This window comes from Enhydra lutris, unplaced genomic scaffold, assembly GCF_002288905.1.
Source record: "Enhydra lutris kenyoni isolate GAN:26980312 unplaced genomic scaffold, ASM228890v2 scaffoldscaffold8, whole genome shotgun sequence".
NCBI lineage: Eukaryota > Metazoa > Chordata > Mammalia > Carnivora > Mustelidae > Enhydra > Enhydra lutris.
This window is the reverse complement of record NW_019154092.1, coordinates 37356342-37428430: the sequence shown is the minus strand read 5'-3', so window position 1 is coordinate 37428430 and position 72089 is coordinate 37356342.

The following is a 72089-nucleotide window of genomic DNA, read 5'->3' as shown; positions in this document are numbered from 1 at the left end:
TGGCTAGAGAACATACCCTTCTTCCAAATGAGATTTAAAAATCCAAATGACTCAATGTTTCCTATCAGTTGTCTAATAGACACTTAAAAACTTAACTGATCTCACGACTATTCCTCCCAAATTTGTATACCTGTGTTAGAGGATAATTTTTGAAATAAAAGTAAAATCACAGCTTTCATAGAGATATAAAATGATCGTATGTTTCAAAAAATGACCATGTGTTAAAGGTCATGTTTAATTCATTGTTAATCAGGTAATAAATAGGATGTTACAAGCAATTCAAAGGATAATACAAACATCAGACACATTTATAGATCAGGAATATTGAAAGAAATGTGCAAAAGAGGCATAACTATCTTCTACCAATGTGGAAGTGAAGTAAACTGAATCTCTCTTAGAGTTTGGGTGTCTACAGGTAAGAGTGATTTTACATTGCTGTCTGTCACATACAATTGGCAGAGTTCTAAATTCACTTAAAGTCAATTAAAGGGCTCAAATCCATCCACAGAATCAGAATTAGATGACCTGGAGGGATGTTTTCTAAACAGTGCATAGTTAAGAATGAAGGAAAATAAAAACATGACCAGATACATTGGAAAAACAAGGTTTACCATTCTCCTATTTTCAGCAAAAACAATTACTAAAATAGTCACTTCAATAAAAAAAAAAAAGGATTAACTTTTGAATGTTATGGGACGAAAGATTTAGTAAATGAATTATGTAGACCTACTTAACTATGACTGTAAAACATTCATTAGTTATGTATTAGAAATTTAAAACTATAGGTAGCAATAAAAACATAGACAACCAGATTTTCAGTGTGTGTGAAACATGTTTAAGCTCCTTGCCCTTGTTCAAGTGAAAGAACTTAAATTTTTAGAACTATGTTATTAAAAATGCAGTTAATTCTTGAACAATGGGGGGGCTTAGGGGTGCTGACCACTACACAGATGAAAATCTACATATAATTCTTAACCACCAAAACTTAACTATTCATAGCCTATTGCTGACGGTAAGTCTTATTGATAACATAAATGACTGAATAACACGATTTGTATGTTATATTATTACATACTGTTTTCTTACAATAAAGTAAGCTAAAGAATAAAACATTATTTAAGAAAATCATAAGGACAATAAGATACATTGATAGACTGTACTGTATTTATTCTTTAAAATTTCTGCATGTAAGTAATCCACACAGTTCAAATCCATGTTGTTTAAGGGATAACTGTAAATGTTAAACATTTTTGTGCTAAATAATTAAGAGAATTGCCTAATTAAAATATAATCTATTGTTACTAAATCAAAACAGAATTTATTTATTTATTTATTTATTTATTTATTTATTTTTTAAAGATTTTATTTATTTATTTGACAGAGAGAGATCACAAGTAGACAGAGAGGCAGGCAGAGAGAGAGAGAGAGAGAGAGAGGGAAGCAGGCTCCCTGCTGAGCAGAGAGCCCGATGCGGGACTCGATCCCAGGACCCTGAGATCATGACCTGAGCCGAAGGCAGAGGCTTAACCCACTGAGCCACCCAGGTGCCCCTCAAAACAGAATTTAGAGAGTAAAATACAGTAAAAAAAATTTCACCTGGACATAGGAAGGTGGAAAAAATAAAAGAAGTTAGAACAGAGGAAAACAATTCAAAATAGCAAATACCATACAATAGAAATAAATTAAAATATATTAATAATAACAATGGATATGTAGAGATTAATTTATCACTCCCAAATGATTTAGAAATTCTGCCATATACTGCGTAAATGTCACAACTGAAACAAAACTACATAAAAATGTTTAAAACCAAGGAATAGAGCTAAACTATGAAACACTGACCTAAGAATGTTGATGTAAAAGATTAAATTACATGCAAATAAGAACTAAAAGGAGATTTGCTTGAAATGAGTAAATCACATTATATAATAATGAATGAGAAAATGCACAAAAAAAGTATCATAATGTAAACTGACAAGATAGTATTCAAATACATAAAGCAAAACTGTCAGGATTATTTTACAATTAATTTAGTAAATCCATTTTTAAATTCAGAGATTCTTTTAAGCCATTTTTATTGTAAACTGAGAATTCTTGCTTACAAACAATTCAGCAAGGAAATAGAAGACTTGATTACCACAGTTAACAACCTTAATCAATATATGTGTACATATGGCCAATTTACATAAATAAATTACCTAATAGATTTCAAAGGATATCTCAAGCTATTTCAAATAATTGATAGCACATATAACACATTGTCTGGTTGTAAATCAATTAAATTTGAAAACAACAATTAATTTTTTCCCCGAACACAAATGTTTGCAAACTTATAAAAACATTACTAATTAACATTGTGGGTAAAGAGAATATCAAAATGGAAATTACCAAATACTTAGAAATGAATGAAAATGAAAGTACTGAATAGGAACTCTTAAGATACAGCTAGAGTCATTTAAAGGTGGAAGCACAGCTTTAAAAGATATAGGCATTCACTTCAAGAAGCTGGGAAAAAACATTATAGTAAAACTGGGTAAGAAAAATATGATATTAAGAATATGTGGGAATTAATGAAATTTAAAGCACAGAAACAATAGAAAGGAGCATTTGCAGATTCTCTGCAAATCTAAATAAAATAAATCTAAAAATATATATATATCCTTCTACCAATATAGATCATGGGAAAAGGCCTGATGATTCACAGATCTGTACCCCTGGGGCAAATAATACATTATTTTTTAAAAAATGGGAAAAGGTACAAATAGACATTAATAATTAATAAACACAAAGAGAATAAAATATTTTTTAAAATATAATACATAAAAATTTTTATGATGAATTTGAAAACCTACATAAAATAATGTATTACCTAACAAAATAATAATTACCAAGGGGCATGTGGGTGGCTCAGTTGGTTGAGCAACTGCCTTACACTCAGTTCATGATCCTAGAGTCCCGGGATCGAGTGCCGCATTAGGTTCCCAGCTCCACGGGAAGTCTGCTTCTCTCTCTGACCTTCTCCCCTTTCATGCACTCTCTCACTGTCTCTCTCTCTCAAATAAATAAATAAAATCTTTAAAAAAATTAATTTGAGTAGAGATAGAAACTCTTTACTCTTTTTTTTTTTTTAAGATTTTATTTATTTATTTGACAGAGATCACAAGTAGGCAGAGAGAGAGGAGGAAGCAGGCTCCCCGCTGAGCAGAGAGCCTGATGCAGGACTCAATCCCAGGATCCTGAGATCATGACCTGAGCTGAAGGCAGAGGCTTTAACCCACTGAGCCACCCAGGAGCCCCGAGATAGAAACTCTTAATAAAACTCCGAATATTTATGTGACTGGACCAGTAATAAGACACTTCCTTAAAAAAAAAAAAAGGAAAAAAGACAAGAGATGTAGATAGTTTTACTAATGAGTTTAGGCAGAGATGATGCCTGTCTTATTCAGACTCTCTCAGAGAGTTAAAAATAGAGTTACATACATCCAAGTCATTTATTAGGAGTGTGTAACTTGATTGCAAAAGAAAAAAAGGGAATATGCAATAAAAGAAAACTACAGACAAATATTACTTACTAACATAGATGCAAAATTCCTAAATAAAATTCTAGGAAATATACTTCAGTATAATGAAAAATTCATCAGGATTAAGTAGTATATCTTGGGAATCCAAGGGTGATTCATCATCAGAAAATCTACTTATATTATCGGCCATAGTTAAAAAGAGAAAAGTAACATGGTCTTTTAAAGAGATATTCAAAAGCATTTGAAAAATTTAACATTCATTTATAATTAAAAAATTAGTTTTCTCAACTAAGGGGAGCAGAAGGAAAAGGTTATAATGTAGGTTTAAAAAAATATATCTACCAATAGCATTCATTACATACTCAATGGTGATACTCTTCACCTATTCCCATTAAATTGAGGACAATAAAGGAAAGCCCACTTTCCCTGTCTCTAAGTTGTAGTCAATTCAATAAGAAATATGCAGTCAAATGCTCCACCACTGAGCTATACCCCCACTCAATAAGAAATATGAAATGAATTCTTATTCAGTATTGATAATCTAAGAGAACTAGGAGCTATTAAAACCAATAAAAGAGATTAGCATGTTTGCTGGAGAAAAAGTCAACAGAGAGACATTCTTAGAGTGTACAATTTTTTTTAAAGATTTAAAAATAAGAACTCCTTAAATAGAAATAAAGGTATAAGGTAACTAAGTACAAATTAAGCAAAAGATGTGTATGCTTGTTATGCAGAAAAAAAAAAACATGAAGGGTATAATGAGCATAACAGATGACTTAAAACATAGAGAAATCCCTTATGGATAGAAAGCCCAATACATTCTTCCCTTAAATAAACTATCAGCTACTGTGAGGGATCTCTTTGGAGCCCTTATCCAGATCAGAATTTTTCTCTTAATTATCATATTACTCAGAGTGGGGTTCCCAAGAGACACTTTTGTACTAAGTGACAGAGTTGCCCACAGATGACATCTAACAAGGGTAATAACAAAGGGCAAGGTGGTAGGAGAAGTTTCCCCCACAGAGCAGGAGATAAGAGTCCATTGCCTTTAGAAATAAAAAGTAAAATAAAATAAAAATGATTAAAACTACTTACATTTTTATAATTACCATAAACCAGCAATTTGTAACAATCTCAGGAAAATAAACTCTTCCTCCTCCTAAATCATCATTTGTTGTGCTAATGTCTAAACCAGTACTGTGGTTAGTGGGAGTTGCAATAATAATACATATACAAGCTTTTGATTTAGCACATTGCTCTTAACTTTAATTAATATTGTAATTTAAGTGGAATTTAATTTTTTATTTAATTTTTATTTTTTTTAAGACTTCATTTGTTTATTTGAGAGAGAAAGCACGCACATGCAGGGGTAAGGGCAAAGGGACAAGCAGACTCCAAGCTGAGTGCTGAGTCTAAAGGGTAAGTGTTCCACTTGGTGCTTTATCCCAGGACCTAAGTTCATGACCTGAGCCAAAGTCAGATGTTTAACCTACTGAGCAACCCAGCTACCCCAGAATTTAATTTTTTAAAATCCTCTCTTACGCAGTGGTTCTTAAAACAAGTGGGTTCAGCTACATGCATTTCTTTCTTCCTTCCTTCCCCCTTCCCTCTCCTCCCCCTCTTCCCTCCCCTCCCCTCCTTTCCCCTGTTTTCCCTTCCCTCCTCTCCCTTTCCTTCCTTCCTTCCTTCCTCCCTTCCTCCCTCTCCTCTTTTCTTCTTTCTTGCTTTCTCCATTTCTCTCTCTTTCTTTTATATATATATATATAGAGAGAGAGAGAGAGAGAGCACACATGCAAGGGAACAGGTGGGGAGGGGTAGAGGGAAAGAGAGAGAGAGCCTTTTTTTTTTTTAATTAAACAGTCATTACAATTTATTTAAACCCATTGTCCCTAAGGACGGTGAATATATTTTAAGCTGGCTGTAACCAATTCATCAAGTATACAGAAAAAATGTGAACATCTATTTATGTGTCTTTTTTTAAAAGTTAATTTTATTTTTTCAGTGTTCCAAGATTCATTGTTTATGCACCACACCCAGTGCTCCATGCAATATGTGCCCTCCTTAATACCCACCACCAGGCTCACCCAACCCCACCACTCTCCCCTCCAAAACCCTCAGTTTGTTTCTCAGAGTCCACAGTCTCTCATGCTTCATCTGCCCTCCGATTTGCCCAATTCACTTTTCCTTTCCTTCTAACATCCTCCATGTTATTCCTTATGTTCCACAAGTAAGTGAAACCGTATGACAATTGACTCGAGAGAGAGAGTCTTAAGCAGGCTCCATGTCCAGCACAAAGCCCTATTAGGACTCCATCTCATGACCCAGAGATCAGGACAGGTGCAGATATCAAGAGTTAGACTCTTAACTAATTGAGCCACCCAGACACCCTTACAGGCACTTGTTTCTATATAAGAGCTGAAAAATGTTCAAAATCTCTTCACTTAAAATCCATAACTATGACCCTGAATACTATATATTCCTACATTTCAACAGCAGATTAATATTGAACAATAATAGTACAGTGTACAATGATTTTAAAAGCCAAAAAAATAGAACTGAGTTACTTTAATTTTATCTGAGTGACCATAAGACGTTATTTGTTTAAACTGTTTGGTTGCAGAGACATCAAAAAGTCACTCAGATCAATCTTGAAGACTGATTCAATAGTCTTACAATTTTAGGAATTTAGTGTGAAATGGAATTTTTGTGAAGCTCTGCCTAACTTTTGTACACACTTCGGAATTCTCACAGCTGTCTGTATGTCTGTTGTTTCACATAAAATACATTTTAGAAATTAAAATTAATAAAAAATGATTTATGAACTTTAAACAAGACTAATAAATCTAGCTCTTCTGTCTAATGAGCATGATTAGGAGAAAGATAAATTTCTATAATGTCATGACACAATATGTAGAAGACTCAAAGACACAGTTGTAATGTTCTTATTCTTTACTGAGACAGATGAATACGTGGGCATAAATGTTTCATCTTTTTCAAACTATACATTAATATAATTAAAATTACTGATTCATTATTTTTTCTCCTTTGTGGACTTGATGTTTGTTTTATTTTATATATGTTTACCTAATATTAATTTTCACTAGCATGATTACATACACAAAGAATAATATTTTTTTCCACAGCCTGAAAATTTTTCTGGCCACTATTACTATTTGTTTCATTTCTTAATTAATACTAAAAATAGTTTGGTATATAAGAGGAGGGATATCTTAAAAATTATTCTCTCTACATGTCAACTACATCTTCTGTATTGCTGTTGGAAACCAGAGCAAAGATGAAAGCTGTTCCTTTGTAATTTCTCTCCCTGGAATTGTTGTATTTGGACCTCAAATTCCAGTTCTCACACCTCTCAAGTGAGTACATGCACATTCATGACAGACTAGGGAGGAGGCATCCTTTCCTCCTGTGTACAGTTCATAAAAAAAACAGTATTTAGACAGCAGATGAGCTGAGAGAAGTGGGTCAGATTCCTGATGCCTTTTCAGTTTTTGATTCCAAGTCCTGTCAGAGACCCTTTTTCCATGAAAAGACTTTTTTAAAGTAATATGTTCCCTTGTTTCTTCCTCAAGAGCTGAAGATGGCTTCTATTTCATGGAATCAAATGACAACAAAGGTACTTGAACTCCAAAGCCTAGAGAATTCAGAGAATGGGGAATGTATCTCAGAAAGTGGGGGAGGAAGCTGCAAGAGTGGGTTTGTCCATGAGGTCTGGGGAGAGAGGGGTCTGCAGTGGGGAAACTGCACTATGTCTGTCACCTTGCCCAGATCTCTAGGAGACTATGTCATAAAGACATGGGTTAATTTTTACAAGGAAATCTGTAAGACAAGGAGCCTTTTGCCATAGCCATTTGGAAGTCAGCTGACAAAGTGAGATTTGGCCTGGCCACATTATAGCCTACTTGGAGAGAAACAATTGAATATTTGGCAATGTACTTTCAGGTATTACTTCCCATTTTTCATTGATTAATATTTGTCTCTGCATCTAGCTGTCTATATATTTGTTCACAGACAAATACAGGTACATTGAGTTGTTGCTATATGTAGTAAAATCTAAATCTAGGGCAAATTCCTCTTTCCTCCTCTGGTTTATACTTCTTCATAAGAATCATATATGCTTCCCTAGTAATAATGCTTTAAGGTGTGATTAGTAAACAAGCAAGTTGACTTTCTTCTAAAGCACAGTACACAAATCTGAAGGCATAAATATTGTTTTTCAGAACTTGCAAAATGGTATTTTATCCCTTGCTGACAAGGGAACAAAGGATTTCTATTTCTGGACTTTTAGCTATCCTGTCAGGGAAGAAAATGAATTCACTGCACTGGGATACTGTCTGTTCTTTGGAAATAATAAAATCAGAAAATAACTAATATTGACTATAGTTACTGGAATACAAGGACCAAGTTCTGAACATGCTGGCCTTTCTTCTATATTACTATTTTTCTCAAGAGTAATATTTTTATGTAAATCAACCATTTTTCTTAGTTCACTTAACAGAAAAATTTATATATCACTTGATCGGTCATATCAGTCAAAATGTGAATGAAGCCAGCTAGTGTCCAATGCCTACAGAAATTTAAAAAATACAAAAAAACAAAACAAAAAAAGAACAATATTGGCCTAACGCTTTCCCCTTGAAAATGTGTAATTTTGATGAAGGTGAAATTTGATATTTTTAATTGATTATGTAAATCTGCTGTGTTTCACTTTTCTCTCATTAGACACTGAGTCATTTGGTCAGTGTTTAATCATAGTCAGGTTAAGATGGTATGTTACTACTTCATATAAGTTTCATGTGTTATAAATATTTTATGTCTAATCTCTGACTTTAGAATTAAATGCTTTACTTATTTATTTTTGAAACTAGAATTGAAGGAGAGTAGAGGGAGGATTTGGGGAAGGGCCAGGTTTCTTAATGTCCTTAACTACTACCTATTCTACTCATGCATTAGGGTGGACTTCAACGAGTTGCCTCAGTGATGCTGGGGGAAAAGAACAAGCAGGTGGTTGCTTTTCATGGAACTACACTAAAAGCATAGAAAGGAACAGGGCAAAAGGAACCATACTAAAAGCATAGAAAGGAACAGGTTGATCTAAAAATCAGTGGTCAAACAATATAAGCAATTCAGAAAAGAAAGCTATTAACATTTTGCCTTCTTCTAGTGAAAATCTACTCTCTTCTCCAAGCTCCATTGCATGTTTTGGGCCTGACACACAGTATTTGTGCTTACACTAGGTTTTAGGAGCAAGGAGTTGGTCTCTGCAACTCCAAAAATCTTTCCTTCTGCAGAGGCATCTGAAGTTTTTATCATCTGACTTACTCTTCAAATGATAAATCTTTTGTTTCTAATGGGTTTTCATGGTTAACTATTAAAAAAAATCAATCTCCACTTAACTTTTATTACTTATCATTCCTCTAAATGACAGTAAAAGAAGATAAAGCTAAAAGTTTAAGCTGAAAAAAAAAAAAAATCCAGAGTTTTGGCCCTTGATAGGACTGGAGTAAGTAAATGTGTTTTGAGGGAGTGATAGAAATGGGTCAGAGGTAATATCCTAGTTTTCTGGAGTGGATGAAGTACCAGGGTGAAGTCCACTGAAATATATGTAGATTTTTGAATGATTTTACATCTTCACAGTTTTGCTAAGAGATGACCTAGTGTAGTCCATTTGATCTGAATTTCTTTTGAACTAAATACATAATAAGAAAGCACAGAGTCATCTAGTTAATTTGCTTCCCACAATGAATGAATGAATTAATAAATAGTTTATTCTTTGAAGATACCAGAGAACTCCTTTAAAGCATTCACTCACACACTCTTTTCAAAGTATTAGCTGAATATTTTTGGCAGGATTAGTGAATTGATTTGAGGTAAATATACTGGGACACCAGGCTACCCACACTTAAGGACCCTGAAAGGGGAATATGTGCTAAAAGGATTTTATTTCTAAATCAGTTAAAGGTTGTGCATTTTATTTCAGAGTAAAAACTTATTTTTCAGGTAAGGAATTAAAATACAAAGCTGGAAACATAACTATATTCCTTGTTTGGGAAACTTCATATCTTCATAGAAATTTAAAGACACTTCTTAGTTCAACATTAAAGGTATTTACCAAATCTCACTAGTGTTATCTCACTAGATGATTTTTTATTTTACCTCTCTTAGAAAGAATATATCTATCCCACTAGTCTGATAATGGCAGAAGATGATATAATTTGTTAGAGAATGAGAAAAGAATCTCTATGCCAAAAGATCTCTCCATGGCTCAAAACATTGCCTCAAAGGCCATCATTGAAGTCATTTCTTTAAAGGCATCGTATTTAATATACATTGCAATAAAATAATGATGTACATGGTAGTGGTAAACTATCAAGCCATTGCCTATCACCTGCATCTCATTGGAAATTATCAAATCCTTTCCAAAGTGATTCCAGCTAATGGCGGTTTTGAATAGGGGATACGGCTGGTTTTGGTATCAAGACGTGCATGGATAGAGAGGATTTCGCCTCCCCCCAAATCTTCACTGACTCAGTATTATACCCTGAATAACCCTTTTTTGTTTACAGACAGGAATATTTTACTTTTAAGTAAATGTTTGAGTTAAATCCCAGCTTCCCATTACAGATGTCTGTCCCAACATAGCTGCATACAGCAGCCCCTTCTTAAAGTGGAAGGCCATAGAGGACCTGTCTCATTGAATAGAAGTAGATGACCTTCCTCAGTCACCAGACACTGGACAGCCAGACTGCTGACCAATTGGTTGACTGGGTGCAGGTGGGTAGGAGCAGGAAAGCATTCTAAATTGTGACCCAGGCAAGGCCTAGGGTGTCATTATTATTTTGCCTATGGCTGTTTAGAAAATGAGTTCCGGTTTCTAGAGCTTACTTGGCTTGCCACTTAATGCTCATTCTGAAAACATCCCAAGTGAGGAGTCAAATAATTCTCAGAAATCATCCTATTTTATCTCTCTTGTAAAATGACAGCTTTATTGTCATCTCACCTTTTAATTTGATTTCTATCTCACATCTACAGAAGTTTCTGTATTTTGAAAGGTCAACAACAGCTCTCTATAACATACTCTTTTCTCAGTTCATAATCTCTTCCCAGAGGATGATAAAGTTGGAAACTCCTTCTGGATATTTATCTTCTTTCTTTATTAAAACAGGTATTAAACAGAATTTTTCAAAACTCATCAAGGTGCTATTCTCACATTTAAGTACATTGATAACCTCCCACTCTGTGGTTGTAGGTCTGCACTCTACTGCCTTGTTTCCTACTGCCTGAATTTCTTCACTGGCTGTTTTCACACAAAATCTCTCTAAATAGTTTAAAACTGCTATCATATCTCCCTTAGACTCTCATCTTCTTGACGCTAGCCTCCATAATTCCTTTAATTGCTTCTCACATGGCATGATTTTCAATCTTTCTAACGTCTTGGTCATTCTTCATGACCTTTCTGTCCATAGAGAACAGCACCAATAATGGAATGTAACCCTCCTATGCAGAGAAGAGCAATACTTTCACATCCCTTATATTCTAGTTGTTTTCACATGTACTCTAAACTACATTTCTATGAGCCTTTCTTGTAGCTACAGTACAAGGTGGATTAACATTGAGCTTGCTGTTTATTAACATGATTATGCTTTAACCTATTTCTGTCCCACTTTAAGAGTTGATCTTTTAAACTCATTTGCTGTCCCCACATTTATCCCTGTCCCCGCATTTATCTAAAGTTCCTGCCATTAGATTCAGTTCATTGCTCAGGCTTGCCATGATCTTTTGAGATTTTTATTTTGTCATCTAACACAGTCACCCTCCTTTTCAGAATCAGGATACTCACTGATTTTCTGAGCATATCTCTTCTTTATTGTCATATAGATTATGATAAAAATGTTTATGTCATTGTGTCAAGAACTATTCTTGAGGTTGACAGCAATCTAGTAATAAATACTTTTTAAGCTTGGTTATTCAGGTATTAATCTGCAAATGTTTAGAGTATCTCAAACCTCTCCTTTTAAATAAAAGCTGTTACATTGCACAGTAAAAAAATAAATATGGGACTTTTTATGATATGTGTAGAGATCTATCTTCCTATCTATCTATCTATCTGTCATAACCTGGTCAAACTGGAACATTAAATGACTGATAAAATGTACTTTCAATAAATCTATGCTGGCTCCCAACAATCACTGCTTCTTTTCTTAGCTACTTTTGAATAATCTCTTGGAGCTCATAAATCTATAATTCATGGAATTTCAAACAATTGGCTTTTTCTATACTTCTAGAATCTCTCACATTCTCCGTACTTTCTTGAAGAGCACTTATGTTGGTTTGGCAGAATAATTTTTAAATTGTCTCAGTAATTAGAAAATGTACAAAATAAAAAATAATGTGATATCATGATCAAAGTGAGCTGGGGGTTTCAGTTCCAAGACAGAAGTGGATGAGGATTTTTAGGAACGCTAATAGAAAGGCTATTGGAACAAAGTGAACCAGCCTTTTGCTTTTGGACATTCTTCCATTTTTCATCCATTCTACAAAGAAACTAACTTAACCTGATTTTAAGGATCCCTGGGAAAAATCTATTGCAAGGAGTTGGAGAAAACTCAGGTGATGTAAGAACTAAAGGATTAGAGTTGACACGTTCATGACTTTGATTTTCATTAGCTCCAGTCCATTAAACAAGCATTTGCCAGTGTAATATTATATGCATAAAACAACTGAAATATTCATTAAGTGGGAAAAATGACTGAGGATGCAGGCCAACCGCTTCTCTGAGAAAGTTTTGCTGCAGGAATACAGCTCACCAGGGTCCACTGCTTTGTCATTTAGTTTAATTTTTTTGAATTTAAGGCTCTTGAATATCTGTGCCTCAGCAGGCAAATATATTTAAATGTTTATGACAGAAGTTACTTTTCCTTGGAGCAAACAGTTGATATACTAAGTTTTCAAATATTTTTCACAGAAGGTTCTGACCTCTATGCCTCAAGTTAACACACAGGGCCGTCTTCTTATGATATAAGCAGAGATACTTCCTCTGATAAATCAGTTTGATTCAGTGTCCCACAATGCTTCTTTGCAAAATAAACAAAATAGTTTTCTCAATGAGTGTTATCTATCTACCAAGCATTCTGCTAGACATTCTGAGGGGGGAAAGCCAGATACATTACTGCCTTCAGATTTACAATATAATGGAGAGGTTAGATAGAAATAGGCATTAGTATAAAGTAAGGTGAAATAATTCAATGGAAAAAATGGTCTGAGTAAAATTAGGTGTGTATTTAAAATTAAAGAAATATTGCATGTTCTTGTGAAATCATATTTTAGATGGAATTTGATGTGACAGGTAGATACAGTGGGTATTTGATTCCAAGTATACAATAGAAACCCATGATGGTATCAAACACTGGATCTGGAATCAGGAAATCTGAATTTAACTTTGGCTCTGACATTCCACTAGATTTGTGACATTGCACAAGTCACTTGGCCTATCTGAGGAATGTTTTATAATTTCTAAAATATTCTTAGATTTCTAATGCCAAACACTGAAGACAAGTAAAATAAAATAAAATGAAAATTTAAAAAAAGATTTCTAATGCCATACTCTGAAAACAAAGAAGTATGAATATCATGTGCAAATATGTGAAGACAACAGTGCGACTTGTTCCGGAAGAGCTGTACCATCTAGTTTGACTGGATTTTACTATGTAGGGGAAAGAAATATAAATGAAAAGATAAAGGCTTTCAAGGTCCTTCTATGCAAAAATGAGGAGTTTTTGAAATGAAGGAGTCATGATTTTTAAATTCCAGGAAAACTTACATATAATAAATTTCATCTATTTTAAAGATACAATTTATCTGGTTTGAAATGTTTTGCCATAAAACCACAAAGTTGTCCTATGCTCCTCAGTAATTAATCCCCTCTAATTCCAAATTTTTGCTCCTCTTTATATGACTATCATCTTTTCTTTTCCAGAACTGCAAATAAATAAAATTATACCATATACAGACTTTTGTGAATGACTTTTCTCTTAGCACAATACGTTTTTGATTTCTCCATGGTATTATATGCATCAGTAGTTCATTCTGTTTTATTGCTGAGTAACAGTAGCTATATGGCAATCTTACAGTTTGTTTCCATTCATCAACTGCTAAACATTTGGGTTGTTTACAGTTGGAAACTACTATGAATAAAGCTGCATGAAAATTCAAAGACAAGTCTTTGTGGGGATGTATGTTTTCATTTCTTTTGGGAAAACACCTAGGAATGAGACAGCTAGGTCTCAAGGAAATTATTTAAATTCTGAAGAAACTGCCAAATTTTTGTTCAAAGTAGATGTGCTATTTTCTAGATCCAAAAACAATATGTAAAAGTTCTAACTTCTTTTCTTCCTTGCCAATATCTGACATTGTCAGAGTTTTTAATAGGTGTGTAGTTGTATCTCAATGTGATTTTCATTTGCATTACCCTAATGATTTATAATTGTACCATCCTTTTAATGTTTACTTGCCATATCTCTACTTGAGTGAAGTAGTTTTTTTAAAGCTTTGCTGATTTATCAAATGTTTATTTGATTAAGTTTGGGTTATTAAAATTATTAAATTTTTTATAAATTCCAGATAGAAGTCTTTTTTCAAATACATATTTGTGAAATATTTACTCTAGTAAATACATCTTGCTTCTTAGACAATTGATCCGTCCTCCCCAATGTTCTTTTTTTTTTTTTTTTTAAGATTTTATTTATTTATTTGACAAAGAGAGACACAGTGAGAGAGGGAACATAAGCAGGGGGAGTGGGAGAGGGAGAACAGGCTTCCCACTGAGCAGGGAGTCCAATGTGGGGCTCGATCCCAGGACCTTGGGATCATGTCCTGAGTCAAAGGCAGATGCTTAATGACTGAGCCACCTAGGTGCCCCTGCCCAATGTTCTTTCTATACTTAAAACAAACTGACCATTGTGCTCTGCCACGTTCTAGCCAGCATTGGCACAATCAAGTTTCTAGTCTAAACACCAAATTTGTCCAGTACTATGTAACCTGAATAGAACTACCCCGACCTAGATCTCTATTCTGTAGGGTCTTTCTGTGCCGTCCATGTGTTGGCCATTTGCTATAGCTTTAAAACTTGTTGTCATATAGACTGGATCTGAAAGATAGTTTGGAAATTCCAGGAGTAGACAGTTTAAGTCAATGGGGTGTCCAATCATTCATACTATGAATGAGAAAATATAAAAGAAGCTAAATACAAAAGAATTAAAAAATTTTATTTTTTTCTTCATCTTGAAGAATGCATATATATATATTTTTAATTGAGTCATTTTGAATGTTTCTGGGCTAGGAAAGCAGAATAAAGCCCAGTAAATTATTGTCAATTAAACTATTGTTTTTCTGCAAAGGAGGTTAAGGATAAATTAAGAAGGTTTGATAGCTTTAATTAAAAAAAAAAAAAAAAGATTGCAATTCCAGACAGTGTGGAAGACAAAGTAGCTTCAGAGGTGGGGAAATGAGAATACTTCAAATTATTGTTTTAGAACCTTGTTCCTCTGGGCAGTGTAAATTGTATTTCTCCAAAAAGACAGTGGGATTGATGTGGTGATGTCTTCAACTTCTAGGATTTTAGATTGCTTCCATGACAGGAAGGAGGTCTAACAGTTCCAGATTACTATAATTTAGTAATTTAAGGTGTTTCTTACAAGAACTGGATAAGAATAAGGAACAACAGGCTAGAATCACCTTCAATGCCATTTGCCTTTAAATACTCATTCAATTAGAATCATGAGATATGAAGATAGTGGTGTGAAAGAAAATGCCTCTATCAGTTTATAAACATTTTATAAAATGTTTAACCTACTTAGTCAATTTGGATCACTGTCTTACTTTTTTAAATGCAGTAATTTTCTTGATTGTTGTTATTTCTCCATATGCAAATATCCTAGTTCTTCACTAAATACTAATATTAATTAACTTGATTGTAAGATTTGCATTGATTTCTTTCTCTACCACCTCCATCATCTTTTTCTCAGGATTTTTTTCTGATGTTATTCCCTAATCTCTCACCTATTCCCAAGGATACACTAACCACTTTATATTCTTCATTCCAATCCTCACTGTTGTGTAAAATTTTCCTTGTTTTTCAGAAGCTAAGTCATGGAAAATTCATGCTGCTTTCCTAATTGTCAATTCTGATGATATTTTCATTCCTCATCATTCTTGCACTAGCTCCAGCATTTTAAGGTGTTACCACCTCAAATTTGAAATTATCTTCCATAATGATGTCTGTGGTAGGCATGTCATACAGTTTCTATCTCTTTTTATAACTGAGAGTCCATTTTAAGTGCCAACTTCACTGCATATAGCCCTACCTTAAGAAGCCCTATAGAGTAAAGCATTCTTTACTCCTTGATATTGACCCTTGATATTTACACTCCTTGATATTGACCCTCATGGTATCTTTTTTGGCTCTTAGATGGATATCTCCCAAAGGACAGCAATCAATAGCAACAGTGGTTGTATGGAGGGATACCATGTACAGAATGTGGGAGCAGAAGTCTTGAAGCAATATAAAGTATGATTTGTGTAGAACATCTCCTCTGCATACATTATCACGCAATCTGGCATTCTGTGAGATAAGTAGCAAAGGATTCATGTATCCTAGATTTGGCTAAATATCACCTAATTAGAAGTGAAGTCACTTAAGCAGCTCTGCTCCTACCCACGACTTCAAGCTGCTTAGATTTTTAATGCTGGGGTTAAAGTAGTTGAACAAAAACCTGGGGGGAGGAGCAGAAGTTAGGTTCTGGCCTATAGCATCAACTCTAGTCTAGGTGATAACAGCAAGAACAGATAACCAGGTCTTCCATAATCAACAGAACCTGTTTTGCTCCCATTTACCTCTTCAGTGCATGCCAGAGCAGTTTATTATAAACCTCCAGCTCATGACAGGATTATTCCTACTTTTACCACTTTAACTTTTTTGTTTCTCTCATGAGAAAAGCCCTCAATTTCTGTTTTCTTTAGAAAATTTCTACTAATTCCTCAAGTTCTACCTCAAGTTCCATTTGTTTACTCAAGTATTTCCTATCCCTATGCTTTACTATTTATGATATCCCTTCTTGTTGGTTCTTTTGGAATCTGTTGTCTCTTCCTTTTAGCTGGGTGCATAATTAATGCTTTGTGAAGATTTTTTAGCTTTTCAAATAGTGGTGGCTTGTCCCAACTAAATTTCAAGGGCACTGAGAACCATGAACTTATTTAATCTTTCTTGTATGTAACAGAGCACAGAGTAAATATCAGTGAATAGACTGAATTAAATTGAAATTGATGATGCAAGATTAACCTGCCCAACACTGACTATGTACAGAACATTTTGGGCTAGTAATTGGAATTTTTTTCAATACACCAGTCCTACTAAAATCTTAAATCAGCAAATATTATCTATTTTGTTACTGGTATAAAAATTTGATACAAATTATTCTCTTTCCCCCATCTCTGCCCATTGCTAGTGCCCTCTCACACTGAATCTGGACTAGGTGGGCCAGGAAGAGTTGGAAATTACTTGCACATCTATTTCTCATTGCTTTTTGGAACCTGGAGACTACCACGCGGTGCAGAAGCACAAGCAAGCTTCCACATGAAGAGACCATGTGGAGCAGAGTCAAGCCAAACCAGGTGAGGTATGTAGCCCAATCAGCCTGCCAACTGACATGAGAGGGAGGCTATCCTAGATCATTCATTCTAGCCAAGCTGACTCAATCCAGCAGTTGGCCAGTTTACCCATAGTATCAAGAAAAATAATGAATGCTTATTTTAAACCACTAATTTTTGGCACTATTTCTAAGCAAAAGCTAACAGATTTCTGAGATCACAGCATTCAGAGGGAAGGGCAATTCTTTTTTAAATTTTCCCTGCCCAGTGGTTTTTGTGGTTACCAGCAGTTTTTACAGCAACAATGACAAAAGATTGTATTTTAGTCAGAGGTTGAAGAGTTAGTTGTGTGCCCAGGGTCTGATTTGAGAAGCATATGGAAGGATCCTTCTCTTCTGAAATGTTTGTTCCAGCCTAGAATTGTTCCACTGCAGACTTCCTGGAAGGAGTGCAACATCACAAATTTACTTCCACAGGTTGTTCTGGTGAGTTTATTTAATCAAGCATCTAATTCTTGAGAGACTGGAATATAGGACAGCCTCTCTATTTTCTGTAAGGGTTCACGCAATACTAGGATTATCCATTCATTAATTATGAGGTAGAAATATCTCTAAATTACTGAGTCTTTTATAAATTATGCTGATAGATAAGTTTTTCACAAGTGAGTCAAATCTTAAATGGTTATAAGATTGATTTATTTAAAATTTCTACTTATACAAAATTTAGTAGATTATATTCAAAAGGGAATTTTCTACTGCATTTATGCTTTCAAATTCACAATATTTTCTCCATACTTCAAATGAAATCTATGTATTTAGCCACTTATTTCATATTAATATCATTTGTTTCTACATCTTTGTTCCTTGGTCAATTTTGCTAGAAATTTGGCTGTTTCAACAGATTTTTCAAAGAACACTTGCTTTTAATTTTGTTGGTTTGTTTTTCCTTTTAATTTTAATTTCATTAGCATTTATTTTATTTACTACTTTGTTTTAATTTCTTTTAATTACAGTTGTTCTTTTAAATATCTTGTATTTAATATGTAGTTTATTTAATTTTTTTCAAATATAAACCTTTTGATGTAAAACTTGTTTTAAACAGCGCTGTTTTCCATCCACAATTTTTGATATGATATGACTATATCATATTCATTTTCAAATACTTTCTAGTTGCCATCATGGTGTACTAATTCTTTTTATTTCTTTGTTCTTCCCTAAGCTTTTAGGCTTCTATAATCAGTGACTTTTTCTATCAAAATATATCTTTTTGTTGCATCTTATCCTGATTTTGCCAACATGATTCAATAAACTTAATGGTAAAGATTTTGTTATAACACTGCTAACATTACAGAACTTATTTAATATTTATTTAGAATGAAATTGAGTTCTACATGAAGATTGGAATTTGAAGACTCTGTCTTTTTCAGTGTATCCAAATCCAGTGTTTGTTTTTTAATATTTTAGGAGTGCACACTGTGTGCCAAAGACTTTAAGAAATGTTTCATTTACAGAATCTCATTTCTTTCTTTTCTTTTTCTTCCATGTTTACTAGGTCATTAAAGGATATGACTAAGGATACAAATCAACAAGTCTCCATCAAAGGAGTTTCTGTTTTCTTGGAGCTTGGGGCCCAGGATGATGGCACGTGGAAGTGTTCTGCTTCCCCAAATATGGAAGCTCTCAGAAAAAGCTACATAATCTCATTTCATCCTGTACTTTAACATACTTAATTTCGAGGATGTGGAAAGTGAAATATGGAAATGTTAAGTACATTTACAAAAACAGAAGGGTTGTACCTGTGGTTGAAATCCAAGCTAAATTACTCCAATGTCTCTATTCTTAACCAAAATACTACTTTACTCCTTCTCATAAACTCACTATGTATGTTACTGTTATATACAATTATCAAGCTTATTTGAATTAAATTGAACAATAAAACAAATTTTATCCCAGTAAGTAATAATGCATGCATTCATCTATTGTCCATATTTAAGAATATGTGTGTGCGTTCTAAAGAGGTGAAGAAAAACATAACTTTTTAAAAAAGATTTTATTTATTTGACAGACAGAGATCACAAGTAGGCAGAGAGGCAGACAGAGAGAGAGAGGGGGAAGCAGACTCCCTGCTGAGCAGAGAGCTAGATGCAGGCTTGATCCTAGGACCATGAGACCATGACCTGAGCCGAAGGCAGAGGCTTAACCCGCTGAGCCACCAAGGTGCCCCAAAAAATAACTTTTAAAAATAAAAGAGTAGTAAAACGAAACAAAGCAAAAAACAAACTGAAAAGAAATCAGAGTGTACTAGTACCCTGACTTTGTCATCAATATTATGAGCAATTAGTGGACTTGGGTAAGCTGTTTGAATTCATGATTCCCCTTTTTTGTAATGAGAGGTGGTGATTAAATAATCTCTTAGATTCTTTACAGTTTTGATAATCTTTGAGAATCTCAGTTTTGCATTGTCCTAGGCAAGAAGACTGTGACATTCTGGGGCAAACACATCCTTCCAAATACTTTTTAAACTGCACAGATATATTAGACTTTTTAAAAAATGCAGATACAGAGTTAGCTCTAAAAGGTAGTTTTGAAAGTGTATAATTTCAAGTCACAAGATTATAGGTTTTCAGTTGGGAACAGTTTGCATCCACAGGACCAAGCATAATAACTGGCCCCTTACAAGGACTCAATAAATATTTTCTGATTAAATTAAACGTTATTGGTTTCCATCAATGTCCATCAATTAATAATAATATCTTATACTTTAGGTGTGGGATCACTGCCCAACAGCCTAAGTGCCAATCCTTCAAGGCAGGAGTCGTTCCCTATAGTCTTTCCTTAACAACTAACAAGAGAGTGAAGAAAGCGTTCTCATTGTTTAATTTGATCTAATGGGGAAAATGCATTTCCTTTTTAGCTTTGTTGAAAGCAACTCCATTTGAGTAAAATGACACCTGTCAAGTTCCTTGATGGTTTCACTTTTTCTGAAAAAAATTATAGGCATAGAAAAGCACACCAGGCTGGTCCTCAGCACTTCCGTGTCATGAACAGTAGAGCTATAATTAGTGACTTTTGCCTGGTGTTAACAAATGCCAGAGGGTATCTCAATCTCTGCAGATGAGTTCTCCAGGATTTAATTAGCTCTACCCTTCTACTCTTTGTAAAACTATACTGTTCCTAATATACCTGGTGCTTGCTTCAGGCATGGGTCAAAGTATGCAGCTGTCAATTATTTAATATTCACGACATTTTTTAACAAATGAAGTGTGCATGAAGCCTGTAGTATTGGAGGATATAGAAGCCGTACATTTGTGGGGTAGATAGCCTACTTCATTGAATAATAATTTGAAGAACTCAGGACACATGAAATTTTGTTCTTAAATCTCAAGATCTGTTTTTTCTCTTTGCTTGCAATCACCAAGAGGGAGAGAATAAAGTAAGTATTCTGGATTTTAGTTCCTATTCTCTGTTATCCCAGTATATCAATTTTGCACATCATTGTAGGTTTCCATTTTTCATGTTTAAAATGGAGAATTGAACTAGCTGATTTCTAAGCCTCCTCCAGTTTTAAAAGCCTAGGCTTTGATGATGATTATGGAAATTTTTATCAAATTCAGACTCATTCTTCTTTAAAATAGATTACTGGGAGGAAATTTAATTTTGTTTATTATACTATACATATGCAAGAAGAGAATGAAATCCTACAACTTTTTAAACTACATAATTTTGGTTCCTTGTAAAGTTGGAAAACATACATTTTTTTTTTAACTTATGCCAGTGACATGGGATACATAAAGTCATTTTGGAATGAATCCCTGGAAGTAAGTTATACAGTTCAGAAAGTTATAGTAGTTTTTCCAGGCTTCAGTCTATGTTTTGGTGTCCTAAAGCAGGAATTTATTGGGTATTCTGATTATTACCGCTCCCCAAAGTACCAAACGAAGTACCTCTCCTATAATTCTGGAGAATCTGGCTCCTTACAAACTTGTTACAGTTCATTTTAAAGCTATTTCTGAATATTAGTTTAATGGCTTGGCTAATGGTCATTGCTCATTTAAGCTAAAGTTAATATTTCTTTACAGAATGAACTTTTGATTTTACTATCAGTTATCTGAGCAATTACAATGGTGACATCAGAATGGAAGAGTAATTTATGCAGTGTAAGTGTATATGGGTATGGCAGTGAACTTTCTTTACAGTTTAGGCATTGCAGTAAGGTACTTTTTTTTTTTTTTAAAGATTTTATTCATTTATTTGTCAGAGAGAGAGAGGGAGAGAGAGCAAGCACAGGCAGACAGAATGGCAGGCAGAAGCAGAGGGAGAAGCAGGCTCCCTGATGAGCAAGGAGCCCGATGTGGGACTCGATCCCAGGATGCTGGGATCATGACCTGAGCCGAAGGCAGCTGCTTAACCAACTGAGCCACCCAGGCGTCCCAGTAAGATACTTTTTAAGTAATGACAATGACTCTGACATATTTGGTTATACCATAGGACTAGACATTGCATAGAGTATGGCAAGTCACAAGATCTTATGAATAACATTTGTTTAATTTCAGTTGATACTGAGGATAAAAATATAGACATAACCTTTAATAGCTTTATTGAGGTATAATTGTTTATAACAATCTCCATACATCTAAGGTGTACAATTCAATCAGTTTTGGCATATGTATACACCAGTGGAAGCATCACCACAGTCAATAAACATATCATCACTTCCCAAAGTTTCTTTACGTCCTTTTGTTATAACTCTGCCTTGCACATCCCAGTCTTCTTCCCCCAAACAACCTCAAAGATGCTGTCTGCCACCATAGGTTTGTCCGTATTGTTTAGACTCTTACATAAATGAAATCATATAGTATGTACCTTTATTTGGTTTGGCTTTTTTTCACTCAGCATAAATATCTGAAATTCACCCATGCTGTGTGCGCTGCAGTAGCTTCTTCTTACCCACTGCTGAGTAATAGTCCACTTTATGAATACACAACATGGGGCTTGAACTCACAGCCGTGGAGATTGAGAACTGAGCCGAGATCAAGAGTCAGATGCCTAACTGACTGAGCCACCCAAGCACCCTGCTTCTTTCAATTCCACTCTCTATAACACTGCAATCTGACTTGATACAATCTGTGTTCCCTGGCCCACTTCTTTGACTTCATTTTCCTTGAGTACTTGCCATTCTCTCAACACAGGTTCAGCCACCATGTGCTGGGGTCAAATCCAGACTACCTCCTGTTTTTGTATTATCTGTGAGCTAATGATAAGTTCTACAGTTTTGGAAGTTTTTAAAAAATCAAAAGAAGAATGTTCCATAACATGGAGACATTTTATCAGATTCAAATTTCAGTGTTCACAAGCCAAGTTTTGTTGGAACGGTACCACATTCATTTTTGTTTCTATATTTTCTTGGCTGTTTTCATATCACAAGTTCAAAACTACATAGTCATATTATCTGGCCCTTTGCAGAAGAAGTTTGCTGGCCTCTCATTTAAAATACTGTGTTTCAGGGGCACCTACCTTGCTTAGATGGTAGAGCATGTGACTCTTGATCTCATGGTTGTGAGTTTGAGTCCCATGTTGGGAGTAGGAATTACTTTAAAAAATATTATGTTTTATTTTTATTTTGTATATACTATTTTTCTATTATATTTTTATTTTTCATTTCCCCCACTAGCATATAAATTCTTCGAGGGTAGAGATTCATCTGTTTTGTTCCCTAGTCTACTTCTGATGCCTAGAAACAGTGTGTGGCATGTTGTAAGTACTAACTAAACATTTGCTGACTGATTATATGCCACATCAATAACATGATATATGGGGCAGTTGAGATGAATCAAGTACTATCAGAAAGGGAAGAGAGGTATCAATGTATGGATTTTTGAGAATGCCTCACTAAAGGATCTTGATGGATGAGTATGCCTCTGCGAGGCAGAGAGGAGAGGCGATGCCAAAAAAATATCAGGAAATGAGAGGGAGCTCATTTTGCCAAGGTAGACATTAGCATGGCTTATTCAGGGTGTAATGAGAAAGAAACTTAGAGAAAGTAGTTAAAAAGTTATATGAGAAAGAGAGAGAAATACTGTTGGAAAATGTAAAAGTGAGTCAAGATTATGTAGAGCCTACAATGCCAGGATGAGACATTTGGTTTGAGACCAACTTTTCAATGTCCTGACTCAGATCTGTTTGTTTACAAACCTTGGAAAGAAATGGGGGAGGAAAAGGTTACAACTCAACTGAGAAGATGTCAATTTGCCCTGTAGTTACTTCTGATCTGGAGCAATTCCAAACAAAAGCAGCAAATCGAAAGATCCCATCCCCTTTATTTTCTTCCCTTCACTTTAAGAATGCCAATTACAAGTGATTGAAAGAAAACATTTTCTTGGTATTTCCCCAGACCTGATTGTGTTACAAGTCTGGAGACAATCTCCAGGGCTCCAGCCGGGACACATTTACAGGATATTGAGTTTGAATTTTATGCCTTGTTTTTGCCATTATGTGGAGGTTACTTTGATGTTTATTATACTGCTGGATTGATACAAATTATAGTCAGATAAACGCAATCAACATTTTTTACTAGTTGTTCAAATTGTGACTTGTCCTCAGTAGGGGACAATGGTAATTTCTGGTATTTTAGAAATTTGATGCAACTACCCGGCTCGACTTCCAAGTCATTGAAAGGAATTTTTTATACTTTTAACCTACTTGAACTTTCAGTATTTGATTTAATACGCACTTGCTGATATCAATTGTTACCAGGTAAAAGAATTTTAATAAAGGCCATGAAGTGTATGAATTAATGGACTCAATCAAATTCATATAAAAAATTAAAAACATGAAAAATTTCTAGTTGGTGATAAAATAGGATTATGTGATTATAAAATGGAGCTTCAGAATACAACATTAAATTCCAACATACATATTTCATAATGTCAAAGTATGCATTTTCAACAGGGGTGCATCACCTTCTGAGGGGGTGAAATTTATTCTTGGGGAATGAAAGAGATCTTAGCTATTGCAGTGGCTGTGGTCTCCATATTGCCCACAATATAAAAACAGATACACCGCATATCTTTGGGTTAAAATTTTATGGTTGGAAAAAGGGAAATAAAAAGTATATAAAGACTTCTTAGGAGGGGGGGAACAATAATAATAATAATAAACAGTCTCAAAAACACTACAATAAAAAAAATGGCTGCTTATCTTCTTTTTGTCAGGCATCCTGATATCCTGATAAATATATTTTTAACTGTGTTGTATGTATCTTCAAGGTATCTGTAGTGTGTGTGTATGTGTGCATATGTGCTTACATGTTCTACCCAGTTAAGGTATAATATATGACTCAAGGGTAGGGACTGAGCCTCCTATATTTTATGACCTTGTAAGAAGTTACAATTTACATGTATCTTAGAATAGCTAGATAGTCTGATTGATTAAAGAAGAATCATAAAGTTTGTTTTTTTAACCCTATATGCTTATTTGACTTTTTTAAATCAATAACTTCTTTACAGATTTTCTAGTAATTTATAAACCAAAAGAAATACTAATTAAAAATAATTTCCATCACAGATCCCAGTATCAAGTCAAGAAACCATCTGCAATATGAATAAAATACACACTATGTACTGGCTTATAAAAACAATAGGAATTAATTTCTTACACTTCTGGAGAATTGTAATCCAAGATGTCAGCATTGTCTGCTTCTGGTGAAGGCCCTCTGTGAGTTGCAGAATCCTGACTTCTCATTCCACCCCCACAAAAAAGAGAGCATATCTGTTATTTAAATATACTAAGCCTCCATTTTTTCATCTGTAAAATGGATATTATATTAGCAACTTTCATAGTGTTGTTGTGATAATTAAATGAGATAAGAGATATAAAACTGCTAGTATAGAGGCTATATTAAAAGCAAAGAGGCTATATTAAAAGCAAGATAGTAATGGTGATGGTGATGGCAGAGTAGAAATAGTAGTATAGTAGTGATAATGATAGTCACAGTAGTGTATTAGATTAATGACCATGTTATCTATGTGTTCAAATTCCTGTGCAAAACTATTACTTTAGAAACTCAACCCAGTGACAAGAAAGATGATGAAATTCTAGGGTATTTTCAGCCTGAGATGTGATCAGTGGCTTTTAGAAAGTTGATAGTCATAGGGAGTAAATGAAGCTGGAAGGAGATAGCTCAACTAAGGAAAAAGGGGAAAAATTAGCAGAAAGAGGTCATGATAAGAATAAATTATAGGCACCATACACAAAACAAAAAAAAAAAAAAAAGGAGAAGAGGTAAGAAGAGAGAAAACTGTCACTTTAAGGTAATATTCAAAATTCAAAAAGAGAATCTTTCCAGTTGAAGTAAGATCCAATTATGGCTGAGCTAAAGATCATCTTATCTAAGGGAGTAGAAAAAAGTTATATCAGTTTATCAGATGGATCATCAACATGTCTGTTTACATAAAGGAGAAACATGGCAATAGATGGGGTGAGAAAGAAAAAAACTGGGCTAGTTCTTGAAATCCTCAAAAAAAAAAAAAAAATATGAGTGTCTGAGGAGGACCAAAATATTCTGGTGACAAGAGATTCAAGAGTGAATATAACAAGCAAATTTTGTTAAACTGAGTTAGAGTTTGTGAAGAATTTACAATAATGCATTGCACATTTTGAAAACTAAGTCAGGGTATATATAACGAAGATATTTAAGTAAGTATAATGTACTCCTAATGGTACAGGTACACAGTGCACATTCTTTGCAAGGGTGATCATGGTGGTTATGGTGGAAACAAAACACCAATGACTGTTCACTACATGTTCATGGCAGGATTCTACAGGGGTTACTTTCCCTGAAACTAACTAGCCAATCTAAAAGAAGTTGGCAACCCAGATCTCTTCTACTCAATTGGACTGGACAGTTAATGTGCTGTGTGACCTCTGGCTTAAATGTTAATGTTTATAATAAAAAAAAAATTATAGTCAAACTGTTACATGTGCTCAGAAAATAGAAAATTAATTATGAACACCCCATTGAATGCAGGGAGGGTTGAATGTCCACAGTTTCTGTTAAAGCATCATTGAAGTAATTCCCCTACCACCAACTGAACATTTCTATAGAACTCATCTAAATGTGCTCAGTCAATGAATCCCCAGAGAGTTTCTGCTTCATTAACTGTTTACATGGTGACCTCAATAGAAAGGTTTTAGCCTGATGAGATGTCTCTCTTACAGGCTGCCTTAGGCACCAATTGTACTAGGGCTGCACAACTTTTCATGATATATTGAAAAATAATAAATATTGCATTAGCATTCTTAATCTTGCCACATTAAGCACTGAAATGCCCCTTGTTGTGTTAACCTCTAAATAGTTCCCATAATGACACATCATAAGCTCTATCTCTGATGTCCTCTATTTTTACTTATTTGGAATGAAAGATATATATGTGATATTTCTTCATATTTCAGAGCTCTAAAATCCTAGATATGAAAGCAAGTCCTCCACATGTTCCATTCATTTTTTTAATAGCACTATTATTTGCATCATATATTACAAATTCAAGGAAACTCGTGTATTCAAATTTCACTGGGTATGTTCTGAGGAAGAATGACTTTTCAGTAAGCAAAATGTTAAAAGAAGAGAGAGGAGGAGAGGAGAAGAGAGGAGAGGAGAGGAGAAGAAGGAAGGAAGGATTGTTTACTATGTATTACTTGTCTGGTAACAGAATCTCTATTATAATAAAGATTAGATAAGTGGAATCATCCAGTAGGTGGATCAGAGAAAGGCTTAAAAATGCTGTTGGACTTTTGCATAATATAATGACTTTCAAATATATATTTCGTAATAAACACTGATCCAAGCAGATCAACATGGATTTTAAAAGAAGGATTAAAGAGAAGAAGAGTCACTGTAACTGGGTTCTGGTTCCCAAATGGTTGGTAAACTCTGCCATACTGTGTGAATAACTTTAGAGTTTGGGGTCTCAGTTTCTGCATTTCTAAAATGAGGGAAATGGGTGACATTAACTCTAAGAACTCAATTCTAAATTCTGTCATATTATGTGATATTGGCTACTATTTCTATCTATAAGATTATTGAACTTGAATATCATGAGCTCTAAAGTCTAACTTGAAAGTACTATGATTTTAGTGCTTTTCCCTATTTATTTGTTCTGTTCACTCCCATTCTTTTCCAACACAGATTTAAGTTGTTTCCTTCAATTATTCTTGGTAATTATTCTCTAACTGATCTTGATTTTGCTAGTCTTCTTTCCCAGCCATATTATGCTCAATAATTAGATTCATATTTCTAAAAAAAAAATAGTATTCAAATTCCATAAAAATTCTTGATATTTACAGAGTAAAATCATTTCTATCTACACATACTCTATGGTGTATTTCATGTTGTATATCATCCTCTATCTTTGTTATATTCTTGTTGGCTCTTTGAGCCCATGTCAGTTTCTCTCTTATCCATAGTTCTGCAAATCCATACAGCTTATATTTGGTTTTCAGTTGTTTTTCCCATAGAAAACCCTTTGAAAGCTGGCTTCTTTTCCCTTTTATTACCTACAATCCTTAGCATAGTGATGAACAAATAGCTGGTATTTGGTGTACAATCACTGCTGAAATAGAAAATAGGCATGTAGTTTGTTATAGCTAACCATTTTTTCCCATAGCACTAGGGTCTGGGTTTTGAGACTTCTAGGAATGAACAGATATTGCTGGTTCCAACTGTATCCTTTTCTCTGAGCCTCTTTGAACTAAAGACAGTGGATTTTCAGGATGGATTCAGTATTTTTAAGTTTAGAGTCAATTTCAACTGAAAAGTTATATGCAACTATTTCTGTAATGTAATGTTAAGGTCAGAATTAATCTGGATTCAGAATCTTTGACTTTTTGAGGTTCAGTCTCTTGACCAGAAGAAAGGAATTAAAAGTTTTCTATATAGACATCACCGGCTTTCCAAGGGAATCAGATGAGGAACTGGATGAGAAAGAACTAGAACATTGCACAGTGCTGTGAGATAAGAGGAACTAATTTTATTACATTAGTAATATGAGTAGTGGTAACAGTAGTAATAATGGTAGCAGGAATTGTAATATAATTAATTAAAGATCTGTTTGGCTCACATAGGGGTGCAAGGCATTCTCAGAGCTACTTCATATGACCTAAAATTTCAGAATTAAGCAAGTTTGTATTTGTGTATGTGTATACACATATATATGTACATGTGTATATAAAGATACATGAATATTTGTATAATTTTTTGTGTTTTATTAGTTGTATTTCTGTCCTCCTTTTCTAGCTAATGCTACAGTTCCTCAAGACTCTGACTTCTCAAGTCTTTATTTTTGTTGTTGTTGTTGTTTTTACATACAAGTTTAATATTCAAAGCCAGGCAGAGCATGAAATGTCCTGATGTTTTCAGTTGCAAGGAACTGAACACATGCAAGAAGACTCAAGTAGAATACTGCTTATTTAAAGACTTTAGCAAATAATCCTTGGATAATCAAGTGTCATAGGCAGCTGGAAATGGTAAGTTGTAACAACAGCCATTGCCTCCAACTCTCATTTAAGTGCATTTTCACTTCTGCTTGCTTTCTCATTTCTTTTCTCAGTCCCTCTGTTTCCCAAAACTTGCTCATGCCTTTATTTACTAGCTCTGGTGCCCAGTCTCACACCAACTTGACATGCCTTTTCAGTTCAAGAGCCTGTCATTATTTGATAGGTTGATTCTTATGTTTTCTATACTCCAATTCTTCGGAAAAGGAACATATTAGACCCTTTGGATGTTAGGATCCACTTAAGGTGTCATCACATATGACCCATCATAGGTGATATTCAGTTGGGAGAGAGAGGCAGAGATATATCGCCCAGATGTACATTATTCCAAGAGAGATTGTTGGTAATGACTCAAGGATTTTAACATATTCACCATTATAAAAAATTGTTTTTTATATCATTCAAATGAAACCAAAAATGCTGTGTCTTAGTTAAAGGAAACTCCACATTCACTTGTACATTTGATGGAAAGTATTTAAAATAAATTTACAGAAATTCTCTCAACTCTTTGGGATATCAGAAAATGCACCTTTTACTCATTGTAGATGTCTAGATGCTTTTTTATCTGCTCTTGGTAGTGATCAAGTGAGTCTTTGGCTCTTACTTCGATGGTGCTGTTTAACCAAATAAGTCTCGTCAACCTCTTGAACTAACTTACATATAGACTATATGCTTATGTTCTTTAGGTCAAAACAAAACAAAACAAAATCCTTTTCTGTGTGAGCTAAGACTGGATATAATGAGATGAAAGAAATTGCAAAATACTGGAGACAGTTAATTTGTATTTGAATGTTTTATTATGGGTAATATTTTCTTACCTTTTGTTATATTGAATTCATACTTTTAAAAAGAGAAATATAGTTCATTTTACAATTAGATTTGCCTTATTTTTCTCTATAAAGAAGTATTTAAACTTTTTTTGTCCTCTTGGACTTTTCGAGACTCTAATAAACTTATGAACCCTCTTCCTAGAGAAATGCTTAAAAAAATGTTCGTACTATTTCAAGAGTTTCACTGAATCTCTAAGGCTCTTCCACGGATTCTCTAAGGGTTCAGAGTTCATTCTCAAAATGTACCACTGTAAAGAGAATGATAACAGAAATATTTTCCAATAATTGCTTAGAAAACATACTTAAATAGGACATTATGATTACTAATAGATTCTTTGCTCTAAGTTTTCCAAGTTCACCAATACATGAATTTAAAAATCTTCAAAAACATTTATGTGTCTTTATTTTTTTTATTTTGCAAGTGGGCCAGCCAAGGTAATCAGCAATGTAAATCTAACAGAGGTAAGGGAAGCTCAGTGGTATTAATTTTTTTAGAGTAAAAAATTCCTTATTTAAACATAATCCTACAAAGGAATCCCAAAATGAAAACTGATAAAAATTAAACTGCCTAGTTGAAGTATAATTTAATAGGGTCATATTTAAGTCCTACTTGTGTATCTTTTTTTTTCCCACTGGAAAAACCCCCTAGAAATCTGAAACACATTAATGAATCAATAGATAAGATGAAGAAAGTATGAAGAGTATTTAAGTAGACAGGTAGAAACAATAGTACTCACAAAATTATCAAGAAAAGAAACAAAAGTTAAATATTGCTTTAAAGAATTAGAATGTAGGTGGGTAGAGAACAAATGATAGATTTTTATAACAGCCTCCTCCTCCAGGGCTTTATATTTTATATTAAATAATTTAAATACTATTCTGCAAGTATGAGGACTCACTATGGATTTTAAGTAGAGTAGTGATGTAATAAGATTCAAATTTCATAAAGATCACTCTGAAAACTGTATATAAGACAAATTAGAGGAAAGGAACTAACTGGGGACAAAAGGGGATAATTTAAGTAATTCAGGAGAGAAGTTATTCGAGCCAGAATTAAGAAAATAACACCACAAGTGGAGCAAAATTTCCAAAGATATTATGTAGGTAGATGAATTGACAGAACTGGGACAACCTGGGTATGGGTGGTAAGTAGAAGAGGTAGTTACTATTTCTACCATATTGTTCATGTGTGGTGCAGGAAATAAGGGGAGAGTTAAAGGATAGATGGGATAGATAATTTCAAGTTCATCTTGCCCAGTCCTTTAGTTCTTTCATGTACATAAAATGTCACTTTGTGGAAACATGATGATTTCACCAGTTAGAGTGAAGAGGAAAATCACCCAGAATGGGCTCTCCTAGAGTAGACCCCACTGGGCAGAGCCCAGTAGATAGAAAGAGCAAGAGATAACCAACTGTTTCTGCTTCTGTAAACAGGCTTCCCACCACAAACCCCCTGCACTGCCCAAACAGCCTAAAGCAATCCCCTACTCCCCCAGTTTAAACCCACCTCCCAGCAGCCAGCATTGCCCTTGGAACCTTACCAACTGTTCCCCCTATAAAAACCCTGTAACCCCACTACCCGGGGCCCAGAACTTCGAGCATGAGCTCATGTGGGTCTGCAGGCATAAAATAAATCCGAGTTCTCCTACTTCTCTGAGTGTCTCTCACGGGTCTCATTATTTTCTGCAACAATAGGTTGTGTTTTATGAAAAATTCTTTAATGTCAGGGTGGAAGTAAGTTAATCCAAAGTAGATTAATAAGCAGGAACATCTAGGTTGAGAAGAATGGCTATACCAGGGCTCAGTTGCAAGAAGTTTACTGTGACTGTTTGACAATGTCTGCCATGTCTGTGGGAGAAATACCTTATGTATTGCATATACAGTTATGTATATAATAAAAGTCACCTTGCCCACATGTGACATTTTTTATAAAGAGTGTTTATTTGTCAATAGCAAGGCCAGGAAAGACTTATAAAATTGGTGAATTAAAATAAGCTGTAAATTCTTTTATTAATTAATTTACTTTATTCATCCACATTTATTGAGTGACAATATAGGTATATTTTTCTTATCTTGGAAGATGGAGAGATAGATAAAGGAAAAGACACAGTCCTTGTCTTTAAAAAGCTTATGGCTGAAATGTTGAAACTATTATGCAGGAATACTTTTTATCATCATGTACCTCTTATTGACAGGAGCATATCTGATTTCCTGAAATCAGGTACACCTGAGAATCCTCAATAGGAAGGTAAAGCTATGGTAGTCAAAGTGAAGCACCTTCTGCTCCACCAGAAATCCTAGCCAGCTTTGGAGAACACTACTTGAAAAGCCTTTGTGGAATGCAGAGATGATAAATAGTTTGGTCTAAATCTCAAAACCCTACTGGAAAATATATGTAGGTTGTACTTAAAAATGCCTAGAAGAAAGTGTAATGCTTTTCAGAAAACAAATGCAGCAATGTAATTGCAGTGGTAAATGAGCACTATAAAACTATAACTTTGAGAAAGATCTCTAGGCACAAGCTCTCTTAGGACCTGTGGACCATACCACGAAGACAATGACCTGAGGCCCCATGTGCATGAAAATGAATTACTATTAGGAGACAATGGGCGTTTACCTAGTAGCTTATGTGAAGCAAGTATCTTTGGAGAATGGACTGCTAAAAACACTTCAGAATTTATTTTGATACTATCACCTTTGGATTTGCCTGGCTTGCTTTTTAGATACCTCCACTCTAGGAAACAATTTGGCCAAGTCTAAGCTAGGATGGAAGCTAAAAAGAAATATGGATAAACACAATTTACTTCTCTCTCTCCACTGATTGATCAAATAGGCACGAAGTAAATATTTAGTGAGCCAAGTAATAAATAAATATATATTTAATCCATAAGGGTTTAAGTTATTTTTTAAGATTTTATTTATTTATTTGACAGGCAGAGATCACAAGTAGGCAGAGAGGCAGGGAGAGAGAGAGAGAGAGAGGTGGAAGCAGGCTGAGCAGAACACCTGATGCGGGGCTCAATCCCAGTACCCTGACATCATGACCTGAGCCGAAGGCAGAGGCTTTAATCCACTGAGCCACCCAGGTGCCCCAAGGGTTTAAGTTTTATTAATGTTCCTGGGTTCCTTCCTTCCTTCCTTTCTTCCTTCCTTCCTTTGTTTCTTTCTTTCTTTCAATAGAAGACAGGTTACCTTCATATTTTCTCTCTCTGTTTCTCCATTTATTGTGTCCTTCCCCAAGTGGACATAGAGCCTTTGGACATACAGCCTTCCACGAAAGATACCTGCCTGCTGCTTTTCCTCCAATGCAATATCAAATGCATATATTTTAGAATGCTCTGTCCTTTTAAGGTACTGCTTCATAGTAGATAGTAATACAGTATTGTTGGCATCATCATCGTGATCATCATCAGGAATTATGACATATACTTTGAAGACAATATTAGTTTGCATGTCATTAGCTGCCAACATTCTGCTAGTCTCTTAATTGGGAATCACTTAATTAAACTAACAAGGTCAATGGCAATTCCTTTTTCTTAAGCTCCAAAGCACACTCACAGCCATGGAAATTTTTCCTCCTTCAGATTAAATTACTTCACTTTTAAACAGTCATTAACTGCAGCCCTGGCACTCCTTTTCCAAACTGGCCTGAGGTATACAGGGGAGCTTCAACACACACTCACGGAGAAAGCTGCTTGGGGAAGGGCTCCTCCTCTCTGACTTTCCATGTACTGCTAGAGTTGAGCAGGCTCGATGATAAATCATGCAGTGTTTTGGTTTATTCTTCAATGCAATTTCCCCAAAACATTTTTGACAACCATTTAATTTGCAGAGGGATATTTATGTACTAACCCACACTTCAAGCAATTTATTCCTGAAAATGAAGTAGGAACAATAGACACAATAGTATGATTTCAGTAAATAACAAAAATTTACAGCAATTGTTGCCATATTAGGATATAGCTTTACTGTCTTCAGAAACAGATAGGATTTTAAGAGAAAAATGCCTTTCAAAATGACAAGCAAGATGTAAAATTGAGATAAACAGCTCAGAAGAGTGAGTACCCAATTGTGCATGGTCTTACTGTTGAGCTTGTTACATTGCTTTTCTGAAGGATTTTGTACCTTCCTGAGTCTGGACTAAACTACCCTTTTAAAGGCTGATAGAAAAGCAATAAAGCAGATTCTGACCAATAATTTTGCCTGCTTCTCTCATTCAGGAAACACCAGAATTAGATTCAGTTTAGCTATGGAAATTGGGAGAGAAGAGTTTGCTTTTGTGACTTAATGGTAAAGCTTTCCACTTCATAGCCTATGACACTGAGAGCATGCCTACTCACTTATCCTTTAGAAATGTTTTAATAGGATTGAGAATAAAATGGATAATTATTTTTCAGAGACAGGTTTGTTGGTAGAGACTGTAACTTCTGATTACTTCAGTATGACTATTCCACCAATTTATTTATCTTATTGTATTTAAATGATCTTTTAAATCAAACTACTGCATTGCTACAACAACCATAAGAATAAACCTACCAACAGATATTTTCTGAGCAGGTATATATAAGACATTAAGTTAGGCATGAAGGAGGTTTCACACAACTGTAAAACACTGAGACTTCAATAAAGACAAGAGATAAATAATATTAATTTAAAAGTATGGACAAAATGTTATATTTCAGAACAAGACAATGCTACAAAAAATACCTTGGATGAATATTATCAAAGAGTGGTTTAGCTAGCTGGAATAGGAGAATTGTTCCTAGAAAAAAAGGAACCTATGCCAGGCTTTTAAGGAGGCAATATTTGGAATACAGAAGAGGAGGAAAAGTGGATTTTCAAAAGTGAAAATGATGGTATAGATGTAAAAACTGAAGATCCCAGAAGCTATCAAAGAGAGCATTTTGTGGAAGAGAAATGTTTCACTCATATGGACAGAAATTAAATTGGCTAAGTATAAAATGTCAGTTTTTTTCCTAAAGATTTTATTTATTCGTTTGAGAGAGACAGACAGACAGACAGAGAGCATGAGCAAAGGAGAATGGCCGAGGCAGAAGGAGAAGCAGACACACTGCTGAGCTGGGAGCCAGACATGGGGCTGGATCCCAGGACCCTGGGATCAGGACCCTGAGCTGAAGGCAGACACTTTACCATCTGAGGCACCCAGGTAACCCTAAAACGTCAGTTTGAGGGAATTCAATGTCAGAGAGTTTTTTGTTTGTTTGTTTGTTTGTTTTTTAAATTTTATTTATTTATTTAACATACAGAGATCACAAGTAGGCAGAGAGGTAGGCAGAGAGGAAGGGAAGCAGGCTCCCTGCCGAGCAGAGAGCCCGATGTGGGGCTCGATCCCAGGACTCTGGGATCGTGACCTGAGCCGAAGGCAGAGGCTTTAACCCACTGAGCCACCCAGGCGCCCCTGTCAGAGAGTTTTTTAAAGCCTATATTATATAGTTTGAAAGTCACTTCATATTGCTTCTCTAGCAGAAAAGTCACACAATTTTAAATTTAATTTTAAAGGAGCCAGAATTCATACATATATTGATTTGTTTGTATTTTATATATTCCTTTATTTCTTCATTAAATGTAGATAATGTTCTGGTCATTGAGGATCTAACATTGAACAAAACAAAACAAAGCCTGCTCTCATGGAATTTATATTCCGGTAGTAGAAAAATAAATAAATAAATAAAACAAGTAAGTGAAATATATCACATTAGAATGAAGAAAAAAAAAACATAAGGCAGGAGAGAAAATATGATGTATCCTGTACATTGAAATGTTTGTTCAAGGGCCAAGTGAAGACCTCATTAAGAAGGCAACTTCTGAGGAAAGTCCTATAGGAAGTAAGGAAGTCATCCATGTGGACATCTGGGGTCAGGAAGAGAATGACAAGTAGGGAAAGAACAAGTACAAGGCACCAAGGCAGGAATGATGAAGGGGGCAGAATAGTTGGAGCCCCATGAACCAGAGAGGCCAGAGAGAGAATACAAATCAGCTCATGGACAGGATTGTAGCCCCCATAAGGACATCTTTTTTTTTTTTTTTTTTAATGATTTTATTTTATTTATTTGACAGAGAGAGAGATCACAAGGAGGCAGAGAGGCAGGTAGAAAGAGAGAGGGGAAAGGAGGTTCCCCGCTGAGCAGAGAGCCCGATGCAGGGCTTGATCTCAGGACCCTGAGACCGAAGGCAGAGGCTTAACCCACTAAGCCACCCAGGTGCCCTATGACATTGGTTTTTACCTAAGAAGCCACAGAGGGCCTTGAGCAGAAGCTTGATGTGTTCTGACTCATAATGGGTTATGCAGTGGGTATTAATACGGCTGTTAAATAGATTTACAGATAAAGGAGATTTTAAAATTGAAATCAATAAATTAAAAAGCTGTAGAAGTCCGAAGTAGTATTCAAGTGTGTGTGTACTTCTAGAAGACCAACATAGATACCTATTAATGTCTCTTTTGTATTTAGTGGAAACTAATAATTTTTTAAATTCCTATATAATGACCATTTTTTAATTGGCACAATTAGGATCATCAGATCTATGGGAATCATGTTAGTAAATGGACATATTTTTATGAAAGTATTTTCCAGTCATACGTGACTTAGTCTGAATCAACATTTCTCATGTGATCTAACGGAACAAGTTCAGAATTATGAGTAAGCATACATGGGTTTTAAAACTAGATCAGCAACTAACAAGCTTGGTGGTCTTGGGTAAATCACTGAATGTATACAGACTTCAGTTGACAATCCCTACTCTGCCCACCTCCAATTATGCCTACCATGGCATTTTAAATGCAAGCAGGGAAACCACTCAGGTGGAGTTCTCTAGGACTAAACCAGATCACAACTCACTCCTGTCTTCTGCTTTTCACTCTGATCTCCTGTGATTCTCTTACTTTAACGGTTCTGTAGTCACTGTCATGACCACACCTTAGATAACTTGCTGTGCACACTGTTTTAGCTGCTCCCCCCCACCCCCTTTTTTCTCCTTGGACATAATCTAATACTCTGTCTCCTAAAATTCAGGGCCTCTTCCTTGGCATATTCCCCATTTGGTTTGCCTGTCAGGAAACAGATGGATCTATATAATTTTACATATGGCTAATATTCTCTATCACAAATCCACACCTATAGTGAGTTTTCTAAATACATTTTATTAATTATTGCTTCTTCAGGTCCTCTATTGGTAATGCTGGTCTTACAATGTGTGTTTATAGCTGATAATCTTACATAGTCATGGAAATCTACCTGAGTTCCCCAACACAGGACACTTAAATAAGTGCTATAGAACTGATTCTGGGTAATTTATTGTTGACTTGGATATTTGTAATCTGAGCAATTAAATCATAATCCACACCTTCGTCATGATCACTGTTATGATTATAGTTAATGTATATTGAGCGCTTGCTGTATACCAGGAGTGGAGCCAAGAAGTGTATATAGGTTATCTCATTTAATCTTTACAAACTATCCTAAGAAGTAATATTATTAGCCCCACTTTTTTTCAGATGATGAAACTGAGATACAAAAAGCCTACGTTATTTGTCCAAAGTCAAATAATATAAGTGATTAAGCTGAAATTTGAATCCATAACATCTGACTTTGAGAGTCTTCTTTAAGAATATCTCTAGCTATTCATTTTGGCCTCTACAGTGAAATTGGGGTTGAGGCTTTTCTACAGTGGCAAAAATAGAAATACTTTCCTTAACCAGTGCAATAAAAATGAATAAGAGTGGTAATATTTCTGAAATGTTTATCACTGGCCATAAGAATATGAAAAAGGAGAATGACAACATGTATTGTATATAAATACACAATACACATATACCAAATTATGACTGTAATATAGCAAATTTGCCCAAACACTTCAGTACCTTTCAAATCTAGTGCTAAAAAATGGTAGGCAGTGTTATTGATTTGTGTCCTTGTAGATTTTGAAACAAAATCTGTGCTGTATAACACAGACCACACAGTATTTACAGATGAGTGAAGGCATCGACCAACTGTCCAAATAGGCAGAGAACGGAGGAAATGATGTGAGTTTATTTGGAGATGCCTATCATCAAGCTCACATTTCAGGCTATTGTAAAGCTGTGGAATATATTACAAACAGATTCGTTATAATTTAATAGTGTTTTTTCCCTCCCGGAACAAGAGAACATAAATGTGAGCAATAACATTTTAGGATATGTAATAGTTCAGTATGGGCTTTCTTTGGCATTTCGATGAGTAAAAGAAAAGATGAAAACAAAATTTTTCATCCAGGCAAATGGATCTGGATTATTAGAATATAAAAGTTGATCACTCAACCCCATTAAACACAGTAAGGCAGCATATAATAGCAGGACTACTAATGCTCAGAAAAAGTTTTCCTAGGGTACTGCGAAGAGGGCTGAACTGCAATTAGGAAGCTCACTGGTTCTTCCCTGTATTTTTCCAAGTTCCTGTTCCTTTATCTTTAAAATGAGTAATTCATGTTGAAATAATCTCTAGGAGCCTTTCTAGTCCTAGCATTCTGCTATTTGGATTTTTATTAGAACAGAGAATTCCTTTAGGACGAAATTTATCTATTATGAGAATAATTTCCAGTAATATCTAATATATTGCTTAATGTGAACTATAAGATTATTTTTACTTTAGAAAGATTTTGTTGCAATATAGTGAATGGAATACTGGCTCTGGAGTCAGAGACTTAGTTTTTTATTCCAACATTTTCATACATTAGCTATGGGTACGCTACTTAAATCTGTTACATATGAGGCTCAATATACCATTAGATGTTTGAAATAACAAGACCTATTTCACACAGATGATGTAAGCATATAATGTTTTGAGAGCACTTTATAACCTATGAATTAATGTAAATATAAAAGGGACATACAGGCCTTTATAGGATCTCAGACCTTTAACACAAAAATTCCACAATGACAGGGACAATGTCTGCCTTAGTTAGGGCTACTATAACAAGAAACTATGGACTGGGTGGGGGTTAGACTACAGAAATTTATTTCTCATAGTTCTGGAGGCTGGAATGTCTGAGATCAGGGTGCCAGCACATGTGATTCCTAGTAAAAGCGCTATTCCTGCTTTGTAGACATCCAACTCCTTGCTTTGTTCTCACATTGCTCAGACAGCTAATCCAGGCCTGTCATCTCTTTATGAAGACACTAATCCTGTTATGGAGGATCCACCCACATGACCTAATTCAATTTCTAATTCTAATTACCTCCCAAAGGCCCTACTACAAACACTATCAGATTGAGGATTAGGATATCAACATATGAATTTGGGAGGGAGCACAAACATTCAGTCCATAACATGGCCTGTTCAAAAACTGAATTCTGAACATTCAGAATTGGCTTGGCTCAGAGTAAAAGCCCAGTAAATATTTTTTATGATTGAATAAACAACAAATGAGTACTTGACTTTCTTTAGATCATAAGGCCTTCCTATTATGTCTCATATAACTATTAGAGTTAATATACATGTGCATTTAGTGCTAAACTTAATCATGTATTATAGGTGACTCCTAATCTTTGAGATTCTGGAAAATAAAAATAAGAATCTTTACTTATCTTTCCATAGCAGACAGTCCCTTAACTCAATGGTTAGTATAAAATATGTTAACAGAAATAGTGAAGAAAGACAGGCTTTGTGTCTCATGGATCTGGTTTACTTCTTAGATCTTAACCTATTTCAAAGCGTCCAGAAACTGAGATAGAGAAAGCTAGAGAAAGAAACTGCCTCATAAAATTTTTCGGTGAATTAAGTTAGATTGTGTTTATAAACTAACTAATTCAGTGTCTGGTCCATAATTGGAGGCCAAAAAAGATTTATTTCTTTTTTATCCATGCTATGATATCCCATAATCGGTAAGTAGGAAACTGGGATAAATAAACAGGAAAATAAAAAGTATCATTGCCACATCTAAAGATAACAATGAGATCATCATGCTTTATGTCCAAATTCTTGAGAGAGAAAGATGTGAGAGAGTAAAAGAGAGAAAAGATCCCTATCTACTGCTGGATTTTTAAGATACTGTAACATGTTATCTGAAATAAAAATTTGTTATATAGAGCGGTGGGAAAATAACCTACACATAACATCTAGAATGCATGCCCCAAAAGGTTGCATCAATTTGCTTATGAGATGCAGTAATATGAAAAGGTACATCAGATGCCTTTATATTGCATTTTTCTGGCTTTACTGGCTTTATGATTTATTTAAATATTAGAATAAGAATGATTAGTTTTTGACATGCAAAAAACAGAGGAATCCAAAACACCTGGCTCATGCTATCCCTAATCTTGTCAGGGGGCAGCAAGCTGCTTCTGTGAAGTGTCAGACGGTAAATATTTTAGGCTTTGGGGGCCACACTAACTCAACTATTCAACTCTGCTATTGCAGTAGGAAGGTAGCCATAGGAAAAAAAAATGTGAACTAACGGGTATGGCTGGGTTCCAATAATACTTTATAATAATAGTGGCCAGATTTGGCCCAGGGGTCATAGTTTACTATCCATTTATTAGTCCACTGGATAGATAGCATTCCCATAATTTTGGAAGCCTTATTACATGCCTGGCTCCTTACTATATACCTTGTTTGACTCAGCTGAATAGATGTAGATCTAGATGACACAACAATCATCTAACTCCATCAATAAAATTATGAGCAGGTAGCTGAAGATTTGCACCATTTGCACCCAGTTTGTACCATTGATCATTCCTAAAAAATGTAATTACCATTCCTACTCATGTCTCTTCTTGTAGCTGGTTAGGTCATCCATATAGTAGGAAAACTAGTTAACGGCTGAAATAAATTTTTATCATCAAAGGAAATTTTTCTTAACATCATTTACACAGACAAGGATTTCATGATCTGTAGTTGAGTACCAGGCTTGATATTTATCTAAAATTCAACATAAATTTCATTGTTTTATTACAGAATTATGACAAGAATCCTTCATGGAATAAACAACACACATAAAAACGTGTAAATTAATTGAAAACCAACATTCTCAGCAGTTTTCAACTGTATACATTCCAATATGAGTTAATTTCTGTTCTGTTTTTGTTTGTTTGTTTGTTTGTTTAAGTGGCAATAAGCCAGAATGCAGAGTTCTGATAGGTACAGAACAGGGGTTCTTGTGGAGGCCGAGAAAAATTAAGACCATCCCACCTCAGGTTTAGCCTTAGCATAAGTACAGCCATCTTAGCTCCAGCAGCCATCTAGACCCCTGTGCCCAAGGGCTGAACTTTCCCCTACTTTACTTTAGTTCTAAGAACCCCCAACTGCTTTGGTTCCAGAGACCCCCACCCTGCTTTGGTTCCAGAGACACCCACCCTGCTTTAGTAACAGAAAGCCCCACCCTGCTTTGGTCCCAGAAACCCCCACCTTGCTTTAGTAACAGGAGGCCCCACCCTGCTTTAGTAACAGGAACCCATAAATACCCCTGCCTTAACTAAGCTCGGGGTCCAAGTCCCTACTCTACTGTGTCGGGTATACTTGGGCCCAAGCTTAAGCTTGTCAAATAAACCTTCGTGTGATTGCATCGGTGTTGGCTCCTTGGTGGTCTCTCGGACACGAAAACTTGGGCATAACAGTTCTCAAATTATGATGTCTGGACTAACATCCATGAAGTTTCATCTAGGAATGTGTTAGATTTAATGAGTCAGAAACTCTAGGCTGGAGGTCCTGAAATCTGAGCTTTATCAAGTCATACAAGTAATTCTAATGCTAAAGTGGAGAACCAATGGCCAACAGTCTACACAGTCAGGATTTTCTGCAGACCCCTGCTGTCTTTCAACCTATTCTTTTTAGTGAGCCAATTCTAACAATTCTTTAACTAGGCTATTTTTTCCTTCCATTGATCCTTATGTACAAAGCACATAGAATCTCTGTACTGTATGTGTTACCATATTAAAATTTTGGAGATATCTCACTTTTCTCATGTCCTTCCTTACTTCCTTATCCAGTTTACACCTCATAATCAATCCTTATAAACGTTCTTTTGCTATTCCCTCAAGTACTTGCCATGTTCTTATTTCATTATACCACTTTGGCAATACTATAACCCTGGTTAAATCCATTCTCTGAGCATGTACCTGCATGGTTGAATGGAGGTGAAGAAAGATGGACAACCAAGTGACTGTTCTCACTTAACATTCATGATCACTGAACATAAGTGGAACATTAATGTTGTCCAGTAATCAGACTAAAATTCCCTAGTGCTTTTTTCCCCCCACTCTTTTGGCCAAATACTTCATACTAGCTCCTCTCTCAAACCTACAATATATCTTCTGCTATGGTCAATAAAAACTGATAGCCATATTTCACTGAATGAGGAATATCCACTCATCTAGCTAAGACTGCCTCTCAATTTATGCATTAGTTCTCATCTTTTCTACCTGCTGGAAGAGACTGCTTCAAAGCTTTTCCACATCTTTCAAGCAGTAATGGTTTTTTCTCTCTCTCTAATGAATCATTACTATCACAAAACAGTCATACTGTTATGTCTCTCTTATTAAAAAAAAAAATAAACTCTCTTGATTCTACCTTTCTTTCTGACTACTTCTCCTGTCTCATCTTCTCTTTACATCAAAACCTTCTGAAAGAGCTCTGTATACTAGATTTCTCTCATTTATCTCTCGGGCTCATCTCAACCAAGTTTCCTCCTCTCCACATCCTGCAAAGACTGCCTTTATCAACATTGTCAATTGCCTCCATGTTATTCAGTCCAATAGTAATTTGTTTGGTTTTCATCATACTTGGAACTTCTGGATCATTTGATATTGCTCATCTCCTTAAAGTATTTTCTTCCCTTGACTCAAAAGACCATCTATGTGACTATTTTTCCATTACTTTATGACTTCCTCTCTGCTTTTGTAAGCTGCTCTTCATTGCCCTGCCTCTAAGTTCTAGAGTGACCCAGGACTCAGTTCTTTTATCTCTCACCCCTATTTATTTCCTAATGAGAATTTCTTGGCCATAGCACACAGAGGGGGTATTCCAAGTGGAGAATAACAATCGCTGAGGCAACAGATTGAAAAAATAAGAAAGGGTAATGTAGTTTAAGTTTACAGGGAAGTGTCAGACAGAAGAAAGCTTTACAGAGAGACAGTTCTGGATATCCACAGAGGTTCTCCTTAAGTTTTCAACTGAGTACTGATCAGTGTACTTGCACAGAAAAACTACTTCACAGTCAGGAGGAGAGGGACACTCAAAAGGAACAGAAAAAAATACCTTTAATTTTTGTAAAACCAATAATTGTGTTCCCATAAGCCAGAGCAGAATCATAATTCATGGAATATTTGGCATAGCACTCAGGAAAGTACTGTTTTGGTAGTGGGAAAAAAAATATTAGCCCTAATGAAACACTGTTCTGGATCAGCCTCACAAAACACAAAACAACTATAAATGATCAATCCATTTCTACATAACATAACTGCATCCCAAAACAAAGCTCAGGAATATTTATATGCACACAAAACATTCACAACCCAACAAGATAAAAGCATAATGTTTGGCATCTTCTCAGAAATTACCAAGTATGCAAAGAAACAGAAAAATATGACACATAATGGAGCAAAAAATCAATCACTAGAAATAAACCCAGAAATAGTGTAGATAGCAGAGTTAGTAACCAAGCAATTAAAAATTATCAAAACCATATTCCAAATGCTCAAGAAGACTGAACATGTTAAGTAGTGTCAGGAAAGAGATGATGAGCCAAATTAACTTCCAGAGAGCAAAAGTGTACTTTTTATAAAAATACACTGAATTTCATTAACAAAAGACAAAAATTTGTAGAAGAAAACAATATTGACCTTGAAGGCCTGGTAGTAGAAACTATACAAAACCAACAACAACAGCAACAACAAAACCCCCAATGTGTCAGTGAGTAATGGGAAGCATCAGGCGGCCTACACACATGTATGTGGAGTTTCCAAAGGAGAATGGGAAAAGAACAGAAAAAAAGAAAATTAGGGAACAGAGGTAAAAATTGTCCAAATTTGATGAAAACACTAAATTTATAGATTTAAGAAGTTCATTGATCCCCAAGCAGAAGGAAATGGAAGAAAACTACACCAAGACACATCATGATCAAATTGCTTAAAAGAAGTGAAAAAAAGAAAGAAAGAAAGAAAAAAGAAACTTTAAAAGCAGCTTGAGAGAAAAACACAATTATGTAGAGAGGAACAAAGTTAAGAATTATAGCGGGTTTCCCATTAGAAATAATACATGTGAAGAGAAAGGAGAATAGTATCAATAAAGCACTAGGGGGAAAAGTCTCTAATTTCTAGTGAATACCAAAATTCCTTATAAAGTACCATTTTATCCATCTTCTTCCCCTGACAGAATTTGAGACTTCATATTCACTTACTCTCCATCAAGCTCCGCATATAGTTGTCTCCATTGTAGCATATATATTTTTAATAATTTTTATTTCAAAGATATTTCCCCAAGGTCTGTTACACCTTATGGATAAAATCTATGTACCAATCATCTGGAACCTACTTGGCATAAAGTAGGATTATTAAATTAAAGGGAAGAATAGAGGATAAGATACTCTCAGGTTGTAATTATAAAAATAGTAGTTGACTTTACTGAATACTTAATATTTGTCTATAAAATAATTTATACATTTGAATATAAAACATCTAATTTAATCATCTTACCAATCCTGTGATGTAAGTACTGTTACTATCTACTATTAATATGCCTTTGTTATGATTGAGGAAACAAGGCATTGAGAGAGTGCAGGGTGGATATTAGCCCCACTTTGATGATAAAGTCTCACTTCTGACTTTGAGTCATAAGACCTGAGTTCAAGGCTACTGTCTGTCCCACCATAGTTCTGCCTAGGTCTGGGACTTTTAAAAAGTTATTTATATTGCTTGGTTTTAGTTTTTTTCACTTGCAAAAAGGGGATGATATATACAAATTTCCTTGTAATGATTAAATCTGACTACGTATTTCAGAGTATTTGGTGTATAGTAAATAATCAACATGTATCTATTGTTTCTTTGATAATAGCTACAGAAAACATCACCACAGGAGGGCTTTCAGTAGGCAGCCTACAGAAGGGGACTTATAATACAAAAGATGTGTGCAGCTGGTAGAGAATAAGTCCTGTTAGTACCAGAATGCACTTATTCCATCTTCAGTCATCCCATGTTGTTTTGATGACCTTGTGTTCTCTAAGATTTTTTTTTTTTTTTAATTTGACAGACAGATCACAAGTAGGCAGAGAGGCAGGCAGAGAGAGAGGAGGAGGAGACAGGCTCCCTGCTGAGCAGAGAGCCGGATGCCGGACTCAATCCCAGGACCCTGAGATCATGACCTGAGCTGAAGGCAGAGGCTTTAACCACTGAGCCACCCAGGCGCCCCCTGACCTTGTGTTCTTTAAAAAATGGGGAAATATATTCCCTTTCTTAATATGTATCTGTTCTACAGGGAAAGTTTAAAAGAAGACAACATCCACTCACCTTCCTGGTCTACTATAATGAGGGGCTCATGACTATAGAAGTCCTATAGCTATAGTCATATGATTATGGCTAGTGGAGCCACAGGGAGAGGATATTATTATTATTATTATTACTACTGCTGCTGCTGCGGCTGGTGCGGCTGCTGTGACGGCTGCTGCTATTGTTTGCACTGGAATCCAAGAACAGGAAAGTATTCCTGTTGAGACTGGGTGAAGGAAGGCTCTGAGAAGAGGGAGATTTAGATGAAACTTAAGTATTTTTGTAGGCCACCATTTCAGAATTAGTGTTCCTTTTTGCTGACCTCTTTGGTGTACATTTTTGTCTTAACCTTAAATAAAAACATATGCTTAGAGCGAACCCACCTCAAACACAAATTTGTGGTGCAGTAGCTTTTGAATGAAAATTGAACAAAAACCTATTAGGAGTTTTGTTTTCACCTGAGCAGATAACGCCTCAATTAGTTGTATTTGTGGCATGCATATCTTTGGATAATTATTCTCATGGACTTTTGCCAGGAGGCATATTTCCTCTTTCCCAGCACTTTCTAGCAGGAGCTAAAATACTAGACAGGCACTCTTACAAGAAATTATATTAGGAAGCTTAATTAGTAGGAAATAAAATATTACACTGATATTAATCATTAAGTGGTTAGACTGCATAGAGACACTGACAATTACTTGGTCTATGTAACTCTTTTATCTAACCAGCAATTTCGGCCCCTTCATTCTGTTTCTGGTTTGTCAAAAGGATCTCTACAGACTGGCTTTGCTTCTAAGTTTCTAGAGATTCCTGTGTTTTGTTGGCTTCTGTTTTTGTAACAGGCACATGTGTCTTGATATTCATTGAGATGCAAAGCTGATTTCTTCCTGAATGCTATCATTAGCATCTGATATACATCAATATTTTGCAGCTATGAGGAAATCTTTTTGGATCAGCTCCAGCTAAGCACTGTATTTCCTCTTTGCTATAAGTGACTCAGATCTTGGTTCCTTCAATTCACAGACCATGCAGCCCTCATCCTTTCTATCCTATACTTCAACTGAAGTATACAATGCTGAGAGACTTTCTGATGTCACCTGCAGAAGGAGGGGGGTTTCTTTCACAGGTTAATACAAATTTCTCTCTGCATATCCCCAGGCCATTCATAGTCCTTTGTTTTGCTTTATATCACTAATTTGTGTTCCTTCAGCTTTCCATCAAGTCTTTTTTTCCCTTGGAGCACAAATTCCTTACCCACAAGAACTTAGGTTTTCCATGCATATTATAGACTATCAGGGTGTTCGTTAAATAAATCAGATGATTGGGATGACTGTTAATATTTTTCATGTATTTATATAATGAAAACATTTTGGATTTTTTTTTCTATTTCATAGGTGTTATGCACTATCTTCTCATTCACCCAAATCTGGAAAAAAATATCTAGAAGTTGCTACTATGTTGGCAAGAAACATGTTTTGCTGGCTCAAATGTGTATATGCTCCGTGTCACTGCAAAACAACAACTGTATTTCTTCCTTTAGATGCTAATTTTTTTTTGGTAAAGAGTACATTTCATTACTTATCTCTTCTTATCTCATTATCTCATCAAATTGATAAGTAATCCATTTTAACTTATATCAAATTCTTGCTTTCATATCATAATTAAGCAGATTTATCAACACATATCTCTATCAATGAAATGGTTATTATTAAGATAGAGTGAAACATAATTTTCCCCACTAAGACTTACTTTTAAAATTGTTCCATGTATGCGCTGCAATACTAAAATACATACATAACAATAAAAAAATCAAGAAGCTAATAGAATATTGAGTTGTTTACTCAATTATATTAGAAAATAGATACGAGGTTTATTTGACTATATAAAGGTTGCATTCTGAAAATAAGTTTATGAAACAGAATTATAGAAAGGAAACAGAAGAGGAAGGGAGTCAAGAAATACCAGTTTTTACCATTTCTCTACACTCATCATAGCTCTGATTTTGACTACTTTTTTCATGTTCTTGGGTCTATTTTCCCAAGTATCCATTTAGAAAGATAAATCTGGAAATGTCTCTGGGTGTTTTGGTGATTCTAATGAAGGAAATTCAAGAGTGTGTTAAATGTACTACTATATGTGGAAAATTCCTGAACAACAAAGGATTGCCCCCCACAAAATGCTAATAGCTCCCTAATAAGTAAACTGGGCTAACAATATCTAAGACTGATTCCAACGTCAAGATTCTGTAGTTGTTGTTATTATATTGAATCCTAATATAGTTCTAGAAGTGAATTTAGTGCTATGCGTAGTCAAGGTTAGAGATAGAATACAAGAAAAGAACTGCAAATTATCTTCTCAATAAAAAGACTGTAGACCAGTTGAAAAAAATCAGTCACACACAAAAAGAGAGAAAATACATTAAGACAGCATTTTCATTATAACAAAATACGTTAGAATTCTAAAATGATCCATATTTTAAGTCATAGAAAGTCTTTGTATTTTGAGACAATCACATATATAGTTAAAAGATGCTAAGATACATTGATACGATACACCTATCCCAAAACACCTCTCCTGGTGGGACCTCAGATGGGAGGAAACCTAAAGTGATATAAGCTGAAGCACCCAAACATATCAGGAAGCCTCTAGAAGTTAGAAAATGCAAGAGCGCAGATTCTCCCCTAAAGTATCTAGAAAGGAATGCAGCCCTGCTGACGCCTTGATTTTGGTCTCGTGGGATCAGTGTCAGACTTCTGATTACCAGAACTGTAAGATAATAAATTTGTGTTGTTTTAAACCACTGAGTTTTTGGTCATTTATTATGGAAGCAATAGAAAGCTAAAATAGAGGAGCAAAAAATAATATATATTATTATTTTCTGTACGCAAGAAGGTAGGCATCTTTGTTTAAACACAACTGTCACCATAACAGACTCTTAATCTCACAAAGGAACTGAGGGTTGCTGGGGTGTGGGGGATAGGGAAAGGGTGTTTGGGTTATGGACATTGGGGAGGGTAGGGAGGGTATGTGCTATGGTGAGTGCTGTGAAATGTGTAAGCCGGATGATTCACAGACCTGTACCCCTGGGGCAAATAATACATTATATGTTAATAAAAATAACTAAAAAAAACACAATTGTCTGTATTTTTCTTACGTAAATTTCTTATTTGTAATTTTCTTTTTAACTCAATTGATTTTGAGTTCTGTACATATTCTAGTTATTAATTTGCTTCTTATATACTTTGCCTTTTTTCTCATAGAATGTTTTTCTTTTTGATGTGTCTCATTATGCAGATGTTTATAATTAAAAATTATATATAACAGGGGCGCCTGGGTGGCTCAATGGGTTAAAGCCTCTGCCTTCAGCTCATGTCATGATCCCAGGGTCCTGGGATTGAGCCCCATGTTGGGCTCTCTGCTCAGCGGGGAACCTGCTTCCTCCTCTCTCTCTGCCTGCTTCTCTGCCTACTTGTGATTTCTGTCAAATAAATAAATAAAATCTTTTTAAAAATTATATATAATTAATATAATAAACATAAATAATATAAATATAATATATGATACTTAAATATATTGATCTTTGGTTTTATGGCTTCTGGATTTCATGTCTTATTTATTAGGAAAGACTTCTCACCACAAATTTACTAAAACAATCTTTAAAATTTTCTTGTAATTTATGTTATGATTAGTTATATAGTCTATTTATAATTTATTTATAAATTGCAACTATGAGGAAATCTTTTTGGATCAGCTTCAAATGTAAAGTATAAGGAAAGAGTGTAAATGTTTATCTTCAAATAAAGACCTAATTATCCCAACACTATGAAATATTTTTCCTTTGATACACACCACTTTTAACAAAACTGTATCACATATATAATTGTTTCCGATTTTTTCATTGTTTCATTGATCCATTTGTTTATTACTATGCCAACTATATATTGTTTCCATGGATTTAATTAGCAGAATTTATTTGTACAGTTTTATTGGCTGGAATGGCATGTTACTTACTATTTCTTCTACCCAAAATTTTCTTGGCTATTATCGCATACTTTATAATGGGTCACGCTTTTCTCTCGTTAGACTTATTATTGAGTATTTAACAATTTCTCTTGCTTCAACATTATTACAATTGCATATTCTATTTGGTTATTTCTAGTGTGTTGAAAAATGAAGCACGGCTTAAGCACCTGCCTAGACTCTGTAGGCAGACTGCCTGAATTCAGGTCCTTCCTCAGCCACTTATAATTTGTGTTATGTAGCCAGTATGCACCAAAGTTTCCTCATCCGTAAAATGGGATAAATAATAGAAACGACCTCATTAGTTTGCTATAAAGAATGGCTTTTGTCTATAGACTTAGAACACATCCTATATATGTCCAGTACTGTACAAATTTCTGCTAGTATTGTTATTTTGTAGTATGTTGCTCATTTACCTTCATATGGTTTATTGATATACAATTGTATAGTACATAAATACAGTTATCATTGTTTCTTTCCAATTGGCATGCCACTTATTACTTCTACTTTCTACTTATCTTTTTTTAAATTAACATATAATGCATTACTTGTTTCAGGGGGTAGAGACGTGTGATTCATCAGTCTTACACAATTCACAGCACTCACCATAGCACATACTCTCCCCAATGTCCACCACCCAGCCACCCCATCCCTCCCAACCACCTCCCATCCAGCAACCTTCAGTTTGTTTCCTGAGATTAAAAGTCTCTTATGGGGGCACCTGGGTGGCTCAGTGGGTTAAGCCTCTGCCTTTAGCTCAGGTCATGATCTCAGGGTCCTGGGATCGAGCCCCACGTCGGGCTCTCTGCTCAGCGGGGAGCCTGCTTCCCCCTCTCTCTGCAGGCCTCTCTGCCTAATCGTGATCTCTCTCTCTCTCTCTGTCAAATAAATAAATAAATAAATAAAATCTTTAAAAATAAAATAAAATAAAATAAAAGTCTCTTATGGTTTGTCTCCCTCTCTGGTTTCATCTTATTTCATTTTTTCCTCCCTTCCCCTATGATCCTCTATCTTGTTTCTCAAATTCCACATATTAGTGAGATCATATGATAACTGTCTTTCTCTAATTGACTTATTTCGCTTAGCATAGTACCCTCTAGTTCCATCCATGTCGTTGCAAATGGCAAGATTTCATTTTTGATGGCTGCATAGTATTCCATTGTGTGTGTGTGTGTGTGTGTGTGTGTGTGTGTGTGTGTGTGTGTATACCACATCTTTTTATCCATTCATTTTTTGATAGACATCTAGGCTCTTTCCATAGTTTGGCTATTGTGGACATTGCTGCTATAATAATTCGGTTGCACATGACCCTTCAGATCACTACATTTTTATCTTTAGGGTATATACCCAACTACTTGTCTGTCTTAACTATGGTTTTCACATTAAGAATGAATCCTAGCAGTGAGAACAACATTTTTACTTTCTTGATTTTAATGCTTAAGTTTTTACCAATAATAATGGTGTTCTTTTGTAGACATCTATAGATGCACTTTAAGAGATTTTGGGAATTTCTTTTAATCTTATTTTTCTAAGTTTTTTTTTTTATTGTGAATGGGAATCAAATTTCATAAAATGTTTTTGCATTGCCTTACTGAAGTAACCACTCTAATTCTGTAATAAAATTGATATATTCCCTTAAAACATGAGCTAAATCTCAACATATAATTTTGATGAGTATGTGGATAAGACAGGGCTAGAATTTTTTCTTCTAAATCTGAAAAGAAGAAGATTTTTCTTCTTAATCTATTATCTTCGGATTCTGTCTTACTATCATCAAATAATATAGCTTGAATGATTTATATTCCTTGAAATTTACGGAGATTCATTTAGATATAATACATCAAAACATTTTTGATTGATTCACATGATTTTGAAGATAATATGTATATGGAATGAGTAAATCTTAGCCAAGCAGAATTGACTACATGCTACTCTCAGGAATGTCTGAAGCCTGGTAATGCCTGTTGGCCAAATCTGTAGAACCTACTAACTAGAGATAAATGGTGTGGAAACCATGGGTGTTTTAGAAGTAGCACTGTTGATGGTGTCATGATTTGCACCTGCTTTCAGCAAAGCATGAAGCTATACCTACCTAGCATGTATAACCTGGTACTTAAGAAAAAAAGAATACATACTGTGGTAATTATTTGTTAATTACTTTAGTTAATTACTGAAAGGACTCATAGGACTCAAATACTTGATTCTCATGAAACATCTGCAAAATAGGCAACAGCAAGACATGGATATGCATTGAAAAGGTCTAGAAATTTCAAGAGCAAGCTACTTTATTCTCCCATCAGTAGGTCATTCAGGATGTGATTTGTCTCTAGGTCTTGAACCACCACTAGTATTTTTATGATTTTCATTATGCCTCAAAATTAGTCCTAAACTTAAGTTTTATAGATTCATTTGTCCAACAATATTTTTCTTTAATATTTTACTCTTCATTAGATTCAGCTTTTTCATCTTACAAACTGCATCTTGAAGTAAGTCTTTCAGAGATGTATTTATTTTGTCCTAGCAGAAACCTCTTATTTCTTCGGCATGGCTTTCTTGTCTTTTCTCTATTGCGCTTTATTCGTGATCTGCCCTGCAGCAGCCCACCTCCCCCCGCCATTAGTCTTCTGATGGTATTGGTGAAGTGATATTCTTTACTCTTATTTCTCTGAAGAACTAAGGCACTCTACTGTCTGATTTTCTGGAATTCCTTCAAGATGTATGGCTTTCTGATGACATTCTTTGTTCACCCCAGTAATATTTCTTTATTTATGATCTGTTTGTTGGAAATTTTGTTGGGATTTTAATTGGGAGATGAAGAAGAACATCAGTTTGTTGGCCTCCTTAATTAAATCACTCTTACTTAATTTTCACAACAAATTTGTGATAAGGTGTTTAGAATTGCCATTTTACAGATGAGGAAAAATGAGGTTCAGAGAATTTAAATAATTTGGGCAAAAAAGACACAGCTAGTCACTATAAATCTTGGGTTTGTAATCAAATATGTTAGTCTCAGAGTTGGCTTTTCCTTTGCTCCAAAGCAATGGCTTATGAGATTGGTATATGATCTAGGTGCTATTGCTCTTAGATGTAGTAGAGGTACTTATACGTGGCAGAGATGGGAGTTTTTGAAATTTATTTCTCAAGTTCATTCTAGTGATTTCTAAATGAATAAAAGTGATGTTTACTGGAAGCTCTGTATAAGAAACCATAAGTTAGTGTAAAGAACATGCATTGTAGAGTATAGTAGATTTGTTTTTAAATATTGGTTTCCAGTTGCAATGATTAACTGGGACCTCATGTATGTAATTATTATCTTTCAACTTCCTCATGTTTTAGTGTCTTCATTTATAAAATACATATAGTAGCATATATTTCAAGGACTTATGCAAGAATTGATTATGATGCATATTTAAGAAGCCAGAAGGTGAGACATATAATAGACACTAACCAAATGGTATCTTCTTTCTCATTCTACATATCGTATTTCATTTTGAGAATAGCCCAAGAGTTGGATATTATCATCTTTTTAGTATTGGTGAGGACTTTTAGGCTCAGAGAGGTGAAACATGACTTGCACTAAGCCATGTAGCTAATAAATGGTACAGTAAAATTGAGCAAGGAAGGCTGCAGGACACTACACTTTTTGTTTTCTCCAGTGATTTTTCTAATTCCCATTCTGAACTTGGTACCATGTGAACATTTCCTTTGATCTAAGCAGTCATTCCTGTTGGAATCCCCTGAGTTTATTTCTTCTCTTTGGTGTTTCAGGCCACTGGATTTAATTAAAGAGAACTGAGTTTCTCTTTGTTGGAAAACCTTCAGGAAAGGGACCTATTTTTAATGATTTGGAAAATGGAGAATTAAACAAATCTGAGCCTGTAGCTGAAATCATTAGCAAAGAGTTTTGGTAGTAGTTAGGGTTATGGGTAGAGAGAAATAAATCTCACACAGTAAGGCAAAATCATTGCAAAGGGGGAAAAAAATCTCTTATTCCATGTATATAAATAAAAATGACTGCATTTAATAGAAAGTTATCGAGATGGCTATATTTATCTTAACAGTGTAAAAGGCAGCCTGGATTTGGCTCTGCAATTAACAACTATACAAAAGGTTTTGGTATACAGGATTGTGTACCTGTGTGCTTGGCAATTATCACTGATATATTCAAGCTACACAAATGGATCTCTTTGCATTTTTGTGGTTGTAGTAATACAGGGGCCATAGCTTGTAGTTCGTATTCAGTTTTCACCCTGAAGAATGATGGAAGTTGTTGGAGAAGGGAACACTTTAATTGCCTAAATGAAAGAAGGACGTCTCACAAGTTGCTATTGAGGATATTGACATCCCATCATGCATCACTTTAAACTTCCCCTGAGCATATAGATGATGTTGTTTACTGCTCACCAAAATCTTTTAGGTAAGTATATCAAATGTCTCCTGTCCATTTACTAGATGAGATCTCTAAGGCACAGAGACCTTGGATGCCTCACCAGTGCTTTAATTACTGCTTAGTATTAGGGTTTGTGTTATAACACAAGTGTTCAGATTTCTAGTCTAACCCTCATTTTAACATATGTGAATTGGCTTGGCAAAGATAATTCTTTTCACTGTGGCATCCTATTAAAAGAAAGAATCTTGATACCAAAAAGAACCTCCTCAGAAGGTGATGCATTCTATCCCCGAGTTTGTGTGATAATCCACCCAAGCACCTTCCATAAAAAGAGTGTATGCCTTTTTATACCCTTTAATTTACAACCTCTGCCAAAATATCTCACTAAGCCTCTGAATAAATGTTTAGTTAAATTTGAATCATGTATCATGGACATAGTGTACTTTATAGACAGAATTTTTTCAATTTAGAAATTTAGGACTCTGAATTCTTTTCAGAATTGATGAACTAGAAATACCTTTGGAAATGCCCAGTTGATTTAAGGTTGGTCAGTCAGTGAATTTGAGCATATCTTGGTCATGAGGTTTAAGGGAATTACAGGTGCAACTTTAATTATATGTGCAAGGACACATATTCAACTGTAGAGGACATTAGGCTCGGATAGATATTTGCTTCACAAGAACTAATACATTTTGACAGAAGATCCCAGAAAGCACAATTCTATCAAGCACGTATTTAGAACATATATCACAAACTTAGTTTTGGAGAGAAACTTAGAGATTATCTCCTGTAAATACTTCATTTTACAGAGGTGGAAACTAAGGCACAGAGGGCAGAAGTAACTTATCCCAAGTCACCTACTTGTAAATGGATAGATTGTAAAGTTGAAGTTCAAGTTTCCCAATGACAGTTAACTTGATAGATTTAACAATATTTTTCATCATTATTTTATGCTTAGAAACTGACATACATAAGTGTCAAAGGATCTCAGATTCAACCATTTAGAGATACTTTCTCTTATATATCTAATAACATCACAAAAACCTTGTGCTTCTTCCATATATCTACTGGCATCACAAATATAAATAAAAACATACATACAGAATAGAGAACTTAACCTTTAACCCCCTTCATGACCTTGCACAAATACTGAAAATTTTAGGCCTCATTTTCTTTTCTTTTTTTTTTTAAGATTTTATTTATTTATTTGACAGAGAGAGAGAGATCACAAGTCGGCAGAGAGGCAGGCAGAGAGAGAGAGGGAGAAGCAGGCTCCCTGCTAAGCAGAGAGCCCGATATGGGGCTCAATCCCAGGACCCTGAGATCATGACTTGAGCCGAAGGCAGAGGCTTTAACCCACTGAGTCACCCAGGTGCCCCATAGGCCTCATTTTCAACTGTGAAATAATGGAGTTCAGTTAATTCTTTTAGATCTATGAACATAAATACCAGATGTAGCATTATAATGATTAAGTACACTGAAGACACAATAGAGTGAATCAATGTCCCCTCTGAAAACCAGAATCAGAGAATGTTTCATTTTGGTTTCTCTTGCCTGGAGGTGATGTTTTTTTCCCTTCCATTGCATTTAACTGTAGTTGATTTTCTTTCACAGATTTGAAATACATATGATGTCTATTAACATGTCAAGATTTGGTCTTTTTATTAATATAGTTACATACGGCATGAAAAGTCCAAATCTTTGTGTATTTCAGTTTGTAAGTTTTTTTTTTAATTGAACTAAGCAAGATAAATATGACATATATCAAAAAACCTGAGACCCACATTTGGACCTTCTGGCTGACCTGTGTGTCTACACAAATACATGTACCTCACAGAGGAACCACCAGTTTTAACAGCTTTACCTTCCATCTAGTTAGAACAGAATTACCTGCTAAAACAAAGTCACAAAAGATTAGCAGGGTACCTACAAAGCAAGACTTAGTGAAATCCCTGTCCACATTTTTCTATGATTCTATGATTTAACAATTAACAATTTAATTAACAATTAAATTTAATATAACAATTAAATAATTTAATTAACAATTAAATTAACTATTAATTTAATAATTAACTATTAATAATAGTTAATTAACAAATTAACTATTAATAATAGTTAATTAACAAATTAACTATTATTTAATAATTAACAATTATTATGGTTAAATAATAATCATTAGAATAGAAAAATAATACCAATTTGAAGGAAAAAATATTAGCAATGATTTGGTACCAATTTTGTACAAATCAGTGTTTATAAAAAAATAACCAAAACCTTCTTTCAGAAACGTTTGTGATTTTTTTTGTGTTTTTGCTTGTTTGTTTGTTTTTTTGTTGGTTTTTTGTTTGTTTGTTTTGTTTTTAACATGTATTAAGCTTGTTCCTGGAGGCTCTGGTTAACAGCACTGGGGCAGAGTTTAAAGCTAACAGCCTGGACTATAGAACATTAGTCACCCAATAAAACCTTAATATAATTTCTTTCTGAAGAGAAGCACTTCTTCATTTACTATTGAAATAAACAACACATTCAAAAGATTACTCATTCTTTTGTTAACTTCAGCCCAGTGTTCTTACATGTTCACACTGAAAAGTTCCATGAAGTTTATTTCAAGCAACAGGGGTCTGAGAAAGCTGATTTCACTTATAGTTTGAGGTTTCTTCCCCTCTCTTTAAATATTTATACTGCCAATAAACAAACACAGATGTTTAAAAAGAGGGGGAAAAAAACTAAGTAAAAACCTTGCCCTGTGAAAACAGGCATATGTTAAGGGTTTTCGGTATGGTTTGAATTGGGATATACTAGAAATGATGCAATTATTTGATAGTTTTTGCATAACAAATGCAAAAATTCGCTGGCCTATGTAAACAATGAAGTTTTTACAAGTCTTTTAACCTATATTACAAATAGATCAGTGATCAAGTTTAGATAGATGTGGCAGAACTATCTAAAAGCTGAAAATATCTGGTATGATCAAATAGCAAAGAGCATCAATCAAATACAGGCAACTGATTAAAAACAATAAGTAGATTGCTAAATCATCAGTTAATATATCAACAGGGGAAGACCAATTAGGAAATTCATCAGTGACATTTTATTTTCAAGTTATTATTGAAAGCTCATTGTTTCTGTAATCTATAAAGAACCCTTTAGCCTTGGAGTTGAACCATAAACAAAAAGCAGAGGAGTCTATGCATTATTTCTTTCTCCTGTATGTGTTAAGCCAGATTTGGTCTTGACTAAGAATATTGTGACATAAGTAAAGGTGCTCTTACTAACTTTCATAAGCTAAGTTTCCTTAGCAATAAACTGGAATACAAAATACATTCCATTTAGTAAGTACTACACAAAATGGAGAATCTGTCTTTATATCTCTCTGTGGGGCATTCCAGTGTTGTGATTGTTGCAATGGGGGAGAAGGAGCAAGCTCCTCTTTAACTTTGAAAGGATCTTCACAGTTAATGCTTCACAGGGACCCAAGGAATGGAGGTGGGAACAAATTCCTCTATCTTTCAAAATGACTTTTTGTCTGCTTTTGCTTTTTTTTATGTCCTGTTGAAAAGCTTGTGATTTGAGAGAAAACAGAAAATGATGGCTGAAATCAGAGACAGAATGAAAAAAGGGGAAAATAAGCTGATGAAATCAGAGGAGATTAAAATAATTCTTATTAAAAATATCACATTGAGTGGCTAGGAATTTTTGTGGCACCCATGATATATGATGGGAAATGCTTGTAAGAATGAATGTGAATATTCGAAGCTTCATTCTGGTATTTACAAGAAAAGTATTTCCAATATAGACTGATTGATTTCAGTGCCAAAACTAGTGAAATAGAATAAAAAACCTATCTTTTGATGAGAGAATTCAAATAAAAATCTTAATTAAAAATGGGCTATATAGACATGAATAGTATTTATTTCAATCATTCACCCATTCACTCAGTCAAAATATATTTGTTATGTATTCCATGCCAGGTGATCTTCAGGTGAGCATAAAGCACATACAAAAATAAGTGAAGCATACCTACTAGGATGGCTGAAATTAAAAAGATGAACAATAATAAGTGTTGGCAAGATATAGAAATTAGAACCTTTGGGGCGCCTGGGTGGCTCAGTGGTTAAAGCCTCTGCCTTCAGCTCAGGTCATGATCTCAGGGTCCTGGGATCGAGTTCCGCATCGGGCTCTCTGCTCAGCAGGGAGCCTGCCTCCTCCTCCTGTCTCTCTCTGCCTGCCTCTCTGCCTACTTGTGATCTGTCTGTCAAATAAATAATAAATAAATAAATGAATAAATAAATAAATAAAAGAAATTGGAACCCTCATTCATTGCTGATAGGGATGTAAAATGATGTAATCATTTTGGAAAACAGTTTGTTAGTTCCTCAAAAGTTAAAGAGAGTTACCAAGTAAACCAGCAATTCCACTCCTGAGTATAAATACAGGAAAACTGAAAACAAATGCCCATGCAACAATGTATACATAAATGTTCACAGCAACATTATTCACAATAGCCTCAAACTGGAAACAACCCAAATGGTCACCGACTGATGAATAGATGGTCAAAAGTGGTACATCCATACATTGGAATATTATTCAGCCATATAAAAGATAAAGTACGAATTCATGTTACAAGTCATTGAACCTTAAAAACATTTTGCTAAGTGAAAGAAACCAGACACAAAAGGCCACCTATTTTATGATTCCATTTACATGAAATGTCCAGAGTAGGGAAAGCCAAAGAGATGGAAGGTAGAAAATGGTGGTTGACAAGATCTATGGGTGGAGGCAGAAGGGAGAATGACCATGCATGATTTCCAGGTTTTATAGCTACATTCAGTGGGATAAATGGGGTAGACTATGATTACTTCATCCTAACTAAAACTGTAAACATATTCTTTTTTCAATTCAATAAAGTTTTTGTTTCCCACACTCAATTGAAACTGTTCCTGTTGAAGTCATCAGTATTCACCATGGTGCTAAATCCAGTGTTTAATCTCTGTCTTCATAGGTGATGACATTTAAGCCTTTGATCAAAGCTTGCCTTCTCAGTGAGGTCAATTCTAACAATTTAAAGCCACAAACTTCCCCCACAGAACTCAACTTTTCTTTGTTCCTCTCTACATTTTTTAAGTTCTATTACCTTTTCAATTTCAGACAATTTAGTAAGTTATTTTATTCGTTTTTCCTTCATCACTCTAGAATACACACAAAGTCAGTGATATTTATTTTATTCACTTTTGTATTCCAAGTGCCTAAAAGAGTGTTGAACTTATAAAAACCCAATTTGCTGAATAAATTAATGAGTTTTAGGAAACTTCTCTCAAATATTTATTTGAAAATTTCTCTCCTTTTTCTGTATGTTTCTTAGAAAAGAGTTTATATAGTAGACTTGCGATCCTTAGAAAGTCCTTTTTACAAGATAAGCTGTTGGCTGGCATCTGGGAACTTGGATTTTAGAAGGACTCCCACTATTCGCAGAACTGACATGGGTGGCATTTCCCACATGATGTTACAACACATTGATGGAAGAATTAAGTACATCCTATATTATCCCACTGGGAAAATACTCTCTGAAATTTGCACCTCCTTCCTCTGGTCTTCAACCCATGAACTTTGCCCCTTTGCTGATTTTGTTTTGTATCCTTTAGCTGTAATAATTTCTAGCCACAAATATAACTATATGTTGAGTTCTGTGAGTTATCCTAGTGAATCAATGAAACTGGAAATGGTCTTGGGGAACTGTAAAACACATGCTTGTATACACACTCATATACATACATATGTGAATAAATACACACATATATATTCAATTTTGGCATCACTGATTAGAGCCTTCTTGCATTATCTTCATGTTTTCTGTTTATTGTACCCTCTATTATTTATATGGGAAATTTTCCTCAAGTAGCCAGAGATAGTTGATTACCTATCAATATTTAAAGGTGATGCATATAAATTGGCAGTTCTGTATATACCAAAAGGAGTTGTTGCTTAAGAATTATCAGCAGAGGGGTGCCTGGGTGGCTCAGTCAGTTGGGTGACCAATTCTTTTTTTTTTTTTTTTTTGGAACTTTTTTTTTTAAGATTTTATTTATTTATTTGACAGAGATCACAAGTAGGCAGACAGGCAGACAGAGAGAGAGAGAGAGGAGGAAGCAGGCTCTCTGCTGAGCAGAGAACCCGATGCGGGGCTCTATCCCAGGACCCTGGGATCATGACCTGAGCCGAAGGCAGGGGCTTTAACCCACTGAGCCACCCAGGTGCCCCAATGGGTGACCAATTCTTGATCTGGGCTCAGGTCATCATCTCAGGGCTGTGGGGATCAAGACCTGTGTAGGCCTCCGGACTCAGCAGGGAATCTACTTCTCTCTCTCTCTCCCTTACCCAGCTCATGTACTTGCTCTCTCTCTCTTTAAAAAAAAAAAAAAGTCAGCAGAAAAAAATTTATCAACAGATGAACTGACAATTATGAAGATATATGAATATCAAAATTCAGAAAACGTTTTTTTCTAGCAGTGCTCCATTTCCACTGAGAAAAATTCTCAGGTTATCTTTCCCAGAACGTAGACGTTTTCCTATTGTTGTTTTCCATGTTTGTAGTGGTGATAGTAATGATGGAGTAGTTTATCTATATAACCATCCACCTCCATTTTTTATCTCTCTGTCTTACTCCAGACCTCTACTTCAGCCTTAAGATCTCAGCCTCCTCTAGTGGTATATCTTGCTCTGCCTAAACACAAGGGCTATGGGTCCCTCAGCCCCATTCCATCACTTATCACCTTCTACCTGCTTTTCCAAAATACTGCTGACATGTTTTGTCAGCTTGACCCCTCCTCTGTTTTATTTTTGTGAATTTATATATTTTTAATATTTTATTACTATTTTAATAGGATCTTGGGATGAAGAGAAGATAGAAACCCATGTAAAGCCCAGTTATAAACATTTTATTAATTAGTTTATAAAATGTTCTGTAGAAATAATCCCTGAGCAGACTCTTAGGCTGCCCACATGGTGTGATCTCAGCAATCATGACAAGATTGTTTCTTTCCCCCCAATGTCCTGTTTACCTGCTTATTCACACATGAAATCCTTGTTCCTTAAACAAGGACTTTAATTCCACAAATACAGACAATATTAAAGAAAGATATTTTGATGTCTGTAAAATGTTGGTGTAATCCAAACTTACATATGAAATACAGCTTTCAAATCTTACTGAGAGTAAATTTTGAATAGGGAAAGTAAAACATAGTATCAGGACTCCCGACCTGAGTCCTAAGCCAAATTCCTATTTGAAAACCAAAATAGACATAAAATACATAATACAAGATGTTGAGGTATTAAAATCAACTCACTTCTGATAAGGTTATATAAAACACAATGTAAGCCAGACTGAGAAACAGGCTTAAAAATATAATCTTAGCATTACCACACAGGCTTCAGTGGCTTTTGCTATGCTAGAGAGGATTACACTAATGATACTTAATTCCTCACCAGCTCTAAAATCCTATAATACTTTAGAAATGTTTAAACTGGAATAATGAATATGCTTGTTGACCTATACTTAGTATTATTATTGATGTTTAAGTATTATTACTTATTATTATTATTATTATAATTATATTTTTAGTATGTTGAACATAGATTATTCTTTCAGATTTTCTTTAGTTGTCCCTTAGTTAATGTCTCTTCAGTTTAAGGGATTAATTTAAGAGGGCCATGTCTCTCCAAGAGTTTTTGAGATATTTATTCTAATCAGAACAGGTTTTTTTTTTTATTCTTGTCCTTTCTTGCTTCTAATGGATGCTGTGTTGATGTACTCTCCCAGGTACCATAAGCGGAATAGACATTCCTTGAGACTGCTTTCATTCTGACCATAGTTTTTCATTTCTGCTCTCCGCTGGTGGCAATGTGTGGATAGCAGAGGTACATAGTTTACAATTCCAGCATGTTCTTGGTAAGACTTGCATTTGAGAGTGTCATCAACAAAGTAACAACCTTTGCGGGAGTCATTAGAAGTCAGTGTTCATGGTGGCTCAATAAATGATACAGCATAATGACTAATGGGGTAGCCAGCATTAAATAACTGATAAAAGGGAAATTCAGAGGCAACAGTAATCAGACAGGTATGGCATTTTGAGTAGAAACAGTGTTGCTAACTCTTCATTGCAGTGAAGGATATAAAATTAGCTATTATCAGTTCGTTTGACAATTAGTAACTCAAAAAGATAGTTCTCAAATCTGAATAGAAAAAGATGGTTTCTGGACACGATGAAGAATCTTCACTGACTGAACAATAAACAAAAACGTGTCTTTTTTTTTTTCATTTTTCTAAATCTTCATCAATAAATCACTATACCTTTCATGGGTCCATGAATTTCATAATTCCTTTTAAATTAAATTATTTATATACATAAGAGAATCACACAAAAAATATTTGCTGAGGACCCCACACAACTATGAGTAGCCCAGACTGTGAGAACTAGGTCATATATTTTATCAGATGGCTTGTATGAAAGAAGGCACTGAGCAATGAAATGAAGTTTCCAATATTTATCATATTTGACAAGTACATTTCTAGACAAAGGGTTAAACATGTCATTTAAAAGACAGATAAACAAAGATATTGATATATATTTAAATATTCTTTTTTTCTAAATTACATTACCTTATTATTTTCTTTACAAATATGTGTTAATATGAAATTAAGATAATTTCTGAAATTTCTAAAATTCAGTACAAAATTTAGATTAGTTTCTTGTCTTTATAATGCTATAGAACCAGTTTGAATTAACAATTTTGTTTAATTTTTGCTCCTACAATCTACAGGATAAATTATAATTTATTACAGAGCATGAAATATCCATATTTCATATGCTGGTATTGGATGTCTTCATATAGTACTTTTAAAGTATTACATTTTCAAATAGAAAAAAAAACAAGTTTTAGAAAAACTTGTAGTTTGAAATAACTTACATATAGTTTAAAATTATAGAAAATAAGAGAATATTTTGTGTAGGACTACAAGTATATGTGATGAATGAAAGTAAATGCATGATAATAATAAATGCCATATTAAGGATTGAGGCTCTGGTGGAAAGAGAGAAGTGCGTGAGACTGAGAATTACTCTAGAGGAGGCTTCAATGGATATTTTAGTGTTTTATTGATAAGTATGTACATGTTTATTTTCTTAATCATTTATTTTCTTACTCATTTAAACTTTTTAAAAACTATTTTGTGATAACCTTTAAAAAAATTAAGAACCTCCATCATTTCTTACTGTCATTAAAACTGTTATTTTAAATTACATTATTCTATATTTTCTCTTAAAATTTTGAGTTTTAGGGGTGCCTGTGTGGCTCAGTGGGTTAAGTGTCTGTTGGTTTCAGCTTAGGTCATGACCTCAAGGTTGTGAGACTGAGCTCTGCATCAGGCTCTGCACTCAGCAAGGAGTCTGCTTGAGATTCTCTCTTCCTCTCCCTCTCCCCCTCCCCTTGCTCTCTCTCTGTTTCCCTCTCTCTTAAAAAAAAATTGTTGACTTTTACCTTCATAATTTTTGGTTATGATACATATCCAAGAATTCACGGTATTAGAGAACCAATTTTATTATTTTTTATATGTGCAACCATTAGCTCCAACATTGCTTATTGACTAGTCCATTCTATTTTCAATAATTTTTAAAGTCACCTTTGTCATATATCAAGTTTTTATATTTGGATGCTTCTCCTTGGAACCTCTATTCTCTTCCATTGCTACATTTGCTTGTTGTTCCTAAGGGAGAACACAGTCTTAATTATTCTAGTTTTATCTCCTTTTTATATATGACAGCATATTAAGACAACTTATTTTTTAATGAATATTAATTACAATTTTATTTTTCCACGTCAGTTTTAGTGTCAACTGTCTGATTTTCAAGGAAGGGTGAATTTGTATTAGAATCACATTGAATTCTAGTATCATTAGTATATTGAACCCTCTCATCAACACTCACTGTGTTCCCATCTATTAAGATCGTTTTTAGCAATCTTTAATAATGTTTTGTTAGACTTACAGATGTTTCAATGGATCCTTTCCTAGCTACTCATAAGCCATCATTGTTGTAATCATTCTTCTTATGTGTTGTACATTCTACAGCTCACACCTTTTCCCCTCTCATTAGTCATATGCCCACCTTCCTGTTTCTTTAACTTTCTCAATTCCTATGTTTTTCCTTAATTTTGAAATGATTTCTTTCTTTCTGCTTCACCTGGATGACTCATACAATTCTTTAAGATGCAACTGAAGCATTTGTTTCTCAGAGAGACCTCTGCTAATACTCCACTGTAGTTAGACCCTTCTATTAGATGGACATGTATAGTACTTATACATTATCCTCTTGACTCTTACAGTAATTATCAATATAACAATACTTGTATCATTTAAAATTTTAATCCATCAGACTGTATGTTTTTAACAGTAGGGAATGTATCTGTCTTCTTTTGCTTTGTTTCACTAGTACCTAGTACAGTGCTTAAGGCCTAATAATCACTCAATATTTATTGAGTGGATATGCTGATTTTGTCTCTCTGGTTGATTATCATCCTCACCATTCTAATCCTTGTGAAAAGTGCACTAAAAGGAGGAAGGGAGGGTGAGAGGGGGAAGGAAGGGGAAGACAGAGAAAAAAGAAAGAAAAGACGGAGGGAAAGAGATATTAAGATTTTTTTGTATGTGTGCTATCGGGAAAACATTGGACCAAGAACCACAGGCTCTGGAAGGTGCTAGGTCTGCAGTCAACAAACTTTTTGCCAGGGTTGAGGGCAGGCGTGAATTCTGTCTGGTTCTCTAAGTGATTGGGATTGCCTCCAGGACCTTGGTCAGTAGGACCAGCAATAGTTCAAGAGTCCCCTGTGAGGTCTGTAGAAAATAACCTGTTACTAGGTGTGCAGTTGGGTGTGGCTTCCTCTTGGTCCCTAGCAGGCAGGATTTGCCTGAGACTAGGGTTGGGGGGCTAGAAAGGTCACAGGCCTCCTTCAGGATTGGCAATCGGGCCAGTAGCAGTAGACCTGACTCTGGTCGCACAGCTGGACTGACATGTCTCCCTTCATGTCCCTGTGTGAACAGGACTATTCCCAGCCTGTGACAGAAAGGGATTGGGGTTGAACTATAGGACTATTTCAGGATCAGGATTCAGATCTGGGTCAGAGGGCCTGTCTCAGGACATGGACAGGTGTGTCTCCCAGTGAGTCCCCGGGTGGGCAGGAGTGTCCTGGCCCCTGGCTGGGAAGGCCTTGGGGCTGAGTTTCAGAACGTTTCAAGATCTGCAGTAAGACTAAGGTGATAGGGACTGTGTGAGGGACAGCTGGGCATGTCTCTTGACAGGTTGCCAAATGGATGAAATGGATGGTTAGGAGGGGTTGGAATCACATCAGGACCTTCAATCAGGTCCAGGAGGTCCAAGGTCAGCAGGTCTGTCACTGGAGGGCTAGGTGGGTATAACTTCTGCCAGGTCCCTTGAAGAATGGTGCTGGCAGCAAGACCAAGGACACATGGGACTGTAGCTGACTCTATACAGAGACTGGGCTGTTTTCAAGTCTGTAGCTAGGGCTAGGGTTAGAATTTTGCCACCTAGGCATGGGCCTGCCTTCTCAAAATGTACCTTCTTGGTCTTGGGCTTCTCCAAGTTTTCACAATCTCTGCCTGGATCCCAGACTTCCCACAAACACACATTCTTTCATGGATGGCTACCAAACGATTGTTGTTGAAGGAGGGATATAAACACTGGATCTCCTTTTCTACCATCTTGTTACCTATTTAAATCTCTAATTTCTCTCAGCAATGTATTTTATAGGTCTTGTACATCTTTTTTTATATTTTATATATTTTTTATATTTATATTTTTATATATTTTATATTTTATATTTATATTTATATTTTTTTATATTTTATGTTTTGCTATTGTGCAGAATAATTTTTTTCAAAATTTCAATTTGTAAATGTTTATTGCTAGTATATAGTATTACAATTATTTTTTAAATCTATTTGCTATCCTAAAATCTTTCTAAAAACACATTATTTCTAGTATCTTTCTTACAGATTTCATCAGCTTCTCCATATAGGCAATCAAGTTGTATGCCAATAAAGACAGTTTTACTTTTTTCTTTACAATCAGGATGGCTTTTATTTCCTTATTTTGGTTTATTGCCTATCTAGAACCTCCAGTACATCTTTCAGAATCCTGAATTTTAGGGGAAAGGCATTTGGTTTTTAACTATTAAAAATCACATTGGATATAAGTTTTTATACATCAAGTAAAGAAGTTCCTTTTTTTTCCTAGTTTGCCGAGAGTTTTTATAATAATGTTTCCTTCTGGAATACAGGGCAGTCATACCACCCATTATCAGAGAATATGGTTCCTTAAACTCAATGACTTTGGTAACACAATCCACTGTAGGTATCATCTGGCCTCCTTTGTGTCAATCTGTGAGAATCAAGTCTTGGCAAATTGACTCCAAAATGCAGTTATTTTCACTCAATTATTGCCATGAATAATAAATAAATTTACCTTCATCTCTGGCCCAAATGTCTTATGTTTCTATAAACACCCATGATAGACACTGTAGCAGACTAACTCGCTGGCTTTCAAGCTAGGTAAAATCTGAGACTCTTCAGGGTTCTTTATAGTACCAAGTTCTATTGGTCTAGGAAAGAGGTCTCAGAAAAAGAAATAATTCTATGATCAGCATGACAAAAAGGATCAAGAAATAATTCTATGATCAGCATGACTCATCCTTTCTCCTAGTACTCCCATCACTTAAATTTGACAACAAACATAAGTAAATAAACAAATCACTTGTTAAAGGGGAAAAAAAAAAGACAGCCACAATCTATCAATTTTTTGATCGATGAATGACAATCTCTTATGTGAATAGTCTACACATTAATGTTCATTATGATCATAAGGTCTAATGCTTCTGAATGTAAACATTATCTTCCAAGTGTACTAGCCCAAGCCTATAGCCTAATACCAAGGAAGGTCTGAGAGTTTCAAAGAAATACTTTTTTAATGCTATGGTGAAATATAGTAAATATGGATGGTTTTACTCCATTTTTTATCAAATATTACGTGCTAATTTCTTTGCAAGTATTAACTAATTTGATTCTCATAATAACCCTATGAATGCTGGTACCACTTTCACAGCATTGCACTTAAATTGTCCTGCAACCTTTTCCTGGAATTTTAAGGTCTTGTTGAAAATCATGTAGTGAGAAGAAATAGATATCTTTTTGCTTGCTTGTTTGCTTTTTGTTGTTGTTGTTTTAAATCTGGCACTAGAAGCTTCAATATGGCTTCCAGAAAATGGTATTCATGTTTTATCAATAATTAGTATTCTAAAGAAAGGTACTCAACCTCTTCTGTACACATTCCACATGCCAAGTGGTATGCTACACAAACATCACAGCTACACAGACATATGCAGACTATATACACAAAGTCGAATCATTCACATGCCCACACACACAAACACATGCACTGAGATTTCTTGGCAGTTTCTCTGGATTGTATTTCTACATAACAGGTCTATGGTTTCCAAGAGTGATGAGATAAGAAAATGCTGAACAGGATCTATTTTCCATTCATTACAGAACAAAGATATAGGCAGGCACAAACTATTAGAAATATTGGTTCAATGTATGAATGTACTTGCTTAAAGACAAATCAGTGACAACACAGTTCTAATTACTATTGTATCTCTGAGTACTTATGGTAGAACCATCATACATTCCAAAGTTTTGAACTATTGAGAAAGTTAAGGCTATATGGACAGCTGAAGTCCATTAAGTGTCACTGATAAGTACTTTTAATTAATTATGCCTAACTTGACATTTCTATTCTCCACTTTTGGTAAAACTGTCCTCACTGAAGATTCTAACAAAGCAAAGAGCAATCAACTGTTAGTCTTGAGCATAAATAAATCAGCTGATGTTTTCTTTATTTTTTTTTAATCTCAATGAACACCATATTTGACATGTGAGGATGATGTGAAGATCATAAGTCATGAAGTCAAACAAACAGACTGAATAATATTATCTTCTGAGTGCCATGTTGTACCCTCTTTATCTCATAAGTTTGTTGAAAAACATGCAATACAGTATTTAGAGTGCTATAGAATTCCTGAGATATAATAAATATTTCTTATACTCATCCTTTCTCCTAGTACTCCCATCACTTAAATTTGACAACAAACATAAGTAAATAAACAAATCACTTGTTAAAGGAAAAAAAAAAGAGCCACAATCTATCAATTTTTTGATCGATGAATGACAATCTCTAAATCCTTCCCAGAAATTTATTCAGACTATTATCTTTTGTATTTAAAGATAGTGCTCTTTCATCTTAATTTTGGTTTACATGGCTGAAGAGCCTAACACTGTATCCAGTAAATTACAGCATGTTTATATTCCATTTTTTTACATTATTTTTGTTTTTGTTTTTCTTAACTGATTTGTTTGGGCAGGAAATGGGGCCCTTCAAAGGAGCACACATTTTTTTTGCAGCAATGAATGACTAAATGATGGAGTAATGACTATAACAATGAGAATGAAATTGGGCTGGGGACTTCTCTTTATAAGTTTTTCCTTTCTCGATTCAGGCAACTTTTCTCTTTCATCCCTTTTTCCCTTCTCTTGAGAACAGAAATGTGGTATTTTGTTGACCATGTGTATCACATATAACAATGATACCATGAGGTTAAGGAACATAGTAACAGTCTAAGCACGGCATATGATAAAGCAGAATGATAGAAAAAGACTGAATCCCTTGTGGCATCATTGAGATGCACGCGATGAATAGTCTACACATTAACCTCTTATGTGAGACAAATAAATTCCTTTTGTTGATTAGTCAGATTTTCTGTTATTTCAACCAAAAACATCCCTAAGTGATAAATTTCCATACTCAGTACATATCAACAAGTCCTTTGCCCAAGGAACGAATTTAAAATGCCACCTAGATTTGTATGCATTTTCTAAAATCAGAGACTTAGTGACAACGACAAAATCCTTAAAACTTGGCCAAAGAAAAAGTCCTATTTTTGCACGGATTTACACATGAGGTAAAGACTAAAACAGTAAAAGAGTCTAAGTATTTAGTCTCTATAGTATACATTCTGTAAAATGGTTGGGAAGAATTCTCTTCTGTAGGATATCTGAGGTCTTTATAGAACTTTAGATCTGACACAAAATATTTAGCATCAACCAAGGTGTGATGAAATGGGACCAAGGTAGTTTTGCCTCCTTGAACCAAGTACTCCAGAGATGTATTCATATGAACCTGGCCTTCGTTTCTTAAATGTTTTATAATGTATACTTCCTTATTCCTTAACTCAATAAATATTTCCTTATGGGCATAGCTTATTTTGCTTCACTCTTATGGTTTCACTTGACGGTTTTCATAAAAGCACATTCAAAATGTATGTTGTTTTTTCTCTACATCCCTATGTTATTCTCATGTATGGATGTCATATCCCAGTGCTCTCCTATAGATTGATTCTTACCTCTCTTCGCTAATTTCAGGTATAAACGAACTGACATGTAGCCTACTTTTACCATTTTTTAATAACATCTAAGTCATGTTTTATTGTGTTAATAGGTTATTTATGGTTTTATTGCAAGTGTCTTTAATATTTTATATTTAAGATTTCTGGCATATTTTAATATTTTACACTTTCAGCTCTAAACTTCCATCATGCCATCCATGTTCTTTATCTCATCCTTTTCAAAGATCATATAGCATGTTACAGTTCCAAGAAAGCTTAGTAATCATGGGTTACAATTTTCCAATTTTAGAGCTAATAGTAACTTTTTAAAAAGTTGAAAGAATTAAATGGAGTTAACTCTGTAGGGATAGAAATGAAACCATAGATAATTGATAGACAATTCTTATCCTCAATAATGTAAATTAATTTTGTTCAGTAGAGATAAAATTGCTTTTTATCCTAAAGAAAAGATAATTCCAAACATTACATTTTATTGCCCTATGAGATATTAATTAGTCCACTTCTATTAGCAAATTCATTTCATCATTATGGAATATATATATATATATATATATATATATATATATTTCTTCAAATTCACCTTTAACATTTACTGAGTTCCTCATTAAATTATTGAACTAAATAAAATTATTAGCAACTGATATTATATTTTCATGAGCCATGTTTTTAACTTTTTGAAAAATTACACTTTAGTGGTACTAATTCCATTGTGTAAGTGATGCATTGTGATTTTGAATGCTAAAATAGTTGTCCAACTTGATTACTTGACTACTAGCAAATCAGACTAAAGTCTAGTTCTTTCTTCTTCTCTACTAAAACATAATTAATAATATATCTTAAAATTTCAGCTTATATATCTGACTTTTCTCTCTCCCTACAATTCTGTTTTTGTATTTGAGTATCTGTATATATCCACTTGTCTTACCCACATTAATAAATACACATACACACACACACACACAACACATGCATAGTCCAAAAAAAGAAGTAATATGAAGACAATGGAACATGGCCAAAATATTTTATTTCATCAGATTTCCTTATTATTTTTATTTTCACCAATAATAAAATGAGAAGCTACTAAACAAACAGGGAAGGCCACATGTTGTTAATTTTGTTTTTTCTAGTTACTTAATTGCTACAACCATTGTAAACAGTAGCCATATATGTATGAAGGGAGGTTTTCTGTTTTCTTTTGTTTTGTTTTATTGTGATACCTATGTGCACAGGGTTACCATATTTGCAACCTCTGGCCGTTTGTTTTTCTTGTAACTGTTTATGTATAATGTTTCTCTTCTGGAGAGGAAAATGTTTCTATTTAAAACAATGGTGGTGGTGTCAAAGAAACAGGGGATTTGTTTCTAAAATACCATGTTTTCTCTTTTAAAAAGAAAGGAAAATTAAGGGAGAAAGGGGTATCTGGTTTAAGAATAGCACATGGACAGAAGATGTGTCTAATTAGATCTACTGTTTCTCTGTCAAAGACTGAGAACTCTGCAGAAAAATAAACAATGCATTTTACTCCCTGGGCAGAAATAGTCTGTCAAGTTTATTTTCCTCTTTGAATAGTATGGTGAGTAGGAGAAGAAGAGAGAGAAGCATGGTTTTAAAGGAATTTCAAAACTATTCTCTATGATTTTTTTTTTCAAAGAACAGCATATGCATTAAATAGGCCATCAGGTTTTGCACGGCAGTGCTCCAAACCAGTCTAATATCTTCTTGTAATGTTCCTTTTGTCAACCATCCTCAGCTAATGAGGGCCTTAATTCAAACCAGTGTTTCCAAACTGCTATGGGAAACCTTCACCAGGTATTAGCAGTTACTAGGTGGGAAGGGAGTGGGGAGTGGCTGAGTTGTTTACACTTAAATATGCTTGTGGAACCCTGTACTAAATAAAGTTAAATGGGTTTCTTTTTTTTTTTTTTTTGCAGAATATTTAAGAGGCTTTTTCATCCTAATGTAACTATTTATTTTAGCTTTTTTATATTAATTTAGCTTATTGAGATTGTGTTTGATGGAGGGTTGGTAAGTACCCCTTAGCCTTCTGAAGTCTGAAAAGGGTGGATCTGGAACAAAGATCATCCTTAACACAAAATTGGAAGCTCTGTGATGGAAATACCATGCCTTTTTTGTTCTTTGCCTATGCCCATTGGCAAGGACAGCAGACATTCAATATATATTTTGCTAATATGTGTCATCTCCTTTATAACCAACCCTATTAATCATGAGCCTTCTACCTTAAAAAAAGTCATTTAATATCCTTTCTGTCTAGTAAAAAGTTGTTTTGAGGATCAAATTACATCATGGAAATGAAACATCTTTAACAACTGTAAACATTATTCAAATATAGAATAATGGGATGCTGCAACTGGTCACTGAGGATTATCTGGTTCAAATAATTCATGTACCAGTTGAGAAAATTGAAGTTACTTGAACAAGGTCACACAACTCATCGTTGTCAAACTATAGCTGGAACACATGTCTCATAATTTCTAGCTCAATGCATCTGACATCATGATTATTATTTCTACTTGGTGTGAGTTTTAGCACATTTATTAGGTAATAAATTTAGGGGGAGGAATAAATCATATTTACTAGCAGGATGTTTGAGACCAAATGGGAGAAAATAACTTAATAATTGTCAGATACAATAGTGTGTCTATATTAAAGCTGTGCATGGTAATAAAAACTAACAGACAGATAAAAATACAAAAAAAAAAAAAGATAACCCTTAAAAGGGTCTCTTAGCACAGATATTTTTATAGTTTTGAACTCACAGTCTTATGTCCTGAGCCCAGAACATTTATGAAGAATTATGTAAAGCAGTAGATTAACTTGGCTTAAATGCCAAAGAGATGAAGATTTGGACTGACAGTGTTTATGATGTCCATAGTTTTCTCTCTTGCTCTCTTTCTCTTAACATAATTGACTTTGACTGGGCAAATCATGTTGTTTTCATTGTAATGTCATTGCAATTTATGATTCCATAAGGCACATGAATAGATTTTTTATTTCATTTGCTTTGCATTTCATTTTAATGCCACCCAAGAAAATTACCTACACAACTATGCATGCTACCTTTTATTAGCTTCACCATGTTTCCATTTTCATATTTTTGAT